General features: G+C 43.5%; 1 protein-coding gene and 1 pseudogene across 2 annotated transcripts; both read right to left on the bottom strand.

The window, feature by feature from the left end:
• Nucleotides 1-2,991: 2,991 nt before the first annotated feature.
• F9 (coagulation factor IX) lies at nucleotides 2,992-33,090 on the bottom strand. Of its 2 annotated transcripts, XM_047081780.1 has the most exons (8): nucleotides 33,003-33,090; nucleotides 26,779-26,942; nucleotides 26,553-26,577; nucleotides 21,651-21,764; nucleotides 14,742-14,870; nucleotides 11,973-12,190; nucleotides 4,196-4,310; nucleotides 2,992-3,539 (listed from the first exon to the last, which is right to left on the bottom strand). In XM_047081780.1, the coding sequence occupies exons 1-8, from the start codon at nucleotides 33,088-33,090 to the stop codon at nucleotides 2,992-2,994; spliced, it is 1,401 nt and encodes a 466-aa protein (XP_046937736.1). The 2 variants fall into 2 exon arrangements, with proteins under 2 accessions (XP_046937736.1, XP_046937737.1); XM_047081781.1 differs by lacking the exon at nucleotides 21,651-21,764.
• A 195-nt stretch (nucleotides 33,091-33,285) lies between these two features.
• LOC124513844 (ferritin heavy chain-like) lies at nucleotides 33,286-36,856 on the bottom strand (annotated as a pseudogene).
• Nucleotides 36,857-60,948: the final 24,092 nt, after the last annotated feature.

Genomic DNA, 60,948 nt, shown 5'->3' with positions numbered 1-60,948 from the left:
AACAGCCGGCTGTCCGATCAAAAGCTCTATAGAGTGGGGGACCTGAGTTCGAGTCCTGACTCCTCCAGCGTGTTCCTCTGGGCCCGGCCTTATCTTGGCCTCCATCTCCTCATCTGTTCAGTGGGCAGAGTGGTTTTGATGGTGTCCGAAGCATTCGGAAGCTGTTTGGGAAATCATAACGAAGCGACTCTGTGGCCTGGTCTGTCACGGTTTCGGAGAGTAGGGGAGAAAACCCATTCTTTCTCCTTTGGCAGAAAAATTGGACAGTGCTCCTTTCCCGCCATCAGAAACAACGGGGCTTCGTGGGGCCCCCCGGGTGGCTCAGTCGGTTGGGCGTCCGACGCCCGCTCGGGTCACGATCTCACAGTCCGTGAGTTCCAGCCCCGCGTCGGGCCCTGGGCCGACGGCTCGGAGCCCGGAGCCTGCTTCGGATCCTGGGTCTCCCTCTCTCTCTGCCCCTCCCCCCACTCGCACTCTGTCTCTCTCTCTCTCAAAAATGAATAAGTGTTAAAAAAGAAAAGAAAAAAAGAAAAGAAAGAACCTACGGAGCTTCAGAAGAACCAAAACCCGTCATACTTAAGCAGCGAGTTAAGATGACCGCCCTGCGTGAACACACATTTCTTCCCTCAGCGTGAGTTCTGTTCTAACCTGTCGCTTCCAATATTGCAGCGGTGTGTTTCCACCCGTTTAGGTTAAGTAGCTGCAGCCGTTTGGGAAGCACTAAAACGCTTCTTTCTCTGCCACGGGGAGGACCCGTCCCAGGAAGTGTCAAGCCACCCCCCTTGCGGGCCTCGACTGGCTCACTTTGATCAACCCTGGAGTGCTGGGGCTCCAGACCGTCGTTCAAACATGAAGTAACGCGTTTGCACGCGTGAATCGGGATCCTCCTGAAACCTAAGGCGGCCAATCGGAGTGTCTCCTGTCTCTCCCTCCTTTAGCCAACAAGAGAACTGGCTTCCTCTGTTCGTGAAGCGTCAGCCTCACTCATTTTTATTCCGGCCTCCTTTCATGATACATTTTAGTGCCGTCCCAAGATGCATAAACGTGGATTCATATTTGACGAACACGTCAGCGTTTGGCACACAGTGTTCAGTCCTTGAATATTTGTTGAATAAAGGAACGAGACATCCCGAAATCACCGACTAGCAAGGTCCACGAAAACTCAGATGTGCTGTATTGCACTTGGGCCCATTACGCCGAGGGCCCTGCCGAACGTAGCGTTTGGGACACGTCTCTGTGAATGACGCGACAAGGAACACTTTTTGAGACGTTTGAAAATGCATTTATTGATATTGAGGTTTGAAAGCCTAAAGTAAAAAGGTATGAACTAGAGGCACTTGAAAGACCTCAGCGAGAGGGAGGCCTGGCTGGGGGTGAGGTGAGGGCAGCAGCTCGGTGGGGTCAAAGTGGTCCCAGACGTGATTTTGTCAGTAGTTCCCCACGTCATGAAATACAGGATGCCTGATTCACATCAACCAAGTTCACAAAAAGCTGAGCTGTGAACCGGAACACCAGTTTATTAAATCATAAAGGGAGCTATTCTAACACACTGAGGTCTATACGCAGGTGGGTCAGCAACCCCGTAGAAAAGGGGAGTGAGTTGGTGGGTCAGCCACCCCAGAAGAAGGTGAGTGAGTTGGCTCCCTGGAACGACTCATGCCTGTGAGAGCCCCTGGGCACCCTTCTTCACTGTGGGGATGGGCTAGTTTAGGACCCATGATGCTTATATTCTCTGGTCTAGGGCAACTTCTTCCTTAGCCTTGGACGATATTGGAGACACGTTGGTGAATTCTTCCTTGAAGACTGTACTAGGTTTAGATTGCACACTGACCGTTCTTCTCTTTCTGTTAACATTTTTTTCAGGTGGGAGAAGAGACACCTGAGTGGATGTGACCATTCTCAGTTACCTCCATCACAACTCAACTGCAAGCTCTTAGAGAACTGTTCTGGTGGGCCATTCCTTCCATGATGCATGTATTTTAATAACACGACTCTCTCAGAGGATCCTTCCCCTCAAGCTCCTCAGGCCCCTTACGTCATCCCTTTGCTTTGAAAAGCAAGTCAAAGACCAAACCGAAAGCAAGTCTGGGTTTGATAGACATGTGTAACCGTGGACAGCGGTCACACAGAATGATGTGGCCCTTCCCTCCTTTAATGCCCATGTAGGGAAAAGGAGAAAGGGAGGGGGCTGATTTTGGGATTAGGAAATGGAAGAGATAAAGGAAGCGGGAATAAGGGTACAGAAGAGGAACGGTGTTTCTGGTGAGTTTCACCCTGTCACCTGCTCCTGTGTTCTTCCTTTATGAGTGTGGTGCTGGCCTTATCGTGAACTAGACCAAATATCCTGGATACAGATCTAATAAATTGTGATGTTTTGGTGGGAGAGGTAAGAATGCTCTGGAACATGGAATGCTGCCAAGGTGGAGAATCAGAGAGTTGCCCCAATGGAGGATGAAGAACTTTACAATGTTGTCAAGGGTTGGACCTGTAGAGATGGTCACAATTTCCTATCAAAGTATATTTCTGTAGTGATTACATTTTCTTTTTAAAAAAATTTTTTTAATGTTTATTTTTGAGAGAGAGAGAGAGAGAAACACTTTTTTAATGTTTATTTTTGAAAGAGAGAAAGAGAGAGCATGAGCAGCAGAGGGGCAGAGAAAGAGGGAGACACAGAACTCAAAGCAGGCCCCAGGCTCTGAGCTGTCAGCATGCAGCCCAACACAGGTCTTGAACTTGTGAACCATGAGATCATGACCTGAGCTGGAGTCAGAGGCTTAACCGACTGAGCCGCCCAGGTCCCCCTAGTGATTACATTTTCTAATTGACTTACTCCAGTAAAATAGGAATTCTAGATAGATTTCTCCCCATAAAGAGAGCAGTAGTCATAGAATGTATATAGTCAAATCTAAAGAGATAGGAAAGTGATTCGTTAGTAAAGGACCCTGACCATTTTCAACCCCCAATATGTCAACCTTGGAAATACATTTTACTTTAAGTGAGTTTTGTCTTTTCTTTAATCCAGTTGACATACCGGGACACCTTGGTATATATTCCATATTTTCCTTTCATTGCACACTCTTCACCCCAGCTAATAATTCCAGTTAAGAAATTAATGCCTTCCACTTCGGTAACATGGGGTCCCCCGCTATCTCCCTGGCACGAATCTTTCCCTCCCTCATGGAAGCCAGCACAGAACATGTTATTATAGATGGTGAACTTGGTGGACCTAAGGCATGTGGCTCGGTCAACAAGGGGGACTTTAAGGTACTGAAGAATTGTAGCCGGTCGCCCTCTGTTGAAGACTTTCCCCCAGCCACTCACGTAGCCATATCCAAATTTGAGGAAGGTGTTCGTGTATTCCCTGTCAGCAACGCAAATAGGTGTTACGTAGCTGTTTAGCGTTAAGGGCTCGTCCAGTTCCAGAAGGGCAATGTCATGGCTGTACTTATTAACAGATGCATTGTAGCTGTGGTGAAGAATAGTGCGAATCACGTTTCGCTTTTGCTCTGTATGTTCCGTCTCCTCGGTGTTATGTTCACCTATGGAAAAGAAATTTCTCTTCAGTCACAAATAGTCTCTCCCGTAAAGAAATAGATTTTCCAAGATTTTTGGCCTCACTGAATTCACTGGTAGCCAAGTGTCAAAGATCCCAATCTTACATCGTTAGGATTTTGGTAACACGTGACGAGGGCCGATGCATACTTTCCAGACCCAGAACCCATTCAGGACCATCGTGGGGCTGGTTAGTTGACCCAGGCTGATACAACTCTTACATCGTTCATGGATGATCAGGAATCTGCGTGTCACGAATGATCCTAGACTCTCCTACTTTCAAGTATTTTGACCCCCTGTTTGAGCACAGATAATACATTCATTTGCTCATTCGTTCAGATGTTAGCCGAAGGCTCGCTACATACAGGCTCAAAGATGAGTGATGTGATGTGACTTTTGGGGAGGCTCAGTGCGCTGGAGAAATGCGCACCTCAATAAATAATTCTACCCCTGTGAGGCGGGCGCTAACATAGGCACACCCAAGGAACAGTGGGGGGGCTTGGTGGATGCAACAAGTTGGGTTCTGGAAATGTGTCTCCTCTAGCACTAGCCCAACTTATTTAGGAAAGCTCTTCTTAGACCTTAGGAAAGTACACACAGCATACAGTGATACCACAGATGCTATCCTGTTTTGTTTATTTACCTGCAACAACAGTAATTTCAACATCCGGATTAATACAGTGGGCTGCAGTTACCACCCATTTTTCATTGATGATGGAGCCTCCACAGAACGCATCAATTTTCCCTTTCAAAAGGACCTGTGGAAACAAAATTGTGAAACTCACTACATCATGTGCTTGATCTAGAACAAAATAAATTCAGGTGCTGTTGATAGGAGTGGGAAAACGTTGGATTCTAGGTGCTGGCAGAACTGGAGCGTTTCTGGAAAGTGTCAGCTTTGCAGATGAGTTAGTGTTTCCGGAGCACGATCAAAAAAGCCATTTCTGCAACGGTCTCAAAGAGAATGTGCAATGAGAGCCAGGGGGAGCTCTAGACGAGGCAAATATGAGGGAACAGCTTCGGTGATTTGTGGCCCTTGGATGCCTTTTCCAGGTGAGTCAGATTCTCTGATGGCACACACATCGTTTCATGGGGATATGGCGGGTAAATTCAGAGATGCGCTGACTTGACTCCTCCAGATCCATTGTTGTTATTGGGTCTTCTGTCCCTGCGTGAGGAACTCTTGCTAGAGGGTGATTTGCAAGAGAAAAACTACTGATATTTCCATGAGGTCCTTTTTTTTTTTAATGTTTATTTTTGAGAGAGAGAGAGAGACAGAACAGAGTGTGAGCAGGGGAGGGGCAGAGAGGGAGGAGACACAGAATCCGAAGCAGGCTCCAGGCTGCGAGCTGTCTGCACAGAGCCCAGCGTGGGGCTCGAACGCACCAACCACGAGAGCATGACCTGAGATGAGGTCGGACGCTTAACCGACTGAGCCACCCGGGTGCCCCTCTGTGAGGTCTCTTTATGAATTGAGACCACTGGGCTCCATAAGGGCGGTGCTTACAGCCATCCAGGCAGTGAGACACAGCAGGACACATGCACTCCTTCCCTTGTCCCCCTAGCCATACTCCACACCCCTTGGCTAGATATGCAAGCTGCCTGTCCTGAAAAGGTCTACTTAGCTGTGCTTGGGCAAAGTGGACAGAGGTGTTTGGGTGCCTGGTTTGAGCCTGGGCGTTATTAGACAAGAGGCCAATCCATTCTTTCATCTGTACGTTTATTGTATAATCAGAGTGGACAATGAATGTTTTTACCACCTCAATATCTAGATCAACTTGAAAAATTTCACTTCCATTGCACCCTGAGCCACCCGCTCAGGAAAAAAAAAAAAAGCTGAGAAGTACAGACACTAGAGGGCGCACTGAACATTTGGAAAACCTTGTGCAAGTTGCTGAGTAACTCCTATGAACTCCTGCCCTTTTCCTAAAGCACGCCTTGTCCCAGGCATAAATCTGTTTCTAGACTAGAGAAAGAGAGTGGTCAGTCCCCTTAGGTGGGAGTCTGAGAAGGTCCTTGGCGCATGTTCTAGGGAAGATTCTTTTTGTCCTGAATTCAATTTACTGAACACCTACTAAGTCCTAGACACTGAAGCATTGGCCTCCCCCGCCCCACCGAGACCTATGGGGCTGACCCACTGTAAGCCTCCGACCCCTTTTGCCATATTTTAGCTTTCTCTCTCATTCTAGCTGTTGCTTTTTTAAAATTTATTTTATTTTAAATCTCGTCATTTTGAGAGAGAGAAAAGCGCATGTAAGAGTGGGCTCAACGCAGGGCTCAAACTCACGAACCGTGAGATCATGACCTGAGCCGAAGTCAAGAGTTGGTGGATCAACTGACTGAGCCACCCGGGTGCTCAGTGGGGGGAGACGGACAGAGGGAGAGAGAGAATCTCAAACAGGTTCCACACTCAGCGTGGAGCCTGACGTGGGGCTGGATCCAATGACCTGAGCCGAAATCGAGGGCGGGACGCTCAACAGACGGAGCCACCCAGGCAGCCCTAGCTGTTGCCTTTTATTTTGAAAAGTTGTAAAATATAGGAAAACTCACAGAATAATATAATAAACACCAGTGTAGCCACCACTCAGACTTAACCGTCTTCTTAATTTTTTTGAACATTTATCGATCGCTTCCTATGGACTACTCATTGTGCTAAGTGTTTTACGTACGTTTAAAGCAACACTTTATGGAGGGATATTAACATATCCATTTACAGATGACCTCACTCCCCTAAGGTTACTTAGGTTAGTTAGTGGTGAAGCTAGGGTATAAACCCTAGTCTGCCTGGCTTCGTAATCGATGCTCCTCAGCACACAGTATGTATCCAAGTGGGGTTATTGGGCCAGTTGCAAGTTCTCAGCGCAGGGCTGCTCCACTGTCTCATCAGACTTGAGTTACAAAATACAAAGCATTAAACTCCAAATTTGGGACCTTTCCAAAAGCAAGGCCCCACGCAAGTACACTGGTCACAAGCTCATGAAGCTGGCCCTGACCCCAAGGGATATTTTATCACTAAGCAAATTTGGGCAACACTGTCCTACACGGATCTGAATGGTCACATCTGAAGATACATGTTCTAGTAACTGGAGTTCTTTTTCTTTTTCTTTCTTTCTTCTTTTTTTTTTTTTTTTTTTTTTTTTGCCAATCTCTGATTGGTATTAGAAATTTTAGCAAATATCTTTGCCAAGAAAAAGCCCTAAAATATATTTGCATGTAAAGAGACTACGTTGGTTTTGGAATGTTTGCTTGGCTACCTGAGGATCACAGCTATCTAAATATGAGCTATCTGGGGATGAGCTGTCTGCTTGGCCAAGGACAAGTTCTAGTAAGACATCCCTTTGGCAAATGAAGGGGAAAATGGGAGGGCATGTGCTCAGAGCAAAGCATCCAAGTTCTGATCTGTCAAACATTTTCATGTTTGTACAATCCTAAGAGGAGCCTGTTTTCTCTCTTTGTGACACATGCACAGAGGCACGCCCAACACACCCACCTCCAGCCACAAAATACACATACACAGAATAATAGTCTAAATGTTCTGTCTAAAATAGTTTTGTGGGGCCAGGTGAGATTACATATGTCATCATCTTATTTCTCTTAATTGACACTTGAGCTAGGAAAACTAGAGGGTTACTTTTTCCAGGTGAAGATATGTCTATAGTCTTAGGACCTTCTTCTAAAACCTTTTCCCCAAACCTCTCCTCTTCCAATAAAAAAAAAAAAAAAGAAAGAAAGAAAGAGAAAGTTCTGATTCATGCATATGGTAACTGCACGCTGTCACGGGTGTGTGTCCTAATCAAATGGAAAGCATTGGGTGCGTGTAGGTAGCTGCACAGGTCAAGAGCTCGGGTACCTTTAAGGACAGCTTCAGGTTAAGCTGAGGAAAGCCGAGACTGGGGAAAATGTGAAGACAGTTTAAAGATCGTTTAGGCCAAGAGCAGAAGAAAGAAAAGACAGTGTTTCTAAGACATTTTGCTGGTTGAAATGGTTGAATATTGGCAATTGCATATGAGACAACCTGATACAAAGGTCACTTGGTGCCCACTGTATTCCATTTTTTTTCAGTTTGGTAGAAAGATTTCCCAATTATTAAATGTAGAATAAATATGGCTCGGGTGCCTGGGAGGCTCAGTTGGTTGGGCCACAGACTCTTGGTTTCGGCTCAGGTCATCATCTCAGTTCATGAGTTGGAGCCCTCCGGGGCTCTGAGCACTGACAGCACAGAGCCTGCTTGGGATTCTCTCTCTCCCTGTCTCTCTCTCTTCCCCTCCCCGTCTTGCTCTCTCTCTCAAAATAAATAAATGATCTTTAAAAAAGGGAATAAATATGACTACCACAGAGCTGAGGCCCATGATAAAACAGAAAATAGACCAGGTACTTCACATTCAAGGCCCAAAGCGGAAGAGGTGGGAGGGGCTCTTGGGGCAATTTTGCTCGGGCTCAGACTTGGCTGACAGGGTCAAGGGCGTGGGACCCAAACCAAAGTAAAGCTTTAGAAAGCAGAAACGTAGTGTTGCTTTCTCTCAAATCTCTCTTTTAAGCTGTTGATGAAGGTGATGTCGTAGTATTTCCCCTTTTTTCTCTAACGTTCAAAGGTTTTCATGGCTTCCCTCTGCAGCTGTAGGAAATTGGAGTCTTGTTTTAGTTCTCCACTCTAAGGATACAGTGACGCTAGGAAACATCCTTTCTGTTCCCATATAGTGCACTTGACCCTCTAGCTTCCTCTCCGAGCTCACGGCCTCGCGTCTCCCACCGCAGCGAGTTTAGAGGTCCCGCGCTCAGTCTGCGCCATTGGCCTTGGGTGGGGGCGGGGCTGGCTGCGCCTCCGGAGCCGGAGGGGCTTCTGGGAAGCGCCAGGCGCAGGGGGCACGTTCCGTGCAGCTTCGCCTCTCGCTCGGAAGCTGAAGTGAAAGCCCTCGAATAAAGGTAAGAACCCGACGCGGCCCCGCACGAGCTACGGGGAAGGTGAAGCTCACCTCTTAGGGTCTCAAGCCTGGATGGGGTGGCAGCGGTCCCCTGTCCTGCTCTAATCCCCCCACCGGGCGAGCCAAGGCCCTCAACGCTCTCCCCGCCGGTTTAGCAGGCTGGGGCCGTCCCCAGCGACGGAACAGCTCTTCCAGTTAACAATTCAACAAACATTTGTTCAACCGACGTTTCCTCCCAGAGCTGCTCAGCCCACGGCACCGACACCGGTTGGAAAGGGCTTTCTTAACCCAGCGTCAGAATCCGCCTGCCTGCCTGCCTGCCTGGGAGATTCACCTGTAAGCCCTCAAAGAAAAAGCTGTCTTCCCCTTTCCTCTGTGGCCCCTTAGCTCTTGCAGACCGCCAACTTAAGCCTTTTCCTTAGCCAACGAAACCTTTCCAGCTTGTTCCCGCCATTCATTACTCCAGATGAAATTGACCTCCCTACGTTCTTCTTTGCGCGATGCGTTCACCCAAGTGGTCGTTTTTATCTCCCCCAGCCCCCTTTTCTGAAGCATGGGAATGTTGAATCCTGTCTAGGTGAGATCGCGAAACTGTTTCGTATCTCAGAGCCCTAGATCTACTGTTGTGGCCCCTGAAACCCCAGCTGTTGCTTGCTTTCTCCCGAGGCCTCGGCGGCAGCAGGTGTGTTTGCGGTCTTGCGTGCAAGCAAGTCAAGCGTTTCCACCTTGCAGATTAGCCGCGCCGTGGAGCTGGCGCGTCCACACACGAGAGAGTCCGATTAGTTGCATTTCCTGCTTGGTCTTTGTCTGCAAGTGACTTTTGGACCCTCAGTTTACCTCCTGGTTTTGAAAACCGGTAGCCTTTTGTGAGAAACTGGGTGGAGGTGGGTGTGGTGAGAGTGCTCTCGGGTGAAAAGGAACCAACGCAGGGGTGTTTTGGGGTCTTGTTCGGCTATGCTGCAGAGTAGCTCAGTTTTTCACCTTTGGAAAAGGCTGAAACTTAGTGCTTTGTGCCTCTCCGGTCTGCAGTCCTACTTCATACGGATGACATAGGGAGTGACCATGTGCATGAGTGATCTTGAACTTTCCAGATGAGCTTAGCTAGGCTTGATAGGAAAGAGCCAACAGGTATACTAACTATGTAAGTGTGCAGTGAGGAGGGTATGAAAAGATTTGAGATGATGTGTATCATACCTTGTTCCTCACAGCCATCATCTAATAGTTTGTTCTGCTTAAAAGAAAAAAAATAGAGCAACTAAAATTTCTATTAGGAAAGACTTGCATTGATAAAATCTTGGCAAGCATCTGGTTTAAGGGGGGTGGGTGGAGAATGGAGAGATTATGTGACTAAATTGACACTATGTTACACCCCCCCCCCCCCTTAGCTCTTATTTAAACGTGTTTGGCAATTTCACTTCTGGGTTGACAAGGGGACAATGCTAAGCTCACTCACAATGTGTGCATCCTGAGACATACTTTTTTATCCTTTTTAAAAAAAATTTTTTTTTTAAGAATAGTCATCTTGGGGGGCACCTGGGTGGCTCAGCCGGTTAAGTGTCTAACTTCAGCTCAGGTCATGATGTCACAGTTCGTGGGTTTGAGCCCCGTGTTGGGCTCTTTGCTGATAGCTCAGAGCCTGGAGCCTGCTTTGGATTCTGTGTCTCCCTCTCTCTCTCTCTGCCTCTCCCCCACTCACTCTCTGTCTCTGTCTCTCTCAAAAATAAGCAATCATTAAAAAAATTGAAAAAAAAAAGAATAGTCATCTTGGCGCTAATAAAACACCCCTGGGTTTGTGGATCCTCCAGCCTAGGGACTGCCTTATGTCCCACAACCCCAAGGAAGATCATTATTATAAAGTAGGGTCTTTTGTTCCAACCACCTATCCATGGAAGTTGGATACATATTGAGAAAGAGAATGCACAAGAACACAAATAGCAAAATTAGATAGATTTAGATCCATGGACATTAAATAGAATGAAAGCATGATTAGAGTTGCTGGATCCAATAGGGGTTGTTCAAGGAAAGGTCAATGTAGAAGGTCAGTCTTATGAAGCGTCATGAAGGACGGTAAAGAAGTGGATGAGGGAAGAGATAGTGGTAGGAGGCCTAAATTGGGGGTAGAGGGGGCGTAAAGGAACATGCAGTGTATTTTATTGACTGTAAGATCAAGTCCAACAGATATTCTTAAAAGCAAAGCCAGGTAAAAGAACAGAAAATATAGTCTTGGTCGTGATGGTCTACCACCCTTCAGTACCATCGTCTGCAATGTCTGTCCAATACCTGCCTCCCAGGTATATGTTCAATATATTACACCCATCATATTGGAAAATGCTGAAGAATCCTGAATAGGTACATAGTCTTAGAAAACTCCAGTGGTGTTAAACCTGGGATGATTACGTGATCGTGGCTTAAACTGTTAACAGGTTTGATGATTGAAAAGTCTTTGAAGCTACTGGTTCCTGATGGCAAAAGTTCCAACCTCAGCAGAGAAAATATTTTGGAGTGAAGCATCCTTGAAATAGCCACAGAAGCATATAATTGTGGTTACTAGGGAGTTTTTAGACTAAACTATTATAAGCCATGTCTGATAGAACTTTCCATAATGATGGAAATGGTCTGTATCTGTGCTGTCCAGTACAGGCCAGCCACATGTGGCTATAGTGCACTTGAAATGTGGCAGTTGTGACTGAGATGAATTTTTAATTTTACTTAATGGTGTTTAGTATATGTGCTGCCGAAGCGAGCACATTACTTAATGGTGTTTAGAGTTCAATAGCTACATGTGGTTAGTAGTTATGTTATTGGACAGCACAACTTTATATAAGGGCCAGCCTGGCTCCTTGCTTCTGGGGTGGGGTGGAGGGGGTGGGGGGGGGGGCTGCTGCTTCTCTCAGATGGAATCACTTAGGCTTTAGCTGTAGGGTCAATTGCAAGTTTTGCTACAAATCTAGCTGTTGGACGTTGCCCCGGAAATGTGCACAGGTGATTCTGTGCTGGCACAGAAAACTGCTAACAAGTTTTCATGTGATTCTGATGCTGGCACACTTTGAGGCTTCGACCAAGCCCCTGTCACATACCCTAGTTCCAGTAACTCAGTTCTTGCCTTACTCCTTCCTACGTCAGTCCTTTTAAAAATGCCTTCGAAATCAGTGTCTCTAGACCTAGAGACTTTCTCTCACCACTTCTCCCACGAGCGGAAGTAGCACCCTGAACCCCAAGGCGCACGACCTCACTCCCAGACCTTGTTGCATGTCTGGAATGCTGCTATGCTATTTCCATGATGTCAGACTCTCCTTGACCTTGTGTGGTAGCTGTCCCTGGACTTCGCATTCACTAGCTCCCCACCAGTGAGGGCTTCTTCATATTGCTTAGCGCGGAAACTTGCCCAAACGCTTCCCTCACCCCAGTAGACCTGTCTGGTGTCCTAACGTGAGCCCCCACCTGGCCTGTCCCTTGCCCTCTGGGCTCCAGTTGTGACACACCATTAATATAGAGTACCTGCCAAGGGAATTGACCTGGTTTGGCGGTTTTTCCACCAACAATTCGAGTCAAGTCGTTCAATGGTTGGGTGACGTTATCCACATTTTTTTCAGCTTCAGCGGAGTTTTCATAGTCCGTAGTGGAATTTTCATAGTCCGTATTGAGAAAAAGAGTTTCAGCGCGGGTGTGCGTCGTAGAAATGTGTGGGACAGAAACTCTTCCGCATGGAAATGGCACTAGAAAAATGGAAAAAAAAATTAGTGTTCTGATATTTCTCATTGGCAAGCAGAGCGTGTATTACAGAAATCGAGAATGAGGCCCATCCTTGTCACTTCTGAGAAGCAGGCCCATCAATATTTAAAAAAATCTAATCAATGAATATAGTCTCAAACTAAAAGGTTAATTGCGTTATTTTCATGGAAAGTTTTCAAACCCTTCATGAAAAGAACATTTGGCTCAGGAATCCATCATCTTTACGGAAATAGAATAGGTGTTCCAGAATCCAATTTTGTGAGAGTTTTATAAAGTCTCGTGACTTTCTGTTGTGTTTCTTTTCTAAAAAGTCTTAGTCCCAAGGCCTGTCCCTAAATCGAATTCTGAGTGGTGCCATGGAACTTTAGCTTTAGAATTAGGTACTTGGGACCTCTGCTGCTTTTTGTGAACCAGGATTTCTTTTGTAGACTAGGATGCCTTCTAGACTCCAAGGTGGGTTTAAGGATCTGCTGGGAAGAAATCATGATTTAATTATCTGGCTTGGTTAAGCATTAACCAAATAAATTGCTGGGGCACCTGCCTGGCTCAGTCGGAAGGGCATGTGACCCTTGATCTCGGGGTCATGAGCTTGAGCCCACAATGGGTGTAGAGATGACTTAAACTGAAAAAAAAAAAAAAAAACTTTACCCAAATAAATTGCTAATATGATTATCGCAGCCACATCCACCTGGGACCTAGCCACCCTTTTACCTTGGGTCAGTTTATTTCCTAAAGACAGGAAATCATATACTGATACATTGGGGACAACCAGAATGGAAGTCTGTAGTCAAGCAAAGTCACCTCACATTTGATTTTCATTTCTCACGTTCCTTCTAGCCACATTCCTTATAACAGACATTTCTATAGCAACCAGCTGTAGCAAAGTATCATGAAGACAGCATGTGGTTGGGAAAACAGGAAATTAGTTCAAAATACTTCTGTATAAATATAAATCAACAATGGCTGGAGAAGAAGGACCATTACTATTGAAAGGCAGAAAAGCTCATTTTAGGTTTGGCCTACTTTGCTAAAGATAAGGCTATAATCAAATATAACACTGAATAGTAAGAGGTGGTTCTCAATTCTTTTTTTCCTTCTAACGTGGAAGGGCTTATAAGGGTTTAGCTACTATGCCATCTGTCTACACTGGAAGTTAGATTTTGAAGGCTTTTTTTTCCCCCCCGAATATAAATCATTTTATTTTTAAAACGACTTCAGATTTGAAGGTTAAAACATAGAGATACTCTCCTCTGGAGGTGAGCTAGCTGTGAAGCACGGTACGTGAAGAACCAGGCAGAAGACAGGTGGGTAGGTCCCTGAAGCATTAGAGACTGCCCTTCGTTTTAGTTGCAACAGCATGTATACCCTTGGCTTCTGGTCGTTTCTTTAATTTCCTCTGCCGGGTGCTTTGGTGAGATAGGTATCGAACCCAGTTACAGAGGATTGGTGCATGATTTAATGTACCAATTTAATATCAGGCTTTGAAAATGCAAAAGAAATTATATCTAGTTTGCTTCAAAAAGGCCCCTCATTTATCAACTATAATTGATCCTGTGGAGCCTACTTTTTTTTTCATTTTTTCTTTAATCAAAGTTCCTCTTGCTTTCATTTTCAGAGGATAGCAATATGAGCGTGGAGTGGAGATGTTCTGAGTACCACCAGTCAGCTGTCAGCGTGGTGGCCCGGTCGACATGACTGGGAAACATTGTTTTGTTCACTGCTGTGGAGATGGACCGTGTGAGTCAGCCTGGCACAACTTGAAACAGATGGTCGTCAGAACCATTCTGATGTCAAGCGCGTAAACTCCACTCGAGACCCGAGGATGGGAAATGACTTTCTCAGAGTAAGCCAGCCACACCCTGGCAGAGTCCTGCGTTACATTCCCCATTCCCTGTGCTAGAAGCCTATCGGTCCATCATTTGTGTACCTTTTTGTGGTCTGGGATTACTATATTAATTTGACTTGGTTAATTACAGATCTATAGAAGTCATATAAATTGATTGCTTCATGATATAAAAGTCAGGAAAAAAGTGGGCACAGTGAAGAATTCAGACTGAATACAGCCATAGAATTTCTATTTAAAATGACTATGCAATTTGGAAAATTGTCCCAGCTACTAATCTCTTCTGTGATCTCAAAGGAGAGGGGAGCCTGGGTGGCTCAGTCGGTTGAGCGTCAGACCTCGGCTCAGGTCATGATCTCACGGTTTGAGAGTTCAGGCCCCCACATCGGGCTCTCTGCTGTCAGCGTGGAGCCAGGTTCAGATCTCTCGGTCCCCACTTCTCTCTGCACCTCCCCCCCGCTCATGCGTGCGCGCGCTCTCTCCCTCTCCCGCAAATAAAAATGAACATTAAAAAATATATCAGGAAAAGAGTCCACCTATAATTAACAAAACACCAGAATTATTTAAAAAAAGAAACAAGTAGAGATTATGAAAGTACATAGGCCAGTTAAAATGCTGAAGGTTCAAATAGAGATTTGGAGAATGCATCCCCCTAGCTTGCAGACAACAACAACGCTTATTTAGATTTTGACCTGCTGGTTCACAGGACTTTTGGTCCTCCGCAAGTTGATATCCGGTAGTACAGGAACAAACCACCTTGTTATCAGCATCCAATTTACAAAACTGCTTGCACCTGCCATTCTTAATATTGCACGTTACATCTGAAAGAAAGCCACATCAAAAGTAATAGCGTCAGTTCACATGCATTTCTAAAAAGTACATGAAACTACTCACTCATGTGAAGGTCAGATCTAAGCAGGGGGCGTTCATGGAGAGAAGCTTGGGAGCCTCGAGCTAAGCGTAGAAAGCAAGATACAATTCTTAATAAGGCATCAAAAGGGCAGCAATATATTTGATTTGGCATAAAACTGAAGGTTTGGATATTCTGCTTTCACTAAATCTTGGACTGCAATTAAAAAAAAAAAAACTGTTTATTAGAGTATAGTCTACATTCAGAGAAATCCCCAAAACCTCGCGGTGAATTTTTCACAAAGCGTGTCCACCGGTTTAAACACCCAATGGACCAATGCGTAGGACGCGATCCACATCTCAGAAGCTCTCCTAATGCCGCCTTCTACTGCACCATTCCTCCTTTCCAAAGGCGCCATCCCCCCCAAATTCTAACAGTGAATTTTGCCTATTCATGAACTTTATATCAGTAAAAGCTCGCAGTGTGCCCTCCTCTGTGTCTTTTCATTTAATACTTTGTGAGATTCACCCGTGTTCTTTGTACAGCAGTTCATCGACATGCTGTGTCGTATTCCATCGCGCGAATATTACTATCTTCATCCGTTTTACTGTTGATGAATATTCGAGTCGAGTTTCCAGTTTTTGCCTCTTATGTATAATGCTGTAATGAATGTGCTTATACGTATCTTTTGGTAATATGCGCACAAACACTGGATGTATACCTATGAGCGCAGTTATTGGATCATCTGTTCAGGTTTAGTAGACACTGCCAAGTGCGTTTTCTAAAATGTGCAAATTTAAATTCCCACCATCGGTGTGTGAGAGTTCCAGTTCTTAGACGTACATAATGCAGGTTTCTTCTCCCACTCTGACTTGCGTTTTTGTCTCAGTGTGTTTTGCTGAATAGAAGTTCATGGTTTTAATAGAATCCAATTTATCTGAGCACACTTGAAGCTGGCCAAGGTGGGTATATATTAACACAGGAGAATGAAATTGGGTCCCTTAAGGTGGCTCCATGCCAAAGACATTATGTGTTGGCAAGGATGAGCGTTCTGGTGGCCCGCATTCTCTTGACTTTCCTATACAGTCTCCCTTATTCATAGGAAGTGTTGTTCTTTGTTTCTTACAATGCTTTTTGTCTTGGATTCTATTTTGTGTGAGATTAAGATTGCTTCACCAGCTTCTTTTTGTTAGCGTTTACCTAAAAATCTTTTTATATCCCTGTATTTTAGCCTCCTGGTGTAATTTTATTTTAGGTACCTCTCTTGTCAACAGCATACAATTCTATTTTTCACTCCAGCCTGAAAATCTGCCATTAACCCCACTTCACATTCACGCTGATTTTGGGTATCTTTGGCTTAGTCCTGCCATCTTAGTCGGTATTTTTTAACTACTGTGCTTTCCCTTGGTTTCTTTTATGCGATCTCGACCACCGGAAGTAGCATGGTTCAGGGCTGGCTAGCAGAGACCCGCTGAGTTCAGAGACGCGGGCTCTGCCCTTGGGCCTATTTCTGTCTCTAGAGCAGCCCAGGAACACGCTGACTAGGAGATCCCTTCCCCCTTCCCTACCTGCTCAGCCACGTACAACAGAAACGCTCACTTGTGGGTACGGTTAGACCCTGGAAAGTTTGAAGGCGAGGGACTATACTAGACACCTCCTGTGTGCCACCTTCCTTCCTCTCAGCCTCATGGGTGTCCTTTCCCAGCACTGAGGCCGTCAGCTCTGCCTTGACTTCCCCTGACCTCACACGGGTGCAGCCTTGAATTGCCTGGGCTCGTATCTGCACTACGGGCCTCTCCCTCTTACCTCGGCTCTTCCCTGTTGAGGCCGAGGCACGGGCGACCTCTCCAGGTGCCCCAGCACGTACAGCCTGGAGATGTGGGGGGAGTTAAGACCCCCTCGACTAAACTTTTGACCACCGGGAGACAGGTGCTGATGGGCAAACTCCCATCTTCTCCCCTCTCAGATGGACTAGGCTGAGGCCAGTTCTGTGGCTCCTTGGAAAACAGTCCCAAGAGATCCAGTAATCAGTTGCAGATGAGGAGGGATGACCCTTTCTATTATTGGTTCTCCTTTCCTCCCTGCCTCACCCCCCACCCCCCGTCCCTTACTCTTGTTCTCTAGGATTGCACACCCTAATAAGTAAGCTTGAGTCACAGACTCTTTTTTTTTTTTTTCTGGAAGAATCCAGTCTAATAGAGTGACTATATGGTTTTGGAGTATATTATGGATTCTTGAGTGACAGATCTAAATTTTCAAATTTATTTTACACGGCTAGCATAGGTTAACGTAATAATTTGCTGGTGTTCCTTCCTGACACTTAAGGAATTAAGGGGAGTCAGGGGCGCCTGGGTGGCTCAGTCGGTTGAGTGTCTGACTCTCGATCTCAGCTCGGGTCTTGATTTCAGGGTCATGAGTTCAAGCCCTGTGTTGGGCTCCACATTGGGTGTGGAGCCGAAACAGGAATTAAGGGGAGGCAAATCAGCTGTTGCCAGGGAGGCAAAGGAACCAGCTTGAGCTTTAACCTTTGCTGCCAATAATCCACTAAGTGCATGATCCAAAAAGATGGCACTTGGTCCTTTGTATTTAGTTTTCAAAGACCTTTCTCCTCACTCGTGGTGATTACATCCCTGGCCCTTTTCATGTTATTGGCTATCATTTTGTTGCTACAAAGCAATGCTAAAGTGTTCAGCCAAGTCAAATACCACCTGTAGAAAGTGTTCAGTCAATATGACATTGGGGTAAGTCAACAGAGGTAGGTGGTAGGTGCTGTGGCCTAGTTTGGTTCGGGCCCCGCACAACGGGAATGAATGAACTCCGTGTGGTTTTCCCAATTCTGCTTCTGTGTCCTTGGCTAAGTGATTAGACCTGTCTACTGTTTTCCTCATCTGCCCTTTTTTTTCATGGCTTGGGTTGTATGTGCAGTGGGAAGTGGTGCTGTCCAATCGGCAGTCTTTTGCTCTCAGATAAAGGACTCAAGATTCTGGAAATAGAATAATAGCTCAAGGAATTCCAGTGGAGACGTCCCTAGTCCAGGATCTAAGGAACCGTTACTATGGGGCTCATTCATCAGTGCTTTATTGAGCATTTAGATGTCAGGCACTGTGTTGGGTATGGGTTCTCCCTGGTCCCGAGGCTGGTCTCTGTGCCTCTAGACTATCTGTTGAGCCTCTCAACTCATCTGTTCTTTTCACTTCATGGTAGCACGAAGGCCTCTTTCTAATTTTCCTCACGCCTACTGCCAAAGTTATCCTGTCCGGCTTTCTTTTACTCTGCCGCCATCCCCCCTCATATATTCACTCCTGTGAAACCAAAGCTTGGACAAAAGATGTTCTATTTCGCAAGGTTACCATAGCATGTGCTCTTATTCAGCTAAACTCAAGGTGTTTTCTCCATCCCACAGAAATACTCAGTAAATGAGAGTGTGGTGTCTATGATGTGTTCCCAGAGTGAAAAAAGTGTTTATGTTGCTTGTGATTTTGTTTTCCTCTCCATCCTTGCTTACTGTCGGTGGATGCCTCTTACGCTGTTTAGAGGGGACAGGAGTGACCCAAGTTCTTACACACCTTGATCTGTCTGGAAAGGCCTCAGATGTAACGTGTAAATGGGGACACACGGTGGTCATTATTCTAACCAAAGGGACACAACAGCCAATTAATTGTTATTCTTTTAACTAGAAAGCGTGCCCTAAATGTTTGTACTCCTTTCTCTGGAGAGGAGGCTGATGAACAAGGGACAAAGCAAGTAACATGATCTTGAGACAATGGAAATCTCCCTTTTCCCCCCTCTGGAGACAAGGGTGAGGCAAGAAACTCGGGGCCTCGGTTCTCTTATAAACTGTGCCACTTAGCAGCCTTTGAGGTCAGTCTGTGGATCAGTTTGAAGTGACAGCTTAAATGGGAGTTTGTAAATGCTTTTGCTTGCCTCCGGTGTCTGAGATAAAGAGATTTTTGAGAGGATCCCCACTTTGTTTCTGAACCGACTGCACCGAGAGGATTTTTCTAGACCTTGATCAGGCAAGCTGGGGGAGATCGAGGCTCCCTAGGGGCCAGAGGTGGTGCAGCTGCAGAGCTGTGACCAAAGCAGAATGTGGGGGACCTGAGGCCTGAGACGGTGGCAGCTGTAGACTTAGCACTTCTGCTGTGTGGCCCGTTAACTTCACGCAGGCGATGGAACGTGTTACAGAAGTTTTGTGCTTACGTTTACATTCCTTGGGGTGATTCTCCTCCACTAAACTGTCTTTGTTTTGTTTTATTTTATTTTTAAGTTTATTATTTATTTTGAGTGAGAGAGAGAGTGAGCGAGTGAGCTTGGGAAAGGGGGAGAGAGAGAATCCCAAGCAGGCTTTGCACCGTCAGCGCAGAGTCCGATATGGGGCTCAGACTCACAAACTGTGAGATCATGACCGGAGCCGAAACCAAGAGTCGGATGCTCAACCGACTAAGCCACCCAGGCGTCCCTAAAGTGTCTTTATTTTAAACTAAAGACATTTAGGAACACTTAACGCTAGATGCTGTTTTTTTCAAATTGCTCCTTATTTAATTTAATTTAATTTAATTTAATTTAATTTAATTTAATTTAATTTAATTTAATTTTACTTTCTAAAGTAAGTTCTTGGCCCAACGTGGGGTTGGAACTCAGGACCGCGAGATCAAAAGTTGCACGCTCTACTGACGGGGCCAGCCAGGCACCTCACTAACCACTGTTTTCAATTATACTTTACTACAGTGTGCCCTTCATTTTTAACAGAGACTAATTGAGTCATTCATTCCCTCAGCTCCAATGGTTATATTATTTAAGCTGATAATGAGTAACTACTGCAAAGATTTCCGTATGTTTCCATAATAGCAGGATCAGATTTATCTAGGTAAGTCTGAATTTGAAATTAGAACCTTCCCAATGAAAGCGCTGCGGAGATCGTGAACCACACCCACAGGGATCGGGAGGCTTTGCCCCCACGCTGGGAAATCTGAGGGGTGGGGGTCCAAGCCGGGGCTATCCGCCTGCATCCACTCTTTTCTTCTCGAATGTTTTTGCCCGGCCACCTTTTCCTTTTCTTATCTTCTATTCTTTTTTATCTTCTAGCTCTCAAAGGAAGATGATCACTGGAGTTCTCTGTAGTGCTGAAAAGATTCCTAAACGACATTACAGGTGACTTTTTTTTTCTTTCCTTTCTCTGCAGGACAATTGCAGCTGGTGACTTTCATTTTGTTTTATACCTTTTTCATCTGTCTGGCAGGTGGATGGCTAGAAAGTCTTAATAGACTCCTGCTAATTTTCTGCTCTTTGCCCCTAGTCACGTAGGCTGTGCTGTTAAATTCTTTCCCTAGGATTGCATCTCCATTCTTCCAGAGTTTCAGAGTAGAAAGAGGATCTGTCATTAGCGTGGTCTGTCTTTCACAACCATAATACCAGTAATCTTGCATCCAGAGATAATAAGCAAGTAGGAGAGGACTTTGGGATTTAATGCTCCAATTGCCAAAACCTCAGCACAAAAAAAAAAAAAAAAAAAAAAAAAAAAATTCTAGACTATAAGGAGGAAAGATGCACAGTGCTCGTAGGTTTGCCATGTAACTCTTTCAGTGTGATCCATGTGGTCAGATTTGGGAGCGAGCTCTGATTTTTGTCAACAAATGTAACATGCGAAGCGGTTCGTATGTGCCAAAAAGCGCCTGTTTTGGGGAGAATTGGCCTCCCCGTATCTCAGTTCTGTACTTAATCGACTGCCGCGGCCTATGTTGATAACAGTTTAGTCACGAGCGCAAACAATTTTATGGGTTCGGTTTTCTTTGCGTTTTGTGGCCAGTAGTTAGAAGCATGGGTTTTGGTCAAACTGAAGTTCAAGTTCTGGCTCAACAACCATTTATTGCCTCTATGATTTTGAGCCGTTTGAGCCGTAGTTTCCTCATCTGCACAGAATGGGGATAATAATGGGACTGACCGCATATGGTTGCATCGAGGGATAATAGCAAGGGGGGAGCATCATGACCACGTAAGATTAGCTACCAAATAGTATTGCTCTCGCCGTAGTTTCTTGAGCTCGTCCAAGAAACTGTGACTACAGACAAACTGAATGTTTATAAGGTTTGGAAGTATATGACTCATACCCTGGAATATTATTCGGCCTTTTTAAAAAAGGAAACCCTGTCCTATGCGACAGCATGGATGAACCCGGAGGACATTATGCTAAATGAAAGAGGCCAGTCACAGAAGGACAAATACTGCCTGATTCTACTTATCTGAGGTGTCTAAAAACAGTCAAACACAGAAACAGAGACTACAATTGTGCCTGCCAGGGGCTGAGGAAAGGGGAAAATGGGGAGCTGCTGTCCAGTGGGTATAAAGTTTGAGTTCTGCAAGCTGAGTGAGTTCTAGAGATGTGCTTGCAGTACAGCACGGTGTCTAGTTCTTTACTGCAATAAGAGCACGTTTTTCAGAGAAACTTCTACATAAATATTACATTTTCCAGTTTCATCTGGTTCCACAGGCAAACATGGAACCATGAGTAATCAAAAAAGAGTTACTTACCGGGGCGCCTGGGTGGCTCAGTCAGTTAAGCGTGTGACTTCGGCTCGGGTCGTGATCTCATAGCTTGTGCGTGGGTTCGAGCCCCGCGCCGGGCTCTGTGCTGCCAGCTCAGAGCCCAGACCCCGCTTCGGATTCTGTGTCTCCCTCTCTCTCTGCCCCTCCCTGCTCGCGTTCTGTCTGTCTCTCTCAAAAATAAATAAACGTTAAGAAAAAAGTTACTTACCTAACTCACAGTTCTTCCCTTCAAATCCAGTCTGACACCAGCATTCATAGGAATTAATGTCATCCTTGCATATGCCGCCATTCAAACAGGGATTGGACTCACATTGATCTCCATCTTTGAGATAGGTTAAGATAAACTTGCGTTAGCACATAAACCGCTTAGAATGCCTCCTTGCACCGACTCGTGGGGAGGGGAGCCTGATTTTAGGGTCAGGACTGCTGATCCTGCTCCTTGTGGGATGACCCTGTCTTCCTGAGTTCCTAAAAACAACCCAAACAGAGGTTCCCCGGCTAATACCGTCCTAGGAAATGGCTCTGGGGCAGCCATGCTCGTAGTTGATGCAACCCAAGGGACGAGGAAGAGGGGGAAGAAGGTCTGAGGTTAGAAGTGGACTGTGCGAGCATAGAGAGAGAAGGGTTTTCATTCCTTTCTTGTAGAACGATGGCAAGTGAATTCTAAATCAAGTGACATCACTTCAACCATTATTATCTCTGTGTCATTCAGGGCCCACTATCAAAGGTCTTGCCGAACACACCGAGCATGGTAGCATATGGTATTTGCAACTCAAGGAACCGGCAGCCTAAGCTTGGAGCAAATGCATCTACTTCCTTGTGTTATCCTTTCACTTTTTGTAAAACATTGTAGCAGGCAGTAGTGGTTCAAAACCTTGGAAGAGATGCCGGGAGCATCTCTCGCTGCTTAAAGACATTCTGCTGTCTGTGAAGTGGTCCCAAACGGTCTAGGTCAAGTGGGAAGCAGCTTTTATTTATTTATCTATTTTTAAGTTTTTTAAAGTGGTAATTCTTTACCACTTTAAAACAAAATTAAAAAACAAATTAAAAACAAATTTAAAACAAATTTAAACAAATTAAACAATTTTACAATCTATTTTTAAGTTTTTATCTATTTTTAAGTTTTTTAATCTATTTTATCTATTTAATCTATTTTTTAACCTATTTTATCTATTTTTAAGTTTTTTAAAGTGGTAATTCTTTACCACTTTAAAACAAAATTAAACAAATTAAAAACATTTAAAAAAATTTAAACAAATTAAACAAATTTTAACAAATTAAAAACAAATTAAAAATTTTTTTTTATTACGTTTATTTATTTTTGATAGAGACAGAGCACAAGTTAGGGGAGGGGCAGAGAGAGAGGGAGACACAGAACCCGAAGCAGGCTCCAGGCTCCGAGCTGTCAGCACAGAGCCCGACGCGGGGCTCGAACCCACGAGCCGCGAGATCATGACCTGAGCCGAAGTCGGACGCTCAACTGACTGAGCCACCCAGGCGCCCCTAAAACCAAATTTTTAAGTTTCTATTTTAATTTCAGTCAGTCGACATAGAGCGTCCTATCGGTTTCAGGTGAGAAACAACTTTTAATACAAAGAATTAAAAATGAAAAAGTCTGAAAAGAGCTGAAGATCTGCTTTATTTATGTAGCGATGGGCTGTGTGTCCTGTCCGCCCTTCCTGAAGTTTGTACCTTCCCAGAGTCCTCGAGAGCCTTTGAAGACACCGGCGGAAAGAAAACAGGAGGAAAGAATCGGCAAGAGGGGAAGGGTCAGGATGAGAAGGGAGCCTTTCAGTCTGGTTTCTGAACGCTCCGGCTCCATCCACACTTCTAAGGAAGCTTCGGGAGAAAGGGATGAATAGAACCAGAGGGGAGACGGGTACACGCTTTGAGCTAAGAGAAACAGCCCGGAAGAAAACAATAGGAGCTAGATCTGCAAGAGGAAGAGGTAAAAGCTGACATCAGAATGAAAGAAAGAAGAAGAGGGCAGCAAAAGAGGCATTTCTCGTTGTCAGTCATACTCAAGAGCCAAACTCCCTGCCACCTAGCCTGTCCGTGTGCCTGCCCTAGGGAGGACGGCGGCGCATCTGTCGTGCTCCCAGTCACTGTGTATCCGGGTCCCGTCGACCCGGGGTTCCTCTCCCTTTCTCAGAAATAGTCCCTTCTCTGGGAAGGCTGCTTGCCGTAAAGATTAGACCTTGTCCCCTCTGCCCCTTGATCCAATGTGCTTTTGCACAGCTAGTTCAATTTGTTCCAAAGCTCTGAAAACAAAATACGTTATCTCTGGTTTATTATTATTGATGTTCGAACTGGTCTAAAAAACGAGCTACATTTGTGCTTTATATTATAGACCAACGGGTCTGAATTATTTAGGATGTTTCACTGAAAGGGTCTGGGCTTGCAGCCAGCGACGCAGCAACTCATTTGCTGAGACATATCTTTAAACCGAGTGTCATTTTATCCTGCATTTAGTCCTCCTTCGGGTGCTTGCCTGCGTGTACCCTGGGCTCGGGCAAAGCCACGGACGGCAGGGGTCAAAGACAACAAGGGACAAGATCTTGCCAAGCGAGAGATTCCCGTTTAAGGCTACTAGGTGGTGGTTTAATGAATAACTGCATTCAGATTTCAAGGCCGGGAGGGGTGATTGTGAAAGAGAAAGGCTTGCACCTTAGGGAATTTGGGTTCTTTTCCGGGCTCTGTGCCCACCCCCACCCCAGCTGGGTGACCTTTAGGCAAGTCTTTTAGCCTCCCTAAGCCTCAGCATCATCCGTAAAATGAGGCGAATAATGCTTTGCTCACAGAGTCGGTGTGAGGATTAAATAGGACAGGCACGCTGTAGGCTGTAAGGTGCTTGACCCATGCTAGCTAATGTGCTCGGACATCTTTCTGCTCCAACCGGGCCCTGTCCGGGGTGAGTTGATAGCAGAGAATAAAGCAGGCGAGTGAGGGCCCTGCGCCCCGCAGTCTGTAAAAGCCCGCCCGGTGAGAAATAGCATCGGCTGTTTCCTGCTGCAAGCGAAAGACGGCATGGCGTTTTGGTTTTCTCTTTGCTTTTTTGTTCTTGTTTTTGGTGGACGAAGCGGTAGGGACAGAGTCGCGCCTCTGATGTTTCCGAGATAATCTTGGCCCCAGATACAGTAAACAGTGCGGCCTGTGACCTAGAAGGCAGGGGCCCGGCTTCAAAATGCGGTGCGGTGCTTGTGAGGTTTGGGCCAACCCTGCTGGGGGGTGGGGTGAGCGAAGAAGCGGTCATGGGGGTTTAAGTACAGCCGGGGGGTGGGGGGGGGAAGGGAAGTAGAAATTGATTTGCTTTAAAAATTTCTCACAGGGCACCTGGGTGGCTCAGTCGGTGAAGTGTCTGACTCTTGGTTTCGACTCAGATCTCATGGCGTGTGCGTCCAAGCCCCACGTCAGGCTCTGTGCTGACAGCGCAGAGCCTGCTCGGGATTCCCTCTTTCTCCCCCTCTCTCTCTGCCCCTTCAGCGCTCGCTCTGTCTCTCTCAAAATACATAAATAAACTTAAAAAACTACACGTCCCAAGGGGCACTTGGCTGGCTCAAGTCAGTGGAGCATGCGACTCTTGATCTCCGGGTTGTGGGTTCGAGCCTCACGTTGGGTTGTAGAGATTACTTAAGAATAGAATCTTGAAAAAAATAAAAATGTATCACAAGATTTAAAGTTGTAAATATAATAGAAACGGAGAATAAAAAGACTTCTTTGCGCCAACTGCAGGGGAATTACCTGAGGAGAGAATTGCCACGGTCGCATTCATTACTAACAAGGAAAGGCAAAGTGAACGTAATAGAGTGCACCTCGTCCTTCCTCACGATTTAAAAACAAAAGTGGACGGGGCACCTGGCTGGCTCAGCCGGTTAGATCACGTGTCTCTTGATCTCAGGGTTGTGGGTTCAAGCCCCATGTCGGGTGTAGAGACTACTTAGAAAATCATCTTAAAAAAATAAAAACGAAAGCGGAGACATTATGAGTTACCAGCCTATGAATAAGTCTAATAGTGTCCCCAGAATAGCAACTGGAAAATAGAACTAGATCTCAAAGTGTTGGAAACTCCGTGAATTTGCTCTCTAGGTTTTATCCGTGCAGACAGATACGTCAACCTGGGGGCTCACGCTGCCTCAGAATCCTGCTGCTGGATTCTACGTGAGTTTGCGAAGCTCAGTTGTCATGAAAGTTTGGCTTTTCCTCTTTTTGGTCGACCCATTCAACAAATATTTACTCAGCGCTTCTGTACCGGGAGTACGTCAGTAAACAAAACACTTGGACGCCCCCGCCAACGGGAAGCTTACATTCACACGAGGTGGGGAAAATAGATAATAAGTGGCACAAATAAGAACATTATATGTTACCTCAGATGGTGAAAAGTGCTACGAAAAATAATAGAGCAGGATGCGGTTGCTAGGTGATGGGGTTATGGGGAGGCGGCTGAAGTACTAATAGATGATCAAGGTGGGCTTCATGGAGATGGTGACGCTCGGGTGAAGAGCTGAAAGAGGGGAGGGAGCGCGCCTAGGGGAACCTGGCGGAAGAGAACCTGGCACCGTAAAGGAACAGCCGGATCAAAGGCCAAAGCCAAAGCATTCCCGCGGCATTTCCGGGGTGTGCAGGGAGCCGCAGGGAGGCCAGGATGGCTGGGGAACACCCCCCTCTCCCCCCTACTTCCCACTGTGTGTGAGGAGGTGAGCAGGAGGAGAGGGTCCCAGGGCCAGTGGAAAGGGAGGGCCGGGACCATCACGGGGAGCCTTGGGGGCCATCACAAGGAGGAGGACTTGTACTAGACAATACACATCTCAGTCCGTCAGCATTCTCACGTTCTCTGCTGAAGACTGCGAACTCTGATTCAGTCCCCAGACACAGGAACCTGAGTTTCCTCCTTCCGGCCGCCATGTTTTGAAAGCCCTGGGGAGGAGTGAGCTTATCTGCCCGCTGATCCCTCCCATGCTGGCATAAACCTGTCACGTATCACCGTTGGGTCTTGAGTAAAAGAGTTGGACCCTTTGGACGGAGTCTAATGTACTGTCTGTTTACACAGAGCAAAGAAACGTAATTCTCAAATGTTTCATGTCCCAGCGAGAGGAAAAAATTAATTGCTTACCAACGTACTGCTTCCAAAATTCAGTCTATAAAGAAAAAGAGGACAAGTTAATGGCAGTACTTAAAATGTTTTGGATTTGATTGCTTCCCTTCTGTAACATTTGTCATACATCTATGTGTGTAGCTATTTAAAAATTTCAGAGAGAGGGTTCTTTTTTTTCTTCTTCTTTTTCTTTTTAGGTTTTCTGTTCTTAGCATCTGAAGTATGTTACGAGGAAAATACTCACGGTTTTTTCAGTGTTTTCAAAAACTTCTCGTGCTTCTTCAAAGCTACACTTTTCTTCCATACATTCTCTCTCAAGGTTCCCTTGAACAAACTCTTCCAGTTTGCCTGAATTATACCTCTTGGGCCGGCTCAGAACTTTCGTGGCATCTTCATGATCAAGAAAAACTGCAATTTAAAAGAACCGTCCTTTAGCTTTAGGAAAAAGAAAGCATCGTGAAAATTAAATACATCTCTTAAGAAGGGCTTTGTTTTTAATCCAAGGAATCCCAAAGCCAATTTATCTTTGGGGCCTAGAGCCAAAAATCTATGATGTCCTCACAGCACTGTATACACACGGAGCTTTAGGAATTAAAATTCAATTTGGCTTTTAGTCAAGAGAGCTCCAGTAATGAACGGTCAGATTTTCAATTGTATTTGGATTTACTTTGGATGAAAAAAGAAAGTTCTCAAATAAGCAGTTAACTTCACACTTTGTCATCATTTGAAAATAGCTAATTGCAGATCCGTGCAAGGTGATCCGTCACTGTGGCCGGGCTGTGTTTTCAGGATGCGGTTGCCCAAATGACTTTGCAGCAAATTTCTCTGGGAAAAACAGAAGCCTGATTGTGGGCCCGCTGCACATACAACCCCAGTGTCTCTCACTAGATGTTAAAGAGAAACCATTGCACTAATTTGTTTATTTCCAGACTCACAACACCATCGGTTGGCACGTGTTACGGGAATTACAGTGACAAGTCTGTCTCTGGGATTCAGGATGTGCCTGCCTGTGGGGCAGTCCTGAACTCTGGAGGATTGAGGTCTCTAACCTATTTGTCACCTTCCGTCCCTCCCTCCCCACACTCACTCACTCACTCACTCACTCTCTCTCTCTCTCTGTCTCTTTGTCTCTGTCTATCTAGATAGATACAGAAAACATATCCATCTCTATCATTTTTTTTAAAGTTTATTTATTTATTTGGAGAGTAAGATAAGGTGCGAGCAGGGGAGGGGCAGGGAGGGAAGGAGAGACGGCATCCCAAGGAGGCTCTGTGCTGTGAGCACGGAGCCCGATGCCGGGCTCCGACTCCCAAACCGTGCCATCACGACCGGAGCCGGAATCGGATGCTTAACCGACTGAGCCACCCAGGTGCCCCTCCACGTCTATTATTAATAACAGGAACTCGAGAAGTTGCCGGAGTTGTTCCTTTCTTCGAGGGACCGATCCCATGTCAACAGGACCAAGTGCTTACAAGAAGAACTTTCCAGGCATTTTGGGACTGCTTGCTCATGAATTCAAAGAGAGAGAGAGAGAGAGAGAGAGAGAGAGAGAAAGAAAGAAAGAAAGACCAACTAAACCATATTCCCTTAGTTTCCCTGCAGCTGGTCACTTTACGGACACTTCTAGTCCCTCGGCAACCTCGCTTTTTCTGTGGCTCTGCAAGTCCTCTGGGGCGTCGCTTGTTTTGCTGGATGCAGCAGACTCTTCCTCTCCAACCCTTGCCAACTTTCTCGGTTCCCTTCGCTCCCTCTTCCGTGCCGTGGGATCCTGCGGTTCCCCGCCGCCAGATCAGTGTGGCCACCTGCCCATCTTGCCTTCCGAGGCAGCCCGGGCGCCGTGGGAGAAAGCCACCCACTGCCGCCACCCAGCCTTGCCCAGCGGGCCCTCCTCTCTGCCTGGCGATCCGTTTGCTTGGCCCCGGGAGCCCCTACCATGGCCTCTGGGTCTGCGTCCAATTTCAGCGTGGGCCGGGCGGAGAAACAGGGGTTTGCAGCCAGGTCCGACCCACCCGGATGTGAGTCCCGTGTCGACCACCCGTCGGCCGGGGGGACGCCAGGCGAGTGACGTGAGCGCCGAAGCTTTACCTCGGCCAAGTGCAAAACGGGTAGGCAGTCATACGATAGGAACATTGAGCTCATGGCGTTGTGGGACGGGGATCGGTGAGCGGATACGCGTGCGCAGCACGTGGCAGACGCGGGCTCTGCCCTCTTTCTCCCGCTCCTCTCGTGCTGGCCTGCCTTCCTGTTGCTCAATTCCCTCTGTAGCTCCTTGGTGCCCTTTTCTGGGGCTCTTTCCCTTCTTTGCTCCCATGCGTATCCTGAAATGACTCCTGTCGGGATCGGCAGTGACCTCCTGAAGGGTAACTTTGACTCCACGCATTTCTTGACCGCCCCGTAACATTTCTAATGCTTCATCTCTCCGCGGTTCTCTTTCCACGAGGCCATCCCATTCTGGTTCTTCTCTTTGCTGTAACTCCTGTTACTCATCCACCACTCGAATCAATTCACTCCCCTTTGCCTGCCTGCCCCTTAAATGTCCAGAGTTCTCCCAGGTTCCTGCCTCAGGCTTTTCATGCCATTCGACTCTACCAGGGCTGGGACTCGGGCCAGGTACCCGAGGCATCTGGGGCACAGAACTTAAGGAGACGCTCTCTCTCGGTGCGTGCAAGTACATTTATGCTGTGTGTGCCTTGATTGCCTCACCCTAGTCCAGCGCTGACTCTTTCAACACTATTTTCTTTTTCTTTTTTTAAAGTTTATTTATTTTGAGAGAGAGAGAGAGAGAGAGACTCCCAAGTAGGTCCCGTGCTTTTAGCGTGGAGCCTGACGTGGGGCTTGAACCTATGAACTATGAGATCATGACCTGAGCTGAAACCGAGAGCCGGCTACTTAACCGACTGAGCCCCCCCCGGCGCCCCTCAACACCATTTTCTGAGCGCTCACTGCAGTCAGGCGCTGTGCTCGATACCACATTATCCGTGCTCCCTCCCTGGATCCTCACACACGGTTGTAAGTGCGGTTTCTACAACGGTGGGCTCCGTTTTTTTGTTTTTTGTTTTTTTTTGCATTTTAATTTTTTTTGATGTTTATTTATTATTGAGAAAAGAGCATGAGGCAGAGAGAAGGGGAGACAGAGAATCCGAAGCAGGTTCCAGGCCCTGAGCTATCAGCACAGAGCCCGACGCGGGGCTCGAACTCACGAACCGCAAGATCATGACCTGAGCTGAAGTCGGACGCTTAACCCCGTGAGCCACCCAGGCGCCCCAACAACGGCGGGCTCCAAATAGCCATCTCTAGTCAGATATATCTTCTGAATTCCAGATCATCTTCCCAGCTCCCTAACTGTACATTGTCATGCGACGAATCAGAGCTGATGATTATCTAATGCTTCTGCAGTGCTGGACGTGATGCTCTGTGCTTTGCAGCCATCATTTCATTCCATCCTCACAGCAGCCCCATGAGATTGATCCCGACATCTCATTTTTGTAAAGGAGGAAAATGGAGGTTCACAGAGGTTTAAGTAATTGGCCCTGGGTAACACACTGAAGTGTCAGAACCAGGGTTTAGACTTTGGCAGTCAGACTGCCCAGTCCACGCTCGGAGGTACCACTCTGTGTCCTGGAATCACATCAGACGCCCCAGATGTGTACTCCACACTTGTCTGAACCTGTTCCCCTTCCACAGCCAGAGGGGTAAAAGCCCTGTCCTTTCTACGTCCTGGATGTCACCTGATTTCCTTTCCTTCTTCTCTGCACAACTAATGTCCAGGCTCCGGCCCCTCATGCCTTCCCAGGATGATTGCAGTGGCCTCAAGACGGTCACCCCATGTCTCGCCACCCCTTCCTCCAACAGTTCACTAGGATGTTGCCAGACTCATGATAGGTGATGGCGCTTAAAGAGTGCACTTGTCGCGGTGAGCACCAAGTAATGTAGAGAATTGCTGAATCACTATATTGTACACCTGAAACTAATGTAACACTCTATGTTAACTACACGGGAATGAAAATGAAAAATGCAAGAAGAAAAAAATGATACAAATGTTGCCAGACCGAGCATTCTAGATCAGCCATCATCGGCGCCATTCACGTTTCCATGTCCGTTGACCCGACAGTTGGGCTCTGTTGTCCAAACTCCTTAGTTTCAGGCCTTTGTTATCTGGTGACCTGACCCTGTCTAGCTATCCTACCTCGCTTGTCATATTTAATATTCAAAACACCCTGAGTTCCTGAAAGACCTCACATTCTTTGTGGATCTGGATCTTTGCACGGGAGTGAGTCTCTTTGCGTAGGATGCCCTAGATCAGACATTAAAGGACAGTGAACCTACTCCTCTTTTAAGACCCAGCCCCAAATACTGTCTCTGTGCCGAGTGTTTCCCCAGTTAATGTATCCCTTTGTGCTCCTGGTACACATGTTGTCACGTTACACTGAAATCTCTCACCTGACCTCACGATACTTTAGGTCAAAGAGGGAGTCCAGATGATCCCTGCGCCCCTAATACCTCACCCCAGTACCTGGCACCGTGGTCACTCAGTCTTGTGAAGTTCTGCAAAGCATACAGACCGAGGCTGTCTGTCTTTCATTCATTCATTTCATGCATTCGTTCTCAATGAAAGACCCCTTCAGTCCGTATACGTTACAAAATCGAATTAGTTCTGCAGAACGGGTTTGATTTCAAAATTCTAAACTGATGCAAATAATGCCTAATGGCAGCAGTCATGAAAATGTAACATCTCCGTAAGTCATTCATAGAAACAGCTCTTAGAAGCCAGTGACCGCTTAACAGCAGAAGAGAGCGCTGCATTAGAACTGTCCATCCTTTGGGAAATTCCCTCGGCTCTCTCCTCCAGGGCCTGTTATCTCTGACTGCAGTGACTCCAGAATCACTCTGCCTTTCTACACAATTGTTTGACGGTCATATATTTAGCCTCTCTTCAGGTTTATCTCTTCTAGCCATTATTTCCCCAGCTCTGAAATCCTACTCCCCGTCCCCGCTCCATACCTATCCTTTTTTCTCCCCCAACATCTGAGGTCTTCAAGGGAGCAGTAGCCTTCCAGAAACCTCCGTTATCTCACCACTTGTCTTGAAGGAAGGGCTTGGATCTTTTGTGGCCCTAGATCTCACACTGATGAGCTATGTGTAAAGACTTAGCCTTCTGTCCCACTTGGTGAATTTTCCAGCTAAATTTCTTCACCGTACCCACTTTGCCAGTTTGATTTAACCTTTGCCTTCTCGTACCATCATTTCTGCATTTCAGTGTGCCATCATGTCTGGAGTGGGAAGCACGGGGCCAGTCTTTCTGGGGACCCTTGGGGTTGACACCCTGATCCCGGCACTGTCAGCTGCTAGATTTGATTATAGTGGGTTGACAAGTAAGGGTGATAAATGCTTCCTGTGAGAACACGCCGTTTGCCTAAATGGGGTAATTCCTCCCCTGCGTGCCTGCCTTTGGGAAGTGCATAGAGTCACTGAAGTTGAGGGGTGCCTGGGTGGCTCAGTCTGGGTGACTTCAGCTCAGGTCATGATCTCACGGTCCATGAGTTCGGGTCCCACGTCGGGCTCTGTGCTGACAGCTCAGAGCCTGGAGCCTGCTTCCGATTCTGGGCTCCCTCTCTCTCTGTCCCTCCCCTGCTTGCGCGCAATCTCTATCTGTCTGTCTCTTTCTCAAAAGTAAATAGACATTTAAAAAAATTTAAAAAGTCACTGAAGTTGTGAAAAAACCAAGCGATATGCATCGCATTCACTCTGTTCCCACTCCTTATGTCAGCCTTGGACTCGTTTTGCTCAAGTGAGTATTGGGTTTCCCCCTGTATTAACTCCGAGATGTTTAGAAGCAGAGACAAAAGAATTTCTCCTAATCCATGAAAAAGTTTAGGGATGAATAACAACTTAGTAACGAAGACTTCGTTTTAAGTAACACCTCAAATTGAAAGTGTATGCGTTTATGGATATTTAAAGCCACAAGCCTGCCGCATTTTATAGTTCTAACATTTTGAAGTGTACCAGATATCTTAAAAATCAAGCTCTTTCTGTAAATAAAACCATTGTGGCTTTCATGTGTCCCGTTTTGATCTCAAAGTGGTGAGTAAAAAAAAAAAAAAAAAAAAACCACATGACAGAGTTAATGTGTTTCATATTCTGCTGTTTCCTGGTTAAAACGTTTTCCCACTTTTACCTTTCTTTAACCCAGGAGATGACTGTTTTCAAAGCAAATTTACCTGGTCAAATCATAGGGCTAACAGTGTCCGTTAAAAAAGAAAAAAGTACCATAGGCATTGTAAATCTAGTTTTCGCAATTAAGAAGACACAGATACTAGAGAACCGGTACTGACCAACTCACATGCTGATGACTGGGATCTTAAATGTTGCTGTCAAATCCTGTAATCACTATTTAGTGGAAACGATAGCACCAGACATTTCTATATCTAAAAGACAAGCATACAGTGTATCTTGAAAAAGGAAACCAACCTGTACAGTCAGCACCGAGTAGATATCCTAAAAGGCAGATGGTGATGAGGCCCGGTGGTTCTGCCATGATCATGTTCAGGCACCGCATAACCTTTGCCGACAGATTGTGCAAGTGGCAAGGTTGACCAATTGTTCCAAAGTACAAGCTGAGCTGTATTTACTTCTGGGAAACAGTGTCCATCTCCCCCAGTGGGTCTTTGGGCGATTTCCAGTGGCTTCTTGGGTTAAGTGAAGAGTATAGGCAGTGTCAATCTTTAAACTTCACCTCTGATTCTGTGGACTTCTACCGCAGTGGCTGATGGGAGACAGGAAATGACACATCATTAGAATAGGGTGGGGGGGTGGTGGTGGTGCAGCGGGTACAATGGCTGGAGTGGCCGTGGCAGCAAACTTCATCAGTGGGATCCATGTTTATTCTCGTCAGGGAGCACTAGTGGCATATGGTTTAAAAGTAAAGAGAGACAACGAAGTCATTTGGTTACCTACCTTAAAACTCACTGCTCACATATGTTGGGCCGCTTGGTAGATTCTTAGTATGTTCCTTCTCACGACGACTCAACTTTCTTGTGCCATGTACCCAAGGTGAAACGTAAGGACCCTACTCAGAACACACGTATGTATGTGTGTGTATGTGTGCGTATATACTTACATATTTCTATGATATGATGGACGAGTAGTAGTATATAATAGTTTGTGTTAATGTGTCCTACCACTTCACATACAATACAAAACATCGACGTATACCAACGTTTACCTATCATTCTTTGTGCTGTTGTTGTGATACATTTTATTTGTACATGTTATAAACTCTACGTGATATGATTCTGCTTTAAGCAGTCAGCCTTTCAAAGAAATTTAAAAATGAGAAAAAGTAGTTTCTCTTTAGCCACATATTTACCATTATGAAATTCATTTCTTTGTTTAGATCCAAGTTATAATTTTTCATCATTTTGAATACTCCAACAATTTTGATAGTGTAGGGCTTCTTATGATGAATTTTCCCCACTTTTGTTTGAAAATGTCTCCATTTTACCTTCATTAAAAAAAATGTTTTTTGAAGTTTATTTATTTTTGAGAGAGACAGAGACAGAATGCAAGTGGGTCAGGGGCAGAGAGAGAGGGAGACACAGAATCCGAAGCAGGCTCCAGGCTCCGAGCTGTCAGCACAGAGCCTGATGCGGCGCTCGAACCCACCAGCTGTGAGATCACGACCTGAGCCGAAGTCAGACGCTCAACTGACTGAGCCACCCAGGTACCCTTAGGGTCACAGGAAATTGTAAAAACAGTTCAGCGAGGTCTCGTATACCTTTCACCCAGTTACTCCCAATGTTTATATCTCACATAAATGTAGTATAACATCAAAATCAGGTAATGGATGTTGGCATAATGTGTGTGTGTAATTCTACGTAATTTTATCACGCGTAGATTTATGTAACCACCACTGCGGTCCGGGTACAGAACAGTTCTATCACCACAAAGATCTCTCTTGTGCTACTATTTTATAATCACACCCACCTCCTTCCTCCCAATTATTCCTAACCCCTGGCACTACTAATCAGTTTTCAGTCTCTGTAATGAGAATGTTGTATAAATAGGCACAGAGTATGTGAGCTTTTGACACTGGCGGTTTTCATTGAGCACAGTGCATTTGAGATCCATCTAGGTTGCTACATGCTTCAATAGTCGGTTCCTTTTTGTTGTTGAGAAGTATTCCATGATGTGGATGTACCACAAATTGTTTATTCACCTACTGAGGAACATTTCGATTGTTTCCAGGTTTTGCTATCATAATAATGTGCTATAAACTTAAATGTACAGTTTTCTGTGTGGATGTAACTTTTTAATTTCCCTGGAATAAATGCCCAGCAATGCAATTTCTGGGTCATATGGTATGTTTAAGCTAAAGTTGAATGTTAAGCTTTTAAATATACTGCCACACTGGGGCGCCTGGGTGGCCCAGTCAGTTAAGCGGCTGACTTCGGCCTAGTTCACGATCACGCGATTCGTTGAGTTCTAGCCCTGTGTCGGGCCCTGTACCGACAGCTGGGATCCTGGAGCCTGCTTCGGATTCTGTGTCTCCCTCCCTCTCAGCCCCTCCCCTGCTCATGCTCTGTCTCTCTCTGTCTCTCAAAAATATATAAATGTTAAATAAACTGCTATACTGTTTTCCAAAACAGATTGCCACGTCTACATTCCCACCAACAATGGGTGAATGATCCAGTTTCTGGGCATCCTTGCCAGCATTTGGTATTGTCACTGTTTTTTGTTTTTTGGTTTTTTTTTTTTTTTTTTTTTTACTTTAGACACTTTCATAGGCGTGTTGTGATAGCTCACTGTGTTTTAATTTGCATTTCCCTAATGGTTCGTGATGTTGAACACCTTATAACTTACTATCTGTATATCCTCTTCAGTGAAATGTATGTTCATTGATTTCTTGTTCAATTTTAGAGTTTTTTAAAAAATGTAGATGTGAGTCCTTTCTCAGATACATGGTTTGCAAATACTGTGTCTAAGACCATTGCTTATCTTTCCATCCTCGTAACTGAGTCGCACAGCCAAAGTTTTAAATTTTGATGTAGCTCAATTTAACATTTTTTAACGATCATACCTTTAGTGTCGCATTTAGAACTCTTCCACTAACATGAATCTTGAAGTTTTTTTTTCCCATTAAAAATATTGTATAGTTTTATGCTTTAGATTTATTCTGGTGTTCCATTTTGAGTTAATGTTCTGGTGTTCCATTTTGAGTTAATATTTCTAATGTATGAGGTTTAGGTTGATTTTTTTTGTTGTTGATTTTTTTTTTTGGCCTGTGGGTGTCTGATTCCTCTAGCACCATTTCTTAAAAAGAGAATCCTTGCTTGTTGAATTGCTTGTGCGTTTTTGTTTTTTTTTTTCCACAAATCAGTTGAATATCTTGTTTTGGGTCGATTTCTAGGTTTCCTGTTCCGTTTGATTGGCGTATGTGTGCCTTCCTCTGCCAACGCCACCTGTCTTCATTACTAAAGCTGTCTAGTAAGCTTTTATATCAGGGAGAGTGATTTCTCCCACGTTTGGATTGTGTGGCAAGATTATTTTGTTGCGGGGTGGGGGGGGTTACCAAATTACTATATTTCAAGGACTGGTACAAATGAAAGAAGTAGATGTTTTGGTACAACTTGGAGAAAAGGTAAACGTAACCCCAACACGCATGCACTGCCTTGCTGACCCGGGAGGTCACCCTTGAGGCAATGGGAAGACAGCCTAAGGCGTAGCTGTCCTTATCACTGTTTCCCAAGGTGTGCTTGTCATAGACACTTGGCCCTGCCAGATTCCAGAGCCCCCCGTCTCGCCCAGGTTGATTATGTGGTCGCCGACTTCTTCGGTGAATTTCACCAGCTCGTTCACGTAATGCGTCTCCGTGAAGTCCCTCGGACAGGGTCGTTTTTATGAGTGGCCAGTTCGTGCAGTTCCAGGGGTGAGTGATTCAGGCTCTTCTCCAAGTGTAATGCACACTCTATTCGCAGTCATATCAGGGTCTGGTTCCTTGATACCCTGAGGGAAGATTCGGGCACCTGGTTGGTTTTGCAGCTTCATCAGTTTCTCGGCATGTTTCCTCTCCTCGTGCGACTGGCGAAGAAAACGTTTGGCAGAGTTCTTCAAGGCCACGCCTTTGCAGTCAAAGTAGTAAGGCGTGGCAGGTAGACGGGGGAGGCGTAGAGCTCCAGGTTGCTGTGGTGGTTGAGGGTGGCCTCTGAGTCCTGGTGGTATTTCTGGCACACCCGTGAGGGGGAGGCAGCCGTCAGGGCGGTGGCCGAGGACGGCCAAGGACAGGGTGCGTGGCTGCGTGGTGCTGGAGTGGCTTCGGGGGCCATGGGGAGGTTCACGGGCACCGTAAGGAGATGGCAGAGGGCTGGCTCTGAGCGGAGAGCTGGGGTGGGGGACGAGCGCCGGGTTCTGCCAACATACTATTGAAACAGGAAACTGCAGGGGCGCTTGGGTGGCTCAGTCGGTTAAGCGGCCGACTTTGGCTCAGGTCATGATCTCACAATCCGTGAGTTCGAGCCCCGCATCAGGCTCTGTGCTGACAGCTCAGAGCTTGGAGCCTGCTTTGGATTCTGTGTCTCCCTCTCTCTCTGCCCCTCCCCTGTTCATGCTCTGTCTCTCTCTGTCTCAAAAATAAATAAACGTTAAAAAAAAAAAATACGAAACTGCAGTGACTCACAGTGGAGATTCAGTATTTTGAGGCAAGATTATTTGAATTATTCTAGGGCCCATAACTTTCTCTATACATTTAAAAATAACCTGTAGCTACAAAAAACTCTTGCTGGGATTTTGATGGGGATTCCATTAAACCTGTGTGTGTATTTGGAGGAATTTGCATCTTCACTCTGTTGAGTTTTCCAGTCCCTGGACATGGTATGGACACGTATGTCCATTTCTTTAGATCTTTGATTTCTTTCATCAGCATTTTGTAATTGTTAGCATACAGGTCTTCTATATCAACTTATCCTTGAACAAGACACTTTGAACTGCATAGGTCTGCTTATGGGCAGTTTTTTTTTTTTTTTAGTAGACCCACAATATTACATTAGTTTCAGGTGTACACCATAGCGATTTGATGAGTTTATACACTATGCTGTGTTCAATTCAAGTGAAGCTACCATATTTCCTGATATGTTGCCGTCACGGTACCGTTGACTATATTCCGTACATTGTGCCTTTTATTCCCATGACTTACTCATTCCATAACTAGAAGTCTGTATCTCCTACTCTCCTTTACCCATTTTGCCCAACCCCAAACCTCTTCCTCTCTGGCAACCATCAGTTTGTTCTCTGTATTTATAGGTCTGATGTTGCTTTCTGTCTATTCATTTTTTTTTTTAGGTTCCACTTATGAGTGAAATAATAAGGTATTTGTCTTTCTCTGTTTCACTTATTTCACTTAGCATAATAGCCTCTAGGTCCATCCATGTTGTCTCAAATGGCACAATCTCATCCTTTTTTATGGTTGTATCATATTCCATCATACATATGGCCACATCTTCCTTATCCATTTGTCTTTTGAAGGACACTTAGATTGCTTCCATATCTTGGCTATTGTAAACAATGCTTCAGTAAACATAGGGGCACATAGATCTTTTCAAATTAGTGTTTTTGTCTTCTTTCGGTAAATACCCAATAGTGGAATTATTGGGTCGTATCATATTTCTGTTTTTAATTTTTTGAGGGTCCTCCACAGTGTTATCCATATTGAGTCTATCAATCTACATTCTCACCAACAGTTCCTTTTCCTTTAAATCCTTGCCAAAACTTGTTGTTTCTTGTCTTTTTGAGTTTTGGCCATTCTAAGACAGGTAAAGTGATATCTCATTTTTTTTTTTTAAGTGATTCTAAGTAGACTCCCAGCATGACCTGACTTGAACTCATGACCCTGAGATCAAGACCTGAGCTAAGATCAAGAGTTGGATGCTTAACTGACTGAGCCACCCAGGCGCCTCTCATTGTGGTTTTTGATTTGCATTTCTCTGATGATTAGTGATGTCGAGCATCTCTCCATGTGTATATTGGCCATCTGTATGTCTTCCTTGAAAAAATGTCTATTCCAGTCCTCTGCCCATTTTTTTTTTTTTAAATTTTTTTTCAACGTTTATTTATTTTTTGGGACAGAGAGAGACAGAGCATGAACGGGGGAGGGGCAGAGAGAGAGGGAGACACAGAATCGGAAACAGGCTCCAGGCTCCGAGCCATCAGCCCAGAGCCTGACGCGGGGCTCGAACTCACGGACCGCGAGATCGTGACCTGGCTGAAGTCGGACGCTTAACCGACTGCGCCACCCAGGCGCCCCTGCCCATTTTTTAATCAGATTTTTTTCATGTTGACTATAAGTTCTTTATATATTATAGATATTAACACCTTGTCAGATACATAATTTGCAATATCCTCTCCTGTTCAGTAGGTTGTCAGTAGTTTTTGTTTTCTTGATGGTTTCCTTTGATGTGCAAAAGCTTTTTATTTTGAAGTAGTCTCAGTAATTACATTTTGCTTTTGTTTTCCTTGCCTCAGGAGACGCATCTAGAAAAATGTTGCTGTGGCCAGTGTCAGAGAAATTACTGACTGTTCTCTTGTAGCATTCTTATGGTTTCAGGTCTCACATTTAAGTCTTTAATCCACTTTTTTACAAGCTTATTTATTTTTGAGAGAGAAGGGAGGAAGGGGCAGAGAGAGAGGGCGAGAGAGAGAATCCCAAGTAGGCTCTGCCCTGGCAGAGCCTGACGTGGGGCCTGAACTCATGAACCAGGAAATCATGACCTGAGCCAAAATCTAGAGTCAGATACTTAACCAACTGAGCCATTCAGGTGCCTGTAGGTGTTTAATCCATTTTGAGTTTATTTTTGTGTAGGGTGTTAAAAGGTGGTCTAGTTTCATTCGTTTACATGTAGCTGTCCAGTTTTCCCAGCACAGTTTATTGCAGACACTGTCTTTTCTCCATTGTATATTCTTGCCTCTTCTGTCATAAAGTTTTTAAAAAATTTCATTTATTTTGAGAGAGAGAAAGAGAATGAGTGGGGGAGGGCTAGAGAGAGAGGAAGACAGAGGATCTGAAGTGGTGCTTGAACTCATGAACCATGAGATCAGGACCTGAGCCCACGTCAGGCGCTTAACCGACTGAGCCACCAGGCGCCCCTCCTCTGTCATAGACTAATTGACCATATAATTGTGGGTTTATTTTGAAGCTCTTTATTCTTTTCCATTGATCTGTGTCTGTTTTTTTGCCAGGACCAGACTGTTTTGATTACTACAGCTTTGTAGTATATCTTGAAATCTGAGAGTGTGATGCCTCCAGCCTTGTTCTTCTTTCTCCAGATTGCTTTGACTCTTTGGGATCTTTTGTGGTTCCATATTTGTTCTAGGTAGGTGAAAAATGCTATTGGTATTTTCATAGAGATTGCATTGAATCTGCAGACTGGTTTGGGTAATATGGCCATTTTAACAATTGCCAATATTCTTCCAATCCATGGTGGACTATCTTTCCATTTGTTTGCATCATCTTCAGTTTCTTTCCTCAGTGTTTTATAGTTTTCTGAGTTACAGGTCTTTCGCCTCTTTGGTTAAGTTTATTTCTAAGTATTTTCTTCTTTTTAGTGCAGTTGTAAATGGTGGTGTTTTCTTAATGTCTCTGCTACTTTGTTATACGTGGATTTTTTTTATATTACTTTAAATATATTTTCTTTTTTATGACTTGCTTATTAAAAAAAAATTTTTTTAATGTTTATTCGTTTTTTTGATAGAGACAGAGTGTGAGTGGGGGTGGCACAGAGAGAGAGGGAGACACAGAATCTGAAGCAGGCTCCATCCAGGCTCTGACCTGACAGCGTAGAGCCTGACGCAGGGCTCAAACTCACAGACTGTGAGATCATGACTTGAGCTGAAGTCGAACGCTTAACCGACTGAGCCACCCAGGCGCCCCTTTTATGATTTGCTTATTAATATTTTCTTTCCTTTAGCTTATTTTGTTGTAAGAATACAATATGTAAGATAACATACACAATATGTGTTATCCCACTGCTTATGTTGTTGGTAAGGCTTCCAGTCAACAGGTTATTGGTAGTTAAGTTTTGGGGGACTCAAAAGTTATACAAGGATTTTGATTACTACAGTTTTGTAGTATATCTTGAAATCTGGGATTGTGATACCTCCAGCCTTGTTGTTATTTCTCAAGATTGTTTTGGCTATTTAGGGTTGGCGCCCCTAAGCCCTGTGTTGTCAAGGATCAACTGTACACGTTTTGGTAGGTGTAAATCTATGTATTTCATTTTATTTAGAGTAATTTTAAATATTGCATTTTTAATACCTGGCTTTGCATATTCATTCTTAGCAAACAGGAATGCAGTTTATTTTTACACATTAATTTTGTATCTTCTGACCTTGATGAAATCACTCCTGGTTCTAGGAGTTTATTTTTCTTTTTGTAGATTGCTTGACATGTTCTATGATAAAATCTGCAATTTCATATTATTTGCAGAGTTATAATTTTGTTTCTTCATTTCCAGTCTGTATGCCTATGTATATATACATACATACATCTATATCTATATCTATATCTATATCTATATCTATATCTATATCTCCTACTGTAATTGCTAGAACTCTCAGTACTGTGTTAAATCACAGTGGTGAGAAAAAATCCTTGTCTTGGGGCACCTGGGTAGCTCAGTGGGTTAAGCATCCGACTCTTGGTTTTGGCTCAGGTCATCGTCTCACAGTTGATGGGTTCGAGCCTCCCATTGGGCTCAGGGCTAACAGCACAGAGCCTGCTTGGGATTCTCTGTCTCCCTTTCTCTCTGCCCCTCCATCACTCGCATGCACTCATGTGCATGTGCTCACTCCCTCTCAAAAATAGACAGATACTGTATATTTTCACTCTTATGTGGATCCTGAGAAACTTAACAGAATACCACGGGGGAGGGGAAGGAGGAAAAAAAAGTTAGGGAGGGAGGGAGGCAAACCATAAGAGACTAAAACTGAGAACAAACTGAGGGTTGATGGGCGGGTGGGGGAGAGGGGAAAGTGGGTGATGGGCATGGAGGAGGGCACCTGTTGGGATGAGCACTGGGTGTTGTATGGAAACCAATTTGACAATAAATTTCATATTAAAAAATATATAAATAAATAAAAATTAAAATAAATAAATAAACTTTAAAAAAATTTTAAAAATCCTTATCTTAAACCAAGAAACAGATTGTTAACTGTAGAGAACAAACTGATGGTTACCAGAGGGAGGAAGGGGGGATGGGTGAAATAGGTGATGAGGATTAAAGAGTACACTTATCATGATGAGCACTGACTAATATGTAGAATTATTGAATCACTGTATTGTACACTTGAAACTAATAAAGCACTATGTTAACTATACTGAAATTAAAATGAAAAAGCTTTAGTTAAAAAAAAATCTTTGTCTTGTTCCTGATCTTAGTGGGGAAGTATTCAGTCTTTCTACAGTAAGTACAATGTGAGATGTAGGCTTTTTCTAGATGTTCTTTATTGAGTTGAGGGTAATACTCCTCTTTCCTGAGCCAAGATTTTTTTTTTTAAATCCTGAATGTGTACTGGATTTTGTCATACTTTTTGTCAGTTGATAGGATCATAGCATTTTCCTTTTTTATCTTGTTGATAATGTGGATTATAGTGATTGACTATCAAATGCTGAACCAGCCTTGTATACCTAGGAAAATCCCACTTGGTCATGAAATAAATAAATAAATAAATAAATAAATAAATAAATGTATATATATGTATGTATATATATATAAAACATGTTATATGTATATACATATATATGTTATGTTATATGTATGTTATATGTATATATATATATATATATACATATGATAGATTTAGTTGACTATTGTTGAGGATTTTTGCATGTAATTTCATTAATAATATTGGTCTTTTCTTTTTTTGTACTTTGGTTTTGGTTTATGGTAATAATGGCCTCCTAAAATGAGTTGGGAAATGCTTCCTCATTTGTATGTTCTGGAACAGTTTATGTTCCGGCATGAATGCATTCTTTGTATGTTTGGTAGAATTCGCCAGTGAAGCAGTGTGGTTCTGGAGAATTCTTTTTGGGGAACTTTTTGATTACAAATTCAGTTTCTTTCGTGGTGGTAAGGCTATTCAACTTGCTCATCTTGTTTGAGTTTTGCTGGTTTGTTGCTTTCAAGGAATTTGTCTGTTTCTTTAACTTGTTGACTTTATGGGCATAAAGTTGTATTGTAGTATTTTTGACGGTCACGGGATCGGTAGTAGCAGACTCTATTTTATTCCTGATACTGGTGATTTGTTTCTTCTCTTTTTCTCTTCTCAGTGTTGCTACAGGTTTATCAACTTTACTGATTTTTCCAAAGAACCACCTTTTTGTTTAATTAATTTTCTCTATTGTTTTGCTGTTAATTTCATTGATCCCTGCTCTGATATTTAGTATTTCCTTCCTTCTGCTCGCTTTGTTTTCTTCTTCCTTGTGTTTTCTTGAGATAGGAAAGTAGATTGTTTACTTGAAATCTTTCATTGGAATGTGATCATTACTGCTATAAATTTCTCTCTTGGCACTGCCTTGGCTGCATCCCCCCAAGTTGATGTGTTACATGTTTTGTTTATTCAGTTTGTTGCACTTTTGCATTTCCCTTGAGACTCCCTCTTTGACACACGGCTTACTTAAAAGGCAGCTGTTTGGTTCTCATGTGTTTAGATATTTTCCTGTTGGCTTTCTCTTACTGATGTCTAGCTTGATTCCATTATTGTCAGAGAATACGCTGTATAATTTAAAGTTTTAAAATTTGTTTTATGGCCGAGAATATGGCCTATATTTGTAGATATTCCACGGTTCTTGAAAAAACTGGATATTCTGCTGTTGGGTGGAGTGTTCTTTGCATGTCAGTTAACTCCTGTCGGTTGAGTGTGGTGTTCATGTGATCTGTGTTGCTGATTTTTTGTCTAGCACTCCTGTCGCTTGCTTGGAGGTGGGTGTTGAAGTCCTCAACTATAATTTTGGATTTGCCAACTAATCTTTCCAGCTTGATCAGTTTTAGCTTCATGTGTTTTGAGGCTCTGCCTTTTGGTGTACACATTTAGGATCTTTATGATTTCCTAGTGGATTAATCCTTTTAGCATTGAATGTCCTTCTTCACTGCCAGTTTTTCCTTTGCTCTGATGTTTACTTTCTTTTCTTTTCTTTTTTTTTAAGTAAACTCTTCTCCCAACGTCTGGCTCGAACTCATGACCCTGGGATCAAGAGTCCCATGCTTTAGCAACTGAGCCACCCGGGCACCCTATTTAGAATTTTTATGTGTATCTTATTGTGTCATTGTTGTAGCTGTTGCTCCGGGTTTCACAATATGCATATGTGACTTATTACAGTCTACTGGCATTGGCGTTTTAATACTTCAAATGAAGTATGAAGCCTTACCTTGATTTTGGTTCCTTCTCCTTCCCCGCTTTCAAATGTCATTGCCTTGATAGTCAGATGATATTAGTTCTTTTGTTTTAAATATCAAACATGATTTGTGAAACTCATGAGGAGAGGGATAAGCCTAATGAATATGTATGTATGCTTTTTCCATTGCTTCATCTTTCTATCCATTGCTTCCCATCCAATTCTTTTATCGTTTGCTTCTCTTTTAAAAACTTCCTTTATGGTCTTCAAGCTGTACTACAAAGGCGTAATCATCAAGACGGTATGGTGCTGGTACAAGAACAGACACTCAGATCAAGGGAACAGAATAGAGAACCCAGAAATGGACCCACAAACGTATGGCCAACTCATCTTTGACAAAGCAGGAAAGAATATCCAATGGAATAAACACAGTCTCTTCAGCAAGTGGTGCTGGGAAAACTGGATAGCGACATGCAGAAGAAGGAACATGGACCACTTTCTTACACCAGACACAAAAATAAACACAAAATGGATGAAAGACCTAAACATAAGACAGGAAGCCATCAGAATCCTCGAGGAGAAAGCAGGCAAAAACCTCTTTGACCTTGGCCGCAGCAACTTCTTACTCAACACGTCTCTGGAGACAAGGGAAACAAAAGCAAAAATGAACTATTTGGACCTCATCAAAATAAAGAGCTTCTGCACAGCGAGGAAACAATCAGCAAAACTAAAAGGCACCTGACAGAATGGGAGGAGATATTTGCAAACGACATATCAGATAAAAGGGTTAGTGTCCAAAACCTATAAAGAGCTTATCAAACTCAACACCCAAAAAACAAATAATCCAGTGAAGACATGGGCAAAAGACATGAATAGACACTTCTCCAAAGAAGACATCCAGATGGCCAACTGACACATGAAAAAATGCTCAACAGTCTCATCATCAGGGAAATACAAATCAAAACCACAATGAGATACCACCTCACACCTGTCAGAATGGCTAACATGAACAACTCAGGCAACAACAGGTGTTGACGAGGATGTGGAGAAAGAGGATCTCTTTTGCATTGTTGGTGGGAATGCAAACTGGTGCAGCCACTCTGGAAAACAGGATGGAGGTTCCTCAAAAAATTAAAAATAGAAATACCCTACAACCCAGCAATTGCACTGCTAGGCATTTATCCAAGGGATACAGTTACGCTGTTTCGAAGGGGCACAGGCACCCCCATGTTTATAGCACCACTATTGACAATAGCGAAAGTATGGAAAGAGCCCAAATGTCCATCGATGGATGAATGCATAAAGAAGTGGTATATATATTCAATGGAGTATTACTCGGCAATCAAAAAGAATGAAATCTTGCTATCTGCATCTACGTGGATGGAACTGGAGGGTATTATGCTAAGCGAGATTAGTCAGAGAAAGACAAACATCATATGACTTCACTCATATGAGGACTTTAAGAGACAAAACAGATGAACATAAGGGAAGGGAAACAAAAATAATATAAAAACAGGGAGGGGGACAAAACAGAAGAGACTCATAAATATGGAGAATAAACAGAGCGTTACTGGAGGGGTGGTGGGAGGGGGGATGGGCTAAATGGGGAAGGGGCATTAAGGAATCTACTCCTGAAATCATTGCTGCACTAGATGCTAACTAACTTGGATATAAATGAAAAAAATAAATGAAAATTAAAAAAAAATCAAGTTCACCTAAAGAGTATGTATAAATAAGTAAATACATACATACATACATACATACTTGCTGTAGCCATTTTTTAAAGATAGGTCTCCTGATAGTAAAGTCTTTCCATTTTCCTTTGTCTGACAATGATGTTACTTCTTCTTTCCTGAAGGATAATTTCACTATATAGAATATAGACATAGATATAGAATTTGTGGTTGACATTTCTTTTCCAGGACTTGAAAAAATGTTGCGCCATTTCCTTCCGGCCTCCGTGTTTCAGAGGAGAAGTCTACTGTCATTCAAATTGCCCCCGTTCTGTAGATAATGTGCCAAAAAAAACCTGGCAGCCATCAAGATTTTTTCTTCGTCTTTAGCTCTCAGAAGTTTAGTTGTGATGTATTTTGGCGTGAGTTCCTTTGGCTTTGTACTGTTTGGGGTTCATTCAACATCTTGAATCTGTAACTTTGCTTCTTTTGCCAAAATTGGGAGAATTTCAGCTATTGTATCTTTGGCCCCACTTTCTTTTTCCTCTGCATCTGGGATTCTGATGACATGAATGTTGCGTCTATTTTAGTGTCCTAGAGGTCTCTGAGTCTCTCTTCATTAGTCTGTATTTTCTCTCGTATCAAGTAAATTCTGTTCAGTGTTTGGTGAGTTCTGCATTCTCTTTGAATTTGCTGAGTCTGTCCTCTGTCATCTCCACTGTGCTGTTGAACCCATCTGGAGATGTGTTTTTTTGTTTTTAGTTTATTGTGTTTTTTTCTTAGCTTTATAATTTCCATTTTCTTCTTTTTTTTATAACCTCTACTTTTTTGCTGAGGTTTTCTAATTAGAAAATTTAAAATTAAAAAATATTTTTTTAATGTTTATTTTTTGAGAGAGAGAGAGAGAGAGAGCGAGCATGAACAGGGAAGGGGCAGAGAGAGAGGGAGGCACAGAATCTGAAGCAGACTCCAGACTCCGAGCTGTCAGCACAGAGCCTGATCATGACCTGAGCCGAAGTCAGACGCTTAACCATCTGAGACACCCAGGCACCCCGAGGTTTTCTACTTTTGAAAAATTTTTTGAGCTAATCTGTATTTGGCTGTTGAAACATTTTTATGATGGCTGCTTTAATATTCTTGTCAGATAATTTCAACCTGTGATTCATTTCAGTGTTGTTATCACTTGTCTTTTCTTTTTTAATTTTTTTTAATGTTTATTGATTTTTGAGAGAGAGGGAGAGAGAGACAGAGCTCAAGAAGGGAAGGGCCAGAGAGAGAGGGAGACACAGAATCTGAAGCAGGCTCCAGGCTCCGAGCTGTCAGCACAGAGCCCGACGCGGGGCTCGGACTCACTAATCGCGAGATCATGACCTGAGCCAAAGTCGGACCCTTAACTGACTGAGCCACCCAGGCGCCCCTTGATTGTCTTTTCTTATTCAAGTTGTGATTTTCCTGGTTCTTTGTGTAATGATTGGTTTTCATTTGTTTTCTGGACCTTTTATCCAGTATGTTAGTAGACTCTGGGTCCTGTTCAGTAGGCGGTCAGCTGTTAGGCCTAGCCCACATGTTCTGGTTAATTTTTCTGGGCTGTGATTCCAATGCCAATTTAACATTCAGATCCTTTGTAATATTATTTTGGTAATTAAAGTTCCAAGTCAGTTGGTGTTATAATATAGAGATTATCTGGGTGGGCCTGACTCAATCAGGTATGTCCTTTAAAAGCAGAGAGTTTTCTCTAGTTGCTAGCAAAAGGAGAAGTCATATTCAAAGTACATGACAGATTCAATGAAGTATTCGTAGCTTTGAAGATTGGTGGGGGTGGGGGTGCATGTGGAAGGACCAAAGAGTGTTCTCTAGGTAGGAGCTGGGAGCCATTTCTGGCTGAGACCCAGCAAGAAATCAGGGATTTCTGGGGCGCCTGGGTGGCTTAGTTGGTTAAGCATCTGACTCTTGATTTTGGCTCAGGTCATGATCTCTTGGTTTGTGAGACTGAGCCCTGTGTCAGACTCCACGCTGACAGCATGGAGCCTGCTTGGGGCTCACTCGTGCTCGCTCGCTCTCTCTCTCTCTCTCTCTCCCTCCCTCCCTCCCTCCCTCCCCCTCTCTCCCCCTCTCTCCCTCTCTCTCCCTCTCTGCCCCTCCCCTGCTCGTGCTCTGTCTCTCTCAAAATAAATAAATAAATTTGAAAAAGAAATCAGGGATTTCAGTCCTATAGCCAAATGAAATTTAATTCTGTCAACAACCTTAATGCGTCTGAAAGTGGATTATGCCCTAGAGCCTTCAGATAGGAGCCTAGTTGGCTGACACCTTGACTTTGGCCTTGTGAGACTTGAGATTGCTTGTACTTACTTCTGTTTACTGAACTGTGATATAATAAAGGGGTATTGTTTTAAGCCACTAAGTTTATGGCAGTTTGTTTTGTGACAATAGAAAACTAACACTCCATTAGTATTTCATTTGTGATAAACATTGCTTTTTCATGAAGTTCTTTTTGAACTATTGGTACCTCTGGGAGGGTAAACATTCCATTTTGAGAACATTAATTTGAGTTTATAAAAACTTTATCATTTTAGCTTTTAGTGTATGATATATCTTTTTTTTTAATTTTTTTTTTTACGTTTCTTTATTTTTGAGAGAGACAGAGACAGAATGCGAGTGGGTTAGGAGCAGAGAGAGAGGGAGACACAGAATCCGAAGCAGGCTTCAGGCTCCGAGCTGTCAGCACAGAGCCCGACGTGGGGCTCGAACTCACCAGCTGTGAGATCATGACCTGAGCTTAAGTCGGATGCTCAACCGACTGAGCCACCCAGGCGCCCCGTGATACATCTTTTTAAAAAAAAGATTTTATTTTTAATCTCTACACCCAGCGTGAGGCTTGAGCTCACAACCCTGAGATCAAGAATCGCATGCTCTGCTGACTAATCCAGCCAGGTGCCCCTATGATATATCTTGAAAAGATTTTGTGTATGAAGTGAGGTTAATATTTCAGGTTAATTTTTTGTTCTTTACAAATAGGGATTTTTGGGGCACCTGGCTGGCTCAGATAGTTAAGCGTCCAACTTTGGCCCAGGTCATGATCTCACGGTTTGTGAGTTCAAGCCGCACACTGGGCTCTGTGCTGACAGCTCAGAGCCTGGAGCCTGCTTCCGATTCTGTGTCTCCCTCTCTCTCTGCCCCTCCCCTGCTTGCATTCTCTCTCTCTCTCAAAAATAAACGTTAAAATTAAAAAAAATATATATGTATTTTTTTCCCAGTACTATTGATTGATAAGACTACCTTTTCCCCCTTCTTATTATCTTGTTACCTTTGTCAGAAATCAGTTGACTCTGTACATATGAGTTTGTTATTGAGCTGTCAATTCTGTTTGCATATATTTGAATGTATACAAATGCGTGTGTATTACATATCTCATTGTATTACATATCTCATTGTTTTTCTTAAATTTTTTAATTCAGTGCCTTCATATTAAGATTCATTTTTATTTCTATGCTCTTATCTAGTCTGATGCTTCCAACTGTTGCCTGATGTGCATATACCATATTTTTTCCCTAACATCTCTCCGAGGTATTGACATCTAGATGGCTACTTCCAGATACTGCCACAACCCCTCTGGAATAATGGGATAATTTCCTTGGGATATATATTCAGGAGCAGAATGTCTGGGTCTTAGGATATACATATTCCTGATCTAATTGCTGCCAGATTTTTCTTCAGATTGGCTCCACCAATCTACACTCCCACCAGCAGTGCGTGCAGATGTCTATACTGCATATTGATGCCAATTCTTGGCATTATTCTCCTTTATAATTTTTGATAGTTTAATAGAGAAAGTGCTATCTTATTGTTTTAATTGGTGTTTTCCTTATTACTATGAATTAGAACATATCCCTTTGTGCTTTTCAGACTGTTGGGTTTCCTCTTTTGTAAATTGCCTGCTTATAATCATTGCCCACTTTTGTACTAGAATTATAAAATTGAAGGCTTTTCCGAATGTTCTAGATATTAATCCATTATCAGCTTTAGACATTGCAAATAATGTTTTCCATTCCGTCACATGTCAACTGACTTTGTGATTCTCTTATGCTTTGTTGAATTGAAGTCCTCAATTTGAATTTATTAATTTCATCAGTTTTTGTTTTATAATCTCTGGGTTTTTTTTAAGGTTTGTTTGAGACATACTTCCTTGCCCCCGGGTCATAAAACTATTCTTTTACATTTTTATACTAACTTTATAGCTTTGTCTTTCGCATCTAAACTTCTAATCTTTAAGTCGACAATTTGATAACAGGATTGATGAACGTATAGGGAAAGTATACTCACATATACTATTGGTAGGAATAGAGTTCTGGAGGTCATTTAGGCCTTTTCAGAAGCCTCAAAAATGCATATTTTTGACATAGAAATTAAGGAGATAATTATAAGTGTACAAAAAAACTGGTCTCAAAGGATATATTTTGCAGTTATTGTGATAGCGAACTATTGAAAACAATCCAAATATCAAATATCCAACAATGAGAATTTTGGTACCAGTTAAACAATTGACTGTTGAGCTATTAACATCATGTACTTTGCCAGAATAGCCCAAACGGTAGGGAGTTGCTGTTTAACGGGTATGAAGTTTTAGTCATGCATGATGAATAAGTCCTAGAGTTCTGCTCTATATTGTTATGCCTATAATTAAAATAAATAAATAAATAAAAGGAACAAAGTTGGAGAACTTGTGCTTCCTCTTTTAAAAATTTACTACAAGGCTATAGTAATCAAGACAATATAGTACTGGCATAAGGATAGACAGACTGTATTAGTTTCCTATTACTGCTGTAACAAATTGCCACAATTTCAGTGGCTCTAAAAAAAATTTATTATCTTATGCTTTTGGAGGTCACGAATTCAAAATCAGTCTCACGAGGCTAAAGTCAAAGTGTTTTTGGGGCTGGTTGTGTCTGTAAGCTCAGAGAGGCCAATTTATTTCCTTGGCATTTTCAGCTTCTAGAGCCTGCCTACATTACTGGCTCATAGCTCCTTCCTTGCATTAATTTCGGTCTCTTGTTTCCATAGTCATTGCCTCCTACTGACTATGATCCTGTTGTCTGTCTCTTACAGGGATCCTTGTAATTACATTATGCCCACTAGATGGTCCTGTGAAATCTTCCCATCTCAAGATCTTAATTACATCTACAAAGTCCCTGTGGCTCTATAAGGCAACATATTCATAGTTTCTAGGGATTAGGATGTGGGCATATTTGGGGGGCCATTATTCAGCCTCCCATACAGAACAGTGGATTAGAACTGAGAGTCCATAAATTCTCAAATTTATGGTTATTGATTTTGACAGGGGTATCAAGACAATTCAGTGGGTCAAAGAACGGTCTTTTTTTTTTTTAATTTTTTTTTTAATGTTTTATTTATTTTGGGGACAGAGAGAGACAGAGCATGAACGGGGGAGGGGCAGAGAGAGAGGGAGACACAGAATCGGAAACAGGCTCCAGGCTCTGAGCCGTCAGCCCAGAGCCTGATGCGGGGCTCGAACTCCCGGACCGCGAGATCGTGACCTGGCTGAAGTCGGACGCTTAACCGACTGCGCCACCCAGGCGCCCCAGAACGGTCTTTTTAACAAATGGTGCTAGGGCAATTGGATATGCACATGCAAAAGAATGAATCCCTGCCTTGTGTTATATAAAAAAAAATAACTCAAAAATGGATCATAGAAATAAATGTAAGAATGAAAATTACAAAGCTCTTAGAAGAAAACTTCGGCATAAATTTTCACAAAACTGTATTAGGCAATAGTTTCTTAGGACACCTGAAGCTTACATGCACAAAAACAGAGGAGACAATTGATAAATTGAATTTCATCAAAATTTTTGCATCAGAAAGCACTAGCAGAGAATGAAAGTACAACCTACAGGGGCACCTGGGTGACTCAGTGGCTGAGCATCTGATGCTTGATTTCAGCCCAGGTCACAATCCCAGGGTAGTGGGATCAAGCCCGTGTTGGGGTCCATGCTGAGTGTGGAGCTTGCTTGAAGTTCTCTCTTCCTCCCTCCCTCTCCCTGTCTGTCTGTCTGTCTGTCTGTCTCTCTCTCTCCCCCCGCCCCCCGCCACCCCTCCACTTCATGTTCTCTCTCTGTCTCCAAAAAAACTACAACACACAGGAGAAAAATTTTGCAAATTATATTTGATAAGGGACTTTTTATTTTATTTTTTTTAATGTTTGTTTATTCTTGAGAGAGAGCAAGAACATGAGCAGGGGAGGGGTAGAGAGAGAGGGAAACACAGAATCTGAGGCAGGTTCTAGGCTCCGAGCTGTCAGCACAGAGCCTGCTGCAAGGCTCAAATTTACGAACCACGAGATTATGACCTGAGCTCAAGTCGGACCCTTAACTGACTGAGCCACCCAGGCACCCTGATAAGGGACTTTTTAAGCAGAATATATAAATGATTTTTACAATTCAGCAATAAAAATACAACCCAATTTAACATTGGCAAAATATCTGATCAGATATTTCTGCAAAGAAGATATTACAAGTGACCAAAAAACACATGAAAAGACGTTCACATTAGTCATTAGGGAAATGCAAATCAAAACTGCAATTAAAAATTTTTTTTTTCAAAACCACAATTAGAGACTACTTAAAACCCACTAGGATGGCTATAATCAACAAAATGGAAAATAAATTCAGGGAAGATGTGGAGAAATTGGAATCCTCATACATCGCTCTTGGTGATGTAATATGGTGCAGCTGCTGTGGAAAATAATTTGTTGATTTCTGAAGAAGTTAGAGTTCTACTTCTAGGTACGTACTGAAGAGAAATTAAAACTTATGCCCACACAAAAGCGTGTACGTAAATGTTAATGGCAGTGTTATTCATAATAGCAAAAAAGTGGAAACAACTCAAGGGCCCATCAACATGTGAATGGATAAGACAAATATGGTATAGCCCTGTGAGAGAATATTATTCAGCCATAAATGGGAGTTAGGGACTGATCCATGCAACGACTTGGATGAATCTTGAAAACATTGTGCCAACTGACAGAAGCCTGTCACAAAAGGCCACGTTTTGTATGATTCCATTTATATGAAATGTCCAGAATAGGTAAATCCATAGAGACAGAGAGTAGATTAGTTGGTTACTGAGGGCTTTGGAACGGGGTTGAGGGGAAACGGGATGGGTACAGAGTTTCTTTTGGTGGTGATTAAAATGTTTTAAAATTAATTTTACATGGTTCCACAACTCTGTGAATGTAATAAAAACCATTAAATTGTATACTTTCTTTAGTCATATACTTGGATTCCTTTCTCTGTTTTTCTCTGTTCTTTGCATATCTGTAACCACTTTCCGGTTTTTGTTTTCCATTAGATTTATGTATAACGTCTTATACATATATCAGTCAATATTAAGTTGATGGTTGTTTATGTTTGATTTTACTCTCATCCTTCCCCCACATTTTAGGTATATGGTGTCATACTTTATACTTTTTGTGTGTGTGAATCCCCTGACTGATTTTTATAGGTACTAATTTTAACTGCTTTTGTGCTTCCTACTTTTCTTGCTCCTATTTGTGATCTTTCCTTTCCACTCAAAGAATCCCCTTTAGCATTTCTTGTAGGGCTGCTTTAGTGGTGATGAATTCCTTGAATTTTTGTTTGCATGGGAAACTCATTATCTCTCCTATTCTGAATGATAGCCTTGCTGGATAGACTATTCTTGGTTGCAAGTTTTTTTTTCTTTCAGCATTTTGTATGTATCATGCCACTCCCATCAGACCTACAGAGTTTCTGCTGACAAATCAGCTGATAGCCTTATGGGGTTTCCCTTGCATGCACCTGTTTTCTCTTGTTGCTTTTAAATTTCTCTTATCACTACCTTTTACGGTTTCAATTACTATGTCTTGGTGTGGACCTCCTTGAGTTGATTTTGTTGGGCCCTTTCCGTGCCTCCCAGATCTGGATTTTTCTTTCATTCCCCACATTCGGGAAGTTTTCAGCTATTATTTCTTCAAGTTATTCAAATTATTTCTTCAAATTCTTCAAATTATTTTTCTGCCACCTTTTCGCTCTCTTCTCCTCGATCCCTGTAATGCAAATTTTATTATGTTCGATGTTTTTCATTTATTCGATGTTTTTTCATTTATTATCTTTTTTTCTATTATTCAGCCTAATTGCTTTCCATTCCTCCGTCCTCCAGTTTGCCGATCCATTCTTTTGCTTCCTCTAGTCTACTGTTTTTTCTCTCTAGTGTATTTTTCATTTCAGTTTTTGAGTTCTTCATCTCTGATTTTTTTTTTTTTTTAAATCTTTTCTGGCTCTTTTTTGAAGGTCTCACTGAAGTCTTCTACTCTTTTCTCAACTCCAGTGCGTGTCTTTAACAGCATTAGTTTAAATTCCCTACGAGGCATATGCCTTATCTCCATTTTGTTTAACTATCTTGCTGTGATTTTTGTCCCGTTCTTTCATTTGGGACCTGTTTGTTGTGCTGTCTCTTTAAGGGTGGGGACTCAGTTTCCTCTCACCCTCTTGGCTCTCCCGGAGCTAAGCCAGCTGATTTTCAAAGTTCCAGGTATTAAGCTCTGCTGATTATAAGAACTCATGAAATTGTGCCCCTCTGGTATTCAAAGCCAAATGTTACAGGGATTCATCTTCCTCGTGTGGGTTCCCCGTGCCTAGGTTGCCTGGTGTGCGGGTCTGTTTCTTTCTCCTGCGGCTGCCATGTCCCTCCCTCCTGTGGATAGTCCCATGGATCCGTTTAGCCTCTGACTGCGTCTCCACCCTTGCTACCCTCTTCGATGTGGCCTCTTCTCTACATTTAGCTGTGGAGGGTCTGTTCTGCCAGTCTTCAGGTCTTGTGGGTTATTTACACTGATGTGGGTGTTATCTAAGTGTATTCTTGGGACAGGGGTGAGCTTAGGATCCTCCTACTCAACCATCTTCTCTGGAAGTCGATTACCCCAAAGTTTTCAAACTGTATTTTGCTTGGGCTAGGTTGTAGGTTTTTATTTTTCCTTTTTCCTTATTTATGATTTAATTTTTTTTTTGTAATGAGCGTGTATTTTTTTAAGAATAAAACTCCTGAAGCTTATGTCCTCAGTTACAGTGGTGCTCAGGAAGTAGAAGAGTCCATAAAATCTCAGCTTTTCCCCTCTCACCTCTGCTCTGGAGCCATTGTGAGGGGAGATAAACTTTGCATCATTGATGTGACAGAATGAACCAGCTTCTTTCCTACAGCGCATTGGAAGAATTGAGGGGATAAGAGGCACATTGTGGTGTTCCTATTTGTTTTGAGGTAAACCCTCAGAACAGCAGGCATATCCACAATCAGATGTAAGCACCCAAAACACCTAAAGCTGAATGGAAATTAATTTTAAAGCGCCTGTTATTTTCCGATGAAATTCCCCACATCTTTGTTAATTTGCATTAGTACAATTATTTGGCATTTGTTTATTTGGCATTTGTTTGTAAGTTGTTTCATTTTGTATATTTGGTGTCTCTGAGCAGCTTGCGAGTTTTTCAAGGGCATGGGATCTTGGTTTTTATTCCTGTTCTTCTCTCCTAGAGCCCAGTAATGGTGCTTTGCACCCAGCAAGGACACAGCCCATGGAAAATGAAATGGTTATGTTGGCAGAAACCGGGAGACATTAATCAACTATCCCTACTATCTATTTGTAGCCAGAAAGAGTTTTTGTTTTTTATTCTAAACTTTTGGGGGGGGGGGTTTGCAGAGGAAGAGGGAGAGAAAGAATCTTAAGCAGGCTCCATACCCAGCATGGAACCTGACTCAGGGCTCGATCTCACAACTGTGAGATCGTGACCTTGGCTGAAATCAAGAGTTGGATGCTTAACTGCCCGAGCCACCCAGGCGCCCCTCTGTATTTTATTCTAAAACTAAAGTTTTTATTTTTGGCAAGGGGTCCTCACCATCTAACTGTCTTTTAATTAACAAATGAAATGCTCTTTTGGCATATGTTTTAGAGCGAGTCTATCTTGGAATATTAGAAATTTATTTTTGTGCAACAGGTTACCACAAACTTAATGGCTTAAAACAACACGCACTTATTTCAAAGTTTTTGTGGGTCGGAAGTCTAGGCCTACCTTAGCTGGGTCCTCTTTTTGGGGTCTTACGAGGTGATTGTCAAGGTCCCAAGCGTGCCGTGTAGTCATTTGGAGACTTAACTGGGGAAGAATCTGCTTTCATGTTCACTCAGGTGATTGCAGTTCAGTCTCCTGGGGTTTTGAAGACCGAGGGCCCCCTGGCCTTAGGTTGACTGGCAGCTGCCGTCAGGTCATAGAGGCCACCCCCGATTCCTTCCTATGTAGGTTTCCCCAATATGGCCACTTACTTTAAGCCAGCAAGGAGTCTCTGAAGCCAGGCCGCTAACAAAATGACGTTTGTACAGCGTAACCTAATCACAGGAGTAACGTCTCATCACTTTGGCCATTTGTATTATTTAGAAACAAGTCACGTGTCCCAGCCATGGTCTGGATGAAGGTGTTAGACAAGAAGGTGGACACTAAGAGGAGGGCATCATGGAGATCCTTATGATTTATTTATCAGCCATACTTTGTGAATTATTTTAATTTTTTAAATGTTCATTTATTTTTGAGAGACTGTGTGTGTGCGTGCTCACATGTGAGTGGGGTAGGGGCAGAGAAGGGGGGGGGACAGAGGATCCCAAGCAGGCTGACAGCAGAGCCTAACGTGGGGCTCAGACTCATGAACTGTGAGATCATGACCTGAGCCAAAGTTGGACACTTAACCAACTGAGCCACCCAGATGCCCCTGTGATTTATTATATTTATATTTATATTTATATTTATATTTATATTTATATTTATATTTATATTTATATTTATATTTATATTTATATTTATATTTATATTTATTTATATTTTAGAGACAGAGCATGAGCAGAGGAGGGGCAGAGAGAGAAAGGGAGACACAGAATCCAAAGCAGGCTCCAGGCTTTGGGCTGTCAGCACAGAGCCCGATGCGGGGCTCGAACTTATGCACCGTGAGATCATGACCTGAGCTGACGTCGGCTGCTTAACCGACTGAGCCACCCAGGCGCCGCCCTACCCCCCCGTGATTTATTTTAAAGTACATACCAGAAATGTACGCTGTGCTAGGTTAGACATTTTATGATCATTTTATGTATTTTTAAATAACTGACATGAGTATTTGATTTCCTGTAACCACACTCACTGCTGAAGTACACGAGTCTGTGCTTAGTTGGTAGTCCAGAAAGCTCCATTTCAGTGACTTGTCAGGCAACATTTCCTAGGACTTGCCGATGCTAAAGACCAAAGCTCAGTTGTGGGAACCATATTTATGGAGAACTGCGTACAAATGATGTCATCTACCCATTCCTACGGAAAGGCTACAGCTTTTCTCTAAGCCAGACCTTTGCGGATCTGCCTCCCTGGGTCCGATCACTCTGCCTCCCTCTAGAAGTGCTTTGGCGGGACTGTGCTTTGGCCTGAAATCAGCAGCCTGTAGCGAGCGATCCAATAGGAAACAGCCCTGTGAAAGGTGTTACTACAGATGGTGTAATGTCACGTCTGGTCTTGACACCAGGAATACTTGCGCTTCTCTTGTCTGCCTTATTTCCTGGAGGCATTGTAGATCACGTAACTACTTTTCTTCCTTCACACTCGCCAATTTTGTAGCTTGCTGTTAGCAAGTCTTCCAGACTTTCAGTAGACATTTTGCGTACTAACTTTACTCCTGGCTTTGTTTTTACCTTTCTGCCTTTTTTGTTTCCCTTAAACCTGGCCCTGATTTCTTTACCTTTTATCTTAGTTACAGTTTTTACTTTATCACGAAATAGAAAATAAAGTATATCATATTATATATCTAGTAAGCTACCTAAACTTCTACATATAGTAAGCTACCTGTTGGTAACGAGGAGTATAGACAATTCGTTTGAATGTCACAGAAGTCTCAAGGTGAACATTGTAGCTGTGCCCATAGAAGCCAAAGCATTTTTCTTTTTTAAGTTAAAAAAAATTATTTGTTAACATTTTTTTAAAATTTATTTTGAGAGGGAGCAAGTGAGCACGTGCCAGGGGAGGGGCAGGGAGAGCGAGAATCCCAGGCAGATTCCGTGCCGTCCACAAAGAGCCTGACTTGGGGCTCAATCTCAAGAGTCGGACGTGTAACTGACTGAGCCACCCAGGTGCTCCCGAAGTATTTTTCTTAAATGGAAGGGCAGATGTCATGCTGAGCCTTTTGAACCTACACAAGCTACTGGTATGTTCAGTAGTGAGTCACAAAGATTGTTCTTTTGCGGCAGTCACTTGCCTTGGCTAATGGGCGTGCCAGTCTAAACGGCTAGGTGCAGAAGAGTTAGCAGGCATTAAGTTGTGGTACTGGGGGCTGATCTTAAAAGAAATTAGAACTGGTACAATGCAAGGAGAAGGGGTGAAAACAGCGACGTGGAGGGACCCTAATGGGAATGTTTATTCCTCAGCAATCTTACCTGCTATAGGGCCGCCTAGGTGGCTCAGTCGGTTAAGCCTTCGACTTCGGCTCAGATCATGATCCCATAGCTCGTGAGTTTGAGCCCTGCATCAGGCTCTGTGCCGACAGCTCAGAGCCTGAGCCTGCTTCAGATTCTGTGTCTTCTTCTCTCTCTCTGCCCCTCCCCTCCTTACATTCTGCCTCTCTCTCTCTCAAAAATAAAATGCTTAAAAAATTAAAAAAAAAAGAATCTTATTTGCCCTCGAGTTCAGGCTTTTTGTAGGGACGATTCTTACAGTGTTGGTCCCCCTCTCTCAGTCATCCCTGTCAGTCCAGGCCTGTACACAAGCCACGGTCAAACAGGTTTGGGAAGCTGTACACAGAGGCAGTGTATGGGCAGGATTTTCTATGGGGCCAGATTGATCGAAAAGGGTGCTATCGTGCAAGTTATCGGCCTATGCGAGAGGGAGAGAGAATAGAAACATTCGGTCAGAAGGGAAGCCAAGTTTGTACGGATGAGATTATCTGTCCATCCGAGAGGGTGATTTAAAGTTGGAATGGCCAGGGGCCCCTGGTTCAGTCAGTTAAGCATCCAACCCTTGATTTCGGGTCAGGTCGTGATCTCACTATTTGTGAGATCAAGCTCTGTATCGGGCTGTGCGCTGATCGCGGGGAGCCTGCCTGGGAATCTGTCTCGCTCTCTCTCTCACTGCCCCTCCCCCTCTTGTGCTCTCCCTTTCTCTCTCTCAAAATAAATAACCTTAAAAAAAAGTTGGGGTGGTGAGGGGCCAGTGGAAAAGAAGTGAGAGTGAGGAAAAAGGTATGGATTGAGCGCAGGGGGGCAGTTGAGGAAATGAGTTTGTGCACACTGGGAATGTGTCAGATTGTGGCAGGGCCAGCTTGTTAAAGCACTGTAAAGGGCTGTGCCCTGTTTCTTCCTGGGAAAAGGCCAATTAAAAACTTTCTAGGAGTCGACAGTTGTGGCACGTTACCATTAAGATGGAGTTAGCCACTAAATTAATTTCTGACTCTGCTTGCCTGCCATCTGCATGGTCTCTCTGTGGCCAAAATGGAGCCTCAAAAAATGGTTTGTTCAAATGTCACCATATGCTTTCTTCCAGTAATCCTGACCCTAGAGAAGAACTGTTGAAGCAGTTATCATTGTCAAGTGAATAAAACTGAGAAATAATACCACATTCAAATAAAAATAGCACTTTTTTCAGGACTAACATTGGAAAAAAGCAAAGCTAAAAAAAAAAATCTTTCCAATTTCTTTCCATTGCCTGACTTCTTTCAAGATGGCTGACATCATTCCTATTGCATGGAACTGTCACTAGGATTTAAGGGGTCAGTGTATACGATTTGTTTGGTTTAGTTTTTAAATTTAAGGAGTGATAAGGTAATATAAAAATTCTTTTGCCCATTCCTTATTAAAATATAAAGCAAGAAGGAAGCCTATCACTGAACACCTATTAGGTGCCAGGATCTTTTATACACTAACCCCTTAAATCCTAGTGACAGTTCCAGGCAATAGGAATGATGTTTGTTACGGATGGGGGAAATTGACACTCTGTAGTCATACAGGTTCTGTAGCTTGTCCAAGGTCACACAGATGTGAATTGGGGGAGCCACAATTCAAATCCAGAACTTCCTCATTTCAGAACCCTGTGGCTAGCTACTATGTTGGCACCTACCTCTTAGAGTTGTCAGGATTAAATAAGACAATCAGTGTAAGGTACTCAGCAGAGTAATATACATAAATAGCTCAATAAAGGGAAACTGCCGAGTAATATACATAAATAGCTCAATAAAGGGAAACTGCCATAACCACCACCACCAGCAGCAGCACTGTTCTGCTTTCCAAGTAGTTGAGATTTGCTAGAATACGGGATGTGTGAACACCTCGCTACGGAGTCTGAATCATTAAGATGTATTTAACCATGTCAGTGATACACCCTGAACGTGAACCATCTACCAGAGCTTTTTCTCACGTTCTTATTCTCTTTTCATCCCAACGACATTGTAATGCTGGTAGTTCGGCTCTCCATACTTTACATAAGGCAGACTGGGCCTGAGAGTGATGAGGCAACTTGCTGAAAGTCACATCTAGAAAATGGTAGAATCAGAACTTGGCTCCAGGTTTGTCTAATTCCCAAGCCTAAGCTTTTTGTGCTGCACCTGCGTGCCTCTCTGTAATTATAAGTCCAAATCACTGCGGTTATTTCTGTACCTCACCCACAGTTGTACTGTAACAAATAGTACCCTCCGTGTATTAGGCCATAATTTATGTGAATCCATTCACAGATCCCACTAAAGAGGATTGGGTTGTGATCACAAATTTCCAAGGACCATAATAACTTTTGTTGCGACTGACTGATTTGTTCAATTTTTCTGAAATGTGACATCATCAGTTGAAAGAAATCTGGGAGCGTTAAATGCTCTGATTAAGTCTTCGTCATTCACGAGTTCTGATCTCTGTGGCTTCAAAATGGGCTCAGAGGATGGTTCAGAATTTAATGCAGACACAGCTCTCAGAGCATGCCTCGGGTTCAAAGGGATTCACCAAAGGGTGGTCCTGAGAAACGCCCCCATTACACTTTCACGGTCGAGATAACTCCGAGTTTTGAATAGTGCGGCCTGTGAAAGGGAAACTGTTACAATCGACTCATAAAGAACTTTTGAGTAAAAACAGTTGGTGACTATCCTTTTTTTCACCAAAGCCTATGGAATGAGAATGATGATTAAATATGCAGAGAATACTAAAAGTAATTAACAGACTGCTCTGTATTGTAGAGGTTGAAAAAAACAATGACTGAACATAGTGTTGGAGCAACTGAGTTACTAGGTGTGAGACTTCTCCTCCCAGGTTTGTTTAAGCCATCCACAAAATAAATAACCCTCA

The sequence above is a fragment of the Lynx rufus genome, unplaced genomic scaffold (assembly GCF_022079265.1).
Source record: "Lynx rufus isolate CCGP_SWC_20201006 ecotype Redwood Valley unplaced genomic scaffold, mLynRuf1.p SCAF_19, whole genome shotgun sequence".
In the NCBI taxonomy this organism is placed as follows: domain Eukaryota; kingdom Metazoa; phylum Chordata; class Mammalia; order Carnivora; family Felidae; genus Lynx; species Lynx rufus.
Note: the sequence above shows the minus strand (reverse complement) of the source record. Positions and strands in the feature narration are given on the sequence as shown.

Excerpts from the sequence above, each read along its gene's own strand:
- F9 (XM_047081780.1), bottom strand. The coding sequence starts at position 33,090 with ATGCGGTGCCTGAACATGATCATGGCAGAACCACCGGGCCTCATCACC. Across the intron at positions 14,871-21,650 it reads AGGGAAGAACTGTGAGTTAG|ATGTAACGTGCAATATTAAG; the intron begins GTAAGTAACTTT and ends GCTTTCTTTCAG. Across the intron at positions 3,540-4,195 it reads TGAAATTACTGTTGTTGCAG|GTGAACATAACACCGAGGAG; the intron begins GTAAATAAACAA and ends TCTTTTCCATAG.